General features: G+C 42.3%; 1 protein-coding gene across 2 annotated transcripts; it reads left to right on the plus strand.

Annotated features, from left to right (window-relative positions):
• Window positions 1–5,953: 5,953 nt before the first annotated feature.
• Window positions 5,954–60,302, plus strand: FHDC1 (FH2 domain containing 1). 2 transcript variants are annotated; one of them, XM_069744084.1, is made up of 12 exons: window positions 5,954–6,097; window positions 18,984–19,578; window positions 32,249–32,310; window positions 33,411–33,513; window positions 40,260–40,345; window positions 42,322–42,422; window positions 49,102–49,172; window positions 49,321–49,428; window positions 50,081–50,151; window positions 54,664–54,781; window positions 54,940–55,104; window positions 55,279–60,302. In XM_069744084.1, the coding sequence occupies exons 2-12, from the start codon at window positions 19,093–19,095 to the stop codon at window positions 57,268–57,270; spliced, it is 3,363 nt and encodes a 1,120-aa protein (XP_069600185.1). In that variant the 5' UTR covers window positions 5,954–6,097; window positions 18,984–19,092; the 3' UTR covers window positions 57,271–60,302. The 2 variants fall into 2 exon arrangements, with proteins under 2 accessions (XP_069600185.1, XP_069600184.1); XM_069744083.1 differs by lacking the exon at window positions 5,954–6,097 and adding an exon at window positions 7,753–7,933.
• The last annotated feature ends 11,787 nt before the right edge of the window (window positions 60,303–72,089 follow it).

Consider the following 72,089-nt stretch of genomic DNA (forward strand, 5'->3'; position numbering starts at 1 on the left):
AATTGGTGAATAATGGCAGTCATGTTACATGGGACCATAATACGTGGCCCTGATAATTTTCTCCAGGGTCTCAGCCCCCCTCCGATAGCCAATATGCTGGAGATTTTCCAACGCTGGGGAGTGCTGTACCCTTATTTCTCACCCCGGTTTCACATTGCATAACTTCTGTCTCAGACATCAACCCCTCAACCCAGAGCAGTATATAAGCGTCTCCTCAGCAGATCACACCGAGACTACCAGGACCTCCAAAGTAGGAACTCTTATTTCTCTACTCCACTGTTCAACTGCCTCTAACAACACTTTAACCACTTAAATGCTGCCGTCAATCTCTGGCGCAATCAGGGTGAGCACGTGTTTCAGTGTATGATTGCAGGTGAAGAGGGTCTGATGGGTTGCCCCCATTGCTGCCATCTTTTTCTTTTAGGCCACGTGCACACGTTGCGCATTTGGTGAGTTTTTTACCTCAGTATTTGTTAGGCTACCTTCACACTAGCGTTTTTTGCAATACGTCGCAATGCGTCATTTATGGCAAAAAACGCATCCTGCAAAGTTGTTTGCAGGATGCGTTTTTGCCCCATAGATTAACATTAGCGACGCATTGCCACACGTCGCAACCGTCGTGCGACGGTTGCGCCGTGTTGTGGCGGACCGCCGGGAGCAAAAAACGTTAAATGTAACGTTTTTTGCTGCCAACGGACCGCTTTTTCCAACCGCGCCTGCGCTGCCGGAACTCCGCCCCCACCTCCCTGCACCTCACAATGGGGCAGCAGATGCGCCAGAGAAATGCATCCGCTGCACCCGTTGTGCGGTGCATCAAACGCTAGCGTCGGAATCTCGGCGCGACGGGGAGATTCCGACGCTAGTGTGAAAGTAGCCTAAGACAAAACCAGGAGTGGGTGATAAATACAGAAGTGGTGATGTGTTTCTATACTTTTCCTCTGATTGTTTCACTCTTTGTTTTGTCTTACAAATACTGAGGTAAAATACTGACCAAATACTGAATGTGTGACTGTGGCCTTATGGAACAGAGCTTGTGCACCTCCAGCAATAATTGCAATACATAGTTATCAAATTCTACAGGGATCCCAAAACTCTACCAATAATAATAACAGTTCTTCATGCTAAAAGCACTCCGACACAGCTCGATGAACAGAAATATTACTTATGTTTTTTTCCCCACTTAGTTCTGATTTCTTTTTTATTTTTTATTTATTCCTTATAATCTACTATATAATTGTCTAAGGGTCACTTCCGTCTTTCTGTCTGTCTGTCTTTCTTTCTGTCTGTAATGGAAATCCCAAGTCGCTGATTGGTCGCGGCAAAACGGCCACGACCAATTAGCGATGGGCACAGTATTCGGCGAAATGGCCGCTCCCTACTCCCCTGCCCTCAGTGCCCGCTCCATACTCCCCGCAGTCAGCGCTCACACAGGGTTAATGGCAGCGTTAACGGACCTCGTTATGCCGCGGTGTAACGCACTCCGTTAACGCTGCTGTTAACCCTGTGTGACCAACTTTTTACTATTGATGCTGCCTATGCGACATCAATAGTAAAAAGACCTAATGTTAAAAAAAAAAAATACCGAATACTGTGCCCGTCGCTAATTGGTCGTGGCCGTTTTGCCGCGACCAATCAGCGACTTGGGATTTCCATTACAGACAGAAAGACAGACAGACAGAAAGACGGAAGTGACCCTTAGACAATTATATAGTAGATTATAAGGAATAAATAAAAAATAAGACCTGTTCTCTTCAACATATTCATTAATGATCTGGTAGAAGGTTTACACAGTAAAATATCGATATTTGCAGATGATACAAAACTATGTAAAGCAGTTAATACAAGAGAAGATAGTATTCTGCTACAGATGGATCTGGATAAGTTGGAAACTTGGGCTGAAAGGTGGCAGATGAGGTTTAGCAATGATAAATGTAAGGTTATACACATGGGAAGAAGGAATCAATATCACCATTACACACTGAACGGGAAACCACTGGGTAAATCTGACAGGGAGAAGGACTTGGGGATCCTAGTTAATGATAAACTTACCTGGAGCAGCCAGTGCCAGGCAGCAGCTGCCAAGGCAAACAGGATCATGGGGTGCATTAAAAGAGGTCTGGATACACATGATGAGAGCATTATACTGCCTCTGTACAAATCCCTAGTTAGACCGCACATGGAGTACTGTGTTCAGTTTTGGGCACCGGTGCTCAGGAAGGATATAATGGAACTAGAGAGAGTACAAAGGAGGGCAACAAAATTAATAAAGGGGATGGGAGATCTACAATACCCAGATAGATTAGCGAAAATAGGATTATTTAGTCTAGAAAAAAGACGACTGAGGGGCGATCTAATAACCATGTATAAGTATATAAGGGGACAATACAAATATCTCGCTGAGGATCTGTTTATACCAAGGAAGGTGACGGGCACAAGGGGGCATTCTTTGCGTCTGGAGGAGAGAAGGTTTTTCCACCAACATAGAAGAGGATTCTTTACTGTTAGGGCAGTGAGACTCTGGAATTGCTTGCCTGAGGAGGTGGTGATGGCGAACTCAGTCGAGGGGTTCAAGAGAGGCCTGGATGTCTTCCTGGAGCAGAACAATATTGTATCATACAATTATTAGGTTCTGTAGAAGGACGTAGATCTGGGGATTTATTATGATGGAATATAGGCTGAACTGGATGGACAAATGTCTTTTTTCGGCCTTACTATGTTATTACAGAAATGAGTATGCGGCTCCACCTCCCATAGAGGTGGAGCCGCATATTCATTACTGTATATGAGCGGTAACGCTGCCCGCTCAATACAGGAAGAAGATGCAGCGCCGGGGAAGAAGCAGGGACGCAGCGCCAGCACCAGGTAAGTATATGGGGAGGGGGAGTGCTGCGCTGCGCGATAGTCACCTGCTCCTCGGTCCGGGTGTCGCTCTGTCTTTAGCAGTGACGCTCAGGTGAGAGGGCACGGTGACGTAGTCAGTGCGCGCCCTCTGCTGAGCGTCAGTACTGGAGACGGAGCCGCACGAGAAGCAGGTAAAAGTGCCGGGGTCCTGAGCGAAGAGAGGTGAGTATGTGATTTTTTTTTTTTTATGGCAGCAAAAGCATATGGGGCAAGTGGCTGTGCAGAGCATCTTATGGGGCCATACTTGTGCAGCATTATAAGGGACAAGTGACTGTGCAGAGCATCTGTATGGGGCCATAACACTTGTGCAGCACTATATGGGGCAAGTGGCTGTGCGGAGCATCTGTATGGGGCCATAACACTTGTGCAGCACTATATGGGGCAAGTGACTGTACGGAGCATCTTATGGGGCCATAACGCTTGTGCAGCACTATATAGGGCAAATATCTCTATGGAGCATCTTATGAGGCCCTTATTACCCTTTATGCAGCATTATATGGGGCATATTTTAATATGGAGCATCTAATGGGGCCCATCAAACTGATGTCTCAATTAATTTTACTTTTATTGGTATCTATTTTTACTTTTGACATTTACCGGTAGCCGCTGCATTTCCCACCCTAGGCTTATACTCGAGTCATTAAGTTTTCCCAGTTTTTTGTGGCAAAATTAGCGGGGTCGGCTTATACTCGGGTCGGCTTATACTCAAGTATATACGGTACTATGTGGCTGGGCAATATACTATGTGACTGGGCAATATACTATGTGGCTGGGCAATATACTACGTGGATGGGCAATATACTACGTGTCTATGCTATATACTATGTGTCTGTGTTATATACTACGTGGCTGGGCAATATACTATGTGTCTGTGCTATATGCTACGTGTCTGTGCTATATACTACGTGGCTGGGCAATATACTATGTGTCTGTGCTATATACTACGTGTCTGTGCTATATACTACGTGGCTGGGCAATATACTTTGAGGGCTGGGCAATATACTACATGGCTGGGTAATATACTATGTGGGCTGGGCAATATACTATGTGGGCTGGGCAATATACTATGTGGGCTGGGCAATATACTATGTGGATGGGCAATATACTACGTGTCTATGCTATATACTACGTGTCTGTGTTATATACTATGTGGCTGGGCAATATACTACGTGTCTGTGCTATATACTACGTGGCTGGGCAATATACTATGTGTCTGTGCTATATACTACGTGTCTGTGCTATATACTATGTGGCTGGGCAATATACTACATGGCTGGGCAATATACTATGTGGGCTGGGCAATATACTACGTGGATGGGCAATATACTATGTGTCTATGCTATATACTACGTGTCTGTGTTATATACTACGTGGCTGGGCAATATACTACGTGTCTGTGCTATATACTACGTGTCTGTGTTATATACTATGTGGCTGGGCAATATACTACGTGTCTGTGCTATATACTACGTGGCTGGGCAATATACTATGTGTCTGTGCTATATACTACGTGTCTGTGCTATATACTATGTGGCTGGGCAATATACTATGTGGGCTGGGCAATATACTACATGGCTGGGCAATATACTATGTGGGCTGGGCAATATACTACGTGGATGGGCAATATACTACGTGTGTATGCTATATACTACGTGTCTGTGTTATATACTACGTGGCTGGGCAATATACTACGTGGGCTGTGCTATATAGTACATGGCTGGGCAATATACTACATGGCTGTGCTACATACTATGTGTCTATGCTATATACTACGTGTCTATGCTATATACTAGGTGGCTGGGCAATATACTACGTGGCTGTGTTATATATTATGTGGCTGGGCAATATACTACGTGGGCTGTGCTATATGCTACGTTAGCTGTGCTATATACTACGTGGGCTGTGTTATACACTTCTTGGCTGTGCTATATTTCTCTGCTGTATCTGTGCATCGGGGCCCTCAAAAACCTGGAGCTGGCCCTGACTTCACTGATTGGTCACGCATGGCCGCGAACAATCAGCGACAGGCGCAGTCCGCCAGCGAATTGGCGTGGAATTTGAACCATGCTTCGTTAATTGGTCGCGGTTGGCCGGCTGAATCTTGTGTATAAATTGCATTATTCGGAAAACTCCATAAATAAACTACATACATATTCTAGAATACCCGATGTGTTAGAATCGGGCCACCATCTAGTAAACTTATAACGACAATATAAATAATTAACCCTAATTTTTCCCACCCACCCCCCTTAGAAAAACAGCCTTTTTGTATCAATTTTTTTGGCAACAAAGACGTCCACATTCTGCAACATGTTCTTGAGCTCTCTCCCCACACGATCTGCTCAGGACGGTTCGGATGTGGTTACAATGTTCATCTCATTTCTCCATGGAAGCTGTTGGGCTTTGGATGTCTTCCAGTTTTGCGCCTTTATTGCCTATGACGGGCGATCTGTGTCCTCTGCTGTTTTCCGGGGGCATCTCCATGTATATTTCGCCATTTGTCGAGCCCTCTATATCTGGCGACATGACTTATATTTCACCACAAAAATAATAAAAGAAAACAATAGAAGTTTGGGATCGCTGGAGAATCATTGTTACCACACACTGAGCACAGAAAACAGCAAAACCCAAAACTCAATGGTGCAACTGTGCTTTCTTCACCCCAACTAGATATTTTTCAGATCGTTCTATACATTGATGGTAAAATTAATGGCGTCCTACAAAACTGCAACCAAGAACTGGTATGTGTATGAAAACAGAGAAACAAAAAACAGGAAGAGTGAAACCCGCAATAACTGATATCCCAGCCATAATCATCATTCACACCAGAGAGCACATTATGCAATTAGCGCAATGACTCTCTAATAGGTGAGCATGCTGTGTGGTGAGTGCGGTGATATCATCAGTGCGGCCCCCGGCACCGTCCTGCCAGTACCCGTCACGTGACCGGGATAAGGTAATGGCACCGCCGACCTGCCTGTCCCTGGAGGGGCGGGGCAGTCCGCTGTACCTGCTGCCGCCCTGCCCGTGGATCAGCCTGCTGCGCATGTGCGCACTCCTCAAGCCACTAGCAGCGCTGGAATAGTGCGGAGATCGGCGGATGCCGGCAGAATACAACAGCGGCTGCTGGAGACGGAGGCTGCGCTACATTCCGGGCTGAGGAGTACATGTACCGGACACTGCCGCTGAGCTGCAGGTAGGAAGTCCCGTCCTCCCGGGGGATGAGACAGGTGCACCTGCAGTCACCTCACTGGTGCTGGAGATGCAGCAGAGCCGAACTTGGCACTTGTCACAAGTTATAGAAGTGATGAAACTAAATTCTCCCTTATTAGAGAGGGGTTCTCCTGTGCTAATTAAAAGGGTGGGGAACAGCCCCATTATCAGGACTAATAAACCGGGGAGTGACCACTTCAGCTCTGCTACATCTGTAGATCTGGTTGCAGCTTGCACTTCTGTCTCTAATGTAATATTGATGTCCCATGAGTGCTGGCTGATGTCTTGACTAATATTACATATGTGTTGTGCATCGTGCGTGGTGTCGCCGTGCAGCGTCCAGTATAGTATAATGACTTATTGGTTGAGGCTACACCTCTGCACACAGGAGTTTATCAGGCGTGTACATAATGTGTAGCTGATGAGCACATCCTCTGGTAGGGCGGTCATACATGTTACCACAGCGGGGTCCTCACTGATGTCATACAGAGCTGCTGCTGCATTTCCTTGGTTTTAGTCCTATTCTGGGGTATTGAACAGTTCCATCTACAGCGCCCGGTTACGTGCTGGGACTTTCCTTGATTATTATGGCGAGTCCACACCATTCCGCAGCAGAATACAGTGCAAGGAAAGTGATTGCGGAAAGTTTCTGCCCAGAATTTGACCGGCCGTATGGATTTCACAATCCGCATCACATCCATCCTTTTGACAGTTGATCCCCCTCCCCCTTGTCCATTCGCATAGGGTGTATTTGCTGCAAACTCCGGTGCGGAAAGTTCTGCAACCGTCCCATCCCGTTCATCTGTAATAACCCCGCTCAAGTGACTGGAACCGATTTTTCAGCTGCAGAATTTCCTGCATCAAAATCCGCAGTGTGGGAATTCTCCCTAATTAAAGTAGGAATTGCTGCCGATTTTAAAGCCATTTACTTCTTATTACCATCACGCTTCAAGCTTTAAGGGGAAATCAAATGAAAACAGATTTTTCTGGTAATTTTCTGCAGAAATGGTTTCCACAAAATCCTAAACGTTTGCGGTTTCCCGTAAATTCCGTCTCCTTGTGTCAGATCTGTTGCTGACGTTTCAGCGACTGCGCCTTTCCTCCTTTTCTCTGGACCTGCTGTAGACACAAGCCTATCAGAACCTGCGATCCGTGGTTGTGCCGCACACACTGCTGCGGTCTTGTGGTGTTTTTATGGCAATGATGTTCATATTGCTGAATCCTACCACATCTTGTATTATGGGTCTTGTGGGCAGTTTTCTATAAATATAGACTGTGTCCAGCATGTCATTGTGTGTGTGTTGTGTCATTGTCCCTGGAGTTCACACACTCTGTGGCCAGTGATTGATACCCTTTGCATGCTGGAGCTTTGGAGTCCTGGAGCCATGGTTGCAAGTCTTTATTCCCCATTGATTCCAAGTATGAGCTATAAACTCCCATTATAACTCCCAGCCTTGGTGGGGGAGGGACGCTGGATACTAACCGCCACCCAGGATCATTCAATGGGAGCGCTGGCAAGTGACATCAAATAAGGTTTGCATTGTAAAATCAAGGGAGGGGACAGTGGAGAGTGTCCTGGGTGGGAGGAGGGCTTGGGAGGCTGATCTCATCCCCACACGATCACAAGCATTACTAATTGCTTTTCCCAGGGAAGCTGTCGAGCAACCTGTTGTGTTGCCTGTGTCTGTGCAAAGGTGACTTTTCCATTTCAGTAGTGTGGAGCAAAATAATTGGGGAGCCTGGGGTGCCTGACACGTCCCAGGATGAAATTGCTGTAGAAGTGCGGAGATACTTGTGGTCCGTGAAACCCATCAGTGAGGTACGTACGGCTCTTCTTGCGTTACTAGTACCGTCCATGTTGTGGTAATGTAATTCCTACATCTTCTGTGTCCAGTGTGTAGCCAGATTATGACAAGTTTACCTTTCACTGTTTTTATTGTTCTGCCGTTGTGTAGCGGAATTACAAAGTGGCTACAAATACATTAGTCTGATATGATCATAAACGATAAATATGTAATATGAGCACTGAGCAGATGAAAACGAGCTTTGTCTTGGTACGTTAGCCTTCTGCTGGGTCTCCCCAACCTGTGACTCTGGGGCCACCTGTGGCTTGTAGGCCCGTGATGTGTGGCTCACAGCTCTCTGCCAGCTTGGTCTACTAACTAGTTATGAAGTGAAGGTCTCCAGATGGTGGCTTTTGTGAGTTGCCCGGCACAGAAGAGTAGATCTGGGTGTGTATGTATTGGCAGTCAAGACTGGGAAGAGAGTTGTTGTAGGCTGGAGATAGGATGATACTGATGGTCACACCGGGGGCGCGAAGCTTGACTGGACGGCTATAGTGTGGTGAGTGTGTGAGACATGGGAATACCGAATGGGTGCGAAATGGGAACCCTTGGAGGTAAGTACACTGCCTATATGGGAGGGGAACACAAGGTCTTAATTTGCTTTCTCTGGGGAAGCATCATCACACCGGTCATGGTGGGCTCTGAGAGTCATTACTGTTGAAGGCTGGATGTGTCTCATGACCATCTCTTAGAGTTCAATGTGGCTCCCAAAGTAAGAAAAAAAAAAGGCTTTGGGACCGCCTCTTTATATGGACCCTTATCATATAATCTGGACGTGTACTGAGGAAGCCCCAACGTTAATTTACTATACCAATACGCTGGTCGTGGGGCTTCTCCTAATGATCATTTGTAGACGGATCTTATCTTGAAACTAAAAACGAGAAACCTTGAAAGCCCTATGCCAAGCCCTTAACAGGTGAAAGTTGGCAAGTATCCTCCTGTCCTGCAGGAATGCAGTGTTGATGTATAGAGCAGACACATGGTGGTATCGGCGCAGTCATCAGGAGTGGGCTTTTATATCCAGCATGTGTTATTTTCAGATTGGATGCAATTGATTGCTCTCAGGGAAAGTCTTTCACACGCACAGCCTGCTTCATCCACGACCTGACAGCATTGTTGTCATTAGGCGGTTTTCCATGTTGTGGTCGTGTGTGGGAAGCCTTCCGTCTGCTGTTTCCAGTCTTTATCACACGTCTTTTACATTTTGTGCTGGGGCTCTGGTGCACGCGATGATTGCACCGATGTAGTTACATTAGATTGCTTGCTGTCGGGTTGCATTTATTCCTATGGGGTTGCATGAAATTGTGAGATGAAGCATTACCAGTGATAATCACAAATTGCTTACAATTGTTTCCGTCATAGAGCAATCATATTATATTTATGTTTCTTCACAAAGCTTCACCACTAAATTGCAAGTAAACATTGCATGTATTTTTCACGGGAGATAAGTTGCCTTAGAGACTTTAAAGGGGGTTGTCTCAACTTCTTCTTTTATTAATATTATTAAATTATCCTTTCCATTCTCAAACAGAGGGATTTTTTACTGTTATTGTTTACAAATCACTGTCTAGGTTACGGGTATGTGCACACGTTGCGGATTCTCTGCGGATCCGCAGCGTTTTTTACGGTGCAGAAGCGCTGCAGATCCGCAATTGATTTACAGTACAATGTAAATCAATGAGAAAAAAAATGCTGTGCACACTTTGAGGAAAATCCGCTGCGGAAACGCTGCGGTTTAAAAGAAGTAGCATGTCACTTCTTTTTTGTGAATCTGCAGCGTTTTTGTTCCCATTCCATTATAGAAAACCACAGGGGTAAAAAACGCAGCAAATCCGCAAGAAAACCACAGCAAAAGCGATTCGGAACCGCACAAAAAACGCGACAAATCCGCAGATGCGTTTTCTGCCAGGAGAGGCAGAATCCGCACCAGAAATTCCTAAGCCTAATCCGCAACGTGTGCACATAGCCTACTAGTTACCACTGCAGCCGATCAGTGGTGGCCAGTCTCATTGGTAAGGAGGGGTGGAGCTTGTAAGCACTGCTCTCAAGCTGGATCCAGCCATTACCTTCATGTCTCCGAGTCTGCAGAAGTAAATCTTGCAGCATCGGAGAGAACACAGTTCGGAACCGCGGCACAACCATATTGCTGATCCAAACTGTCAGTAAGCGCCAACCTGGGAGGCTGAGGGTATGTGTCCACGTTCAGGATTGCATCAGGATTTGGTCAGGATTTTATGTCGGTGTTTCTCAGCCAAAACCAGGAGTGGGTGATAAATACAGAAGTGGTGCATATGTTTCTATTATACTTTTCCTCTAATTGTTCCACTCCTGGTTTTGGCTTACAAATACTGATGTAAAATCCTGACCAAATCCTGATGCAATCCTGAACGTGGATACATACCCTGAGGAGGAGTGTGCTCTTGATGGCACATGGGACAAAAAGGTGTTTCCAGTTTGAGAACCCCATTTCACATGATTGGTTCCACTGAGATTGGTTGAGGTCAGGGACAATCTTATGTGACATTGCAAAATGACTGTACCCAATGTTTGTCTTAGAAAATGACGAACAAAATCTAATTATGGAGCCATTTAATTAGCTCCTATGAGAGGCGCTGAGCTGCAGCACAGAATGGTCACTACACTGTCTGAAGCTGCGGTGCCCTGGCACTGTACAGTGTAGGTCCTGCAGAAACTGCACGTAAGCCGATGTGTTTGCCGGTTGTCGAACTGCCAATAATCTAATGCTGATGATCTATCCCAAGGATAGGTCATTAATATCTCAAGGCTCCCATACACTTTAGGTATGTCAACTGAACTTGATTTCTGTAGGAAATCTGTCAACCATCTATGACAAGTCTGACCAGTTCATGAGATATAGCCATCTAGCAAATGATTGCTCAGCTGACAACTCTCTAATGTTCACATGTCCAGTAGTGATAAGTTAGGACGGATCCAGCAGCAATCTGTTGGCAAAAAAAGTTGTGCAGACACCTCTTTTTAGTCCCTTTTTAAATTACTGATCTCTGCTGGATCTGAGTTTTTTTTTTTGTTTTTTTTTTTACATTGAAGTCTTTGGAAAAGTGCTCCTACTGGATACAGTAAGCAAAAAAAAAAGGATCTATTACAAATGGGAAAAAAAGACGGATGGCTAATTAACAGATCCATTTTCCATAGCCTTCAATGTTAACAAAACGTAAAACACCATCTCAGGAAGGAAGATGGCATAAACTCTTGTGTCACGTATTGGAGGTAGCAAACCTAATGGTCCATATCAAGCCAGATGACTTGGGATAAGAAGCTAAACTAGAAAATCTATTTGCATATTTAATTTTCCAAAGGAGCATTGCATGATCAGTTTCTCACTATACCAACTTTGCGTTTTCCACAATGAGAAACTTTACCCTTTGGATCCTCTGTCAGCAGCTTTTCAACCAGCAAAATCATTTCTCATGCTTTGCACTGATGAGGGGCAAATGCCCAGAAACACATGTCTGCAAATTGTTTCTGGTTTGGATTCTTATCCTAAGTCATGTGGTAAAGACTTTTAAGGGTCAGTTTTGACTTTTACGATTGCTACATTCAATAAGTATCAAAAGTTACTATCCTCTTCTCTGAAAAAGGCTTTTTGCATGTTTTAAATCCCCCCCCTGGAACATTATATGGCCCATAAATCTCTCTATGCTAGCTCTTTCCACAAGGAAAAAATGTACCCGAGGTCGAGTTTCTTCATAACATTGGGTGACCAATTTGTAGTCAGATCTTAAAAAAATAATCATGACTGTGTCCAACATGGATTAAATAACCCTGTGCCCTATTAGGCTACATGTCTGTATAACCAATGATGAGCTTTAGTTTACTGTTAATCTTGTTGTACATGGTACACGGAAGACAAGGTAAAGGTGCCCAGAAGGGTTTCCAGCTCTGGCATGTTCCGATTACCATGCTCTTTATGTGATGGTACAGGTACTCTTATGTAACCCACGCTAAATTAACATTGAGGTGTCATTTATTAAAAAGCAGGGAGATTATAAAATGTGCTGAAATATCAGAGCAAAACCTTAGAAGCCCCTCAGGGGAAAACATGTGGCTTTATTTTATGAGCGTCTGTGCTTTTCTGATGGATTTGTTTAATTTCTCTTATTAGCCGGTTGTGGCATTGCTCGTTCCTCACAACTTCCATACCCATGTAATCACAGAAGGCTTTAAAGACTTAGCATTTGTTTTTCAAGTGTCTTCTTGATGGGTTTTTCCATTGTTTGTTCCACTCCCTGAATCAGCACTTCTTTCTTATCTGAAGGCAGGATGTTATAGAATTGATTTGGGGTCCTGGATGAGAGGATTTTCTATACCTATGCTATCACTTTTCTCAGGATGTAGCCATGATTGCAGAAGTGCCACAATGCTTGCTTATAAAACGAGAGGGTTAGTTAAACATTGCCCTATACATCAGTATTGTCTTAATGTTTGACATTCATCGGATAGATTTCAATAAACCCATTATAGCTTTTATGATTCGAGATTAACACAGAAAATCAACAGATTGGCACTTTTAACCCATTACTTGGATGCTAATGTGGTATCTACGGGGCAGATTTTTAACTTTTGGCCAACCCTTACAAATGTTTAGGACTAACTGTATAGAAGAAGCGTGTCTTCTGTAATTGCACTGATATAGTAATAATAATCTTTATTTTTATATAGCGCTAACATTCCGCAGTGCTTTACATTTTGCGCACATTATCATCGCTGTCCCTGATGCGGCTCACAATCTAAATTCCCTATCAGTATGTCTTTGGAATGTGGGAGGAAACCGGAGAGCCCGGAGTAAACCCATGCAAACACGGAGAGAACATACAAACTCCTTGCAGATGTTGTCCTTGGTGGGATTTGAGCCCAGGACCCCAGGGCTGCAATGCTAACCACTCAGCCACCGTACTGTCCTAATGCTTGTGATTCAGAATATGTAATCCACTAAGACAATAAAATCATTAAGGGATAAAAATTGGTCATACAGACGAATTTCTGCTTATACAGAGAGCATATCAGTGGCATTTAAAGACAATCTACATTCTCGAAAAGGAATCAGTGTTCAAACTAAAGGTACCGTCACACTTAGCGACGCTGCAGCGATACCGACAACGATCCGGATCGCTGCAGCGTCGCTGTTTGGTCGCTGGAGAGCTGTCACACAGACCGCTCTCCAGTGACCAACGATGCCGGTAACCAGGGTAAACATCGGGTAACTAAGCGCAGGGCCGCGCTTAGTAACCCGATGTTTACCCTGGTTACCATCCTAAACGTAAAAAAAAACAAACACTACATACTTACCTAACGCTGTCTGTCCTCCAGCGCTGTGCTCTGCACTCCTCCTGTACTGTCTGTGTGAGCACAGCGGCCGGAAAGCAGAGCAGTGACGTCACCGCTCTGCTTTCCGGCTGACCGACGCTCACAGCCAGAGCAGGAGGAGAGCAGAGCACAGCGCTGGAGGACAGACGGCTGTAGGTAAGTATGTAGTGTTTGTTTTTTTTTACTTTTAGGATGGTAACCAGGGTAAACATCGGGTTACTAAGCGCGGCCCTGCGCTTAGTAGCCCGATGTTTACCCTGGTTACCAGTGAAGACATCGCTGAATCGGTGTCACACACGCCGATTCAGCGATGTCTGCGGGGAGTCCAGCGACGAAACAAAGTTCTGGACTTTCTTCCCCGACCAGCGACAGCACAGCAGGGGCCTGATCGCTGCTGCCTGTCACACTGGACGATATCGCTAGCGAGGACGCTGCAACGTCACGGATCGCTAGCGATATCGTCTAGTGTGACGGTACCTTTAGTCACACCACTTGGTGCTTCACAGTGGGGCCAACCCCTTAAATACACCTTCCCTAATGCTCAGTTGCTGTCAGTGTGGGGTTGCGGCTACAGCCACCACTCTCTATATACAATGTCACGTCTGAAACCAGAACGCTGCTTGGAGGAATAAAGTTAATTTTTGCCAGCGCTGGGGAGGTTCAAGAACCTCTATTAACCTACAGGTTAATATGTTTTTTCACGTGACAGGTTCACTTTAAATGTTTGGCCACAACATGATGCACTGAGCACCTGTACTTGGTTTGAGCAGTCATTCTGTGCTTACAGTCCCTTTTAAAAGAGAGTCCACCTGTTTGGGTTTTTTATTTATCTCCACCCTTTTCTGTCCCTATAAAGCCAGAGCTGTCAATCAATGAAGAGGGAGGGGGGTGTAGATTGAGGAACCACAGGGAAAGGTGTATGTAAATGAGTGGCCCCACCATGAAGCACCAAGCTGCAGGACTTAGTTTGAGCAATCATTCTGTACTGACAGCGTCCTTTTAAAGGGAACTCGTCAGTTGATTCATGCTGCCTGAACAACCGGTAGAATTAATTAGACATTGTCCGTATTGTTGCATTTGTGTATGTTTTACTCCAAAACTCAACTCGGCAGTGAGGAAAAAAAACGGTCCGTAATCTGGACCGAAAAAAAGGGATGAAATGTATGCGTTTGTCATGCGAGTTCAATGCGATTTTTTTTTTTTTTTTTTTAATCGCTATATCCGTATGACATCCGTATGCAATCTGTTTTTTTCCTCTGCAACTATTTTTATACAGTCATTTACAGGACTATTTACAGTGTTCTATGCCACAGAATGGTAAGGTATCTATAAAAAACGGATGGAATACGGATGGTCCGTATTCCATGCGTTTTTTTTTCTCGCACCCATTGACTTGCATTGGCGAGTCTCGTCCGAGACTCGCAGCAAATCGCAGCATGCTGCGTTTTTTTTCTCAGTCCGATTTCAGCTGAGAAAAAAATCGCAAATGGAATGTCACCTATTAAATAACATTGGTCCGAGTGCAATCCGATTTTTTTTTTTTTTTTTCTTTTTTTTTTAATTGGATTGCACTTGTCCCTTTTTTCTCGCAAGTGGAAAAGAGGCCTAAGGCCCTTATACATGGGCTGATGCAAACTGTATAGGGACTGAAAGATCATTAACACTATGACTTGGTTCCCATACAGCTTGCATATTGTGGGCAGCATGTCCCCTATTTATATGTGGGGATGTGCTATTGACGACAATGATTTTTAGGCCACATACACAATTAGTTCAGCCAGTGATGAAGTATTATTCGTTCATTGGCTAATAGGCACTGACTGTGTTAGTGCCGGCCGTAAAGCAGATCACAGCAGTGACGTCATGATCTGCTTTACGGCCGGCCGGCGCTGGCAGTGTCAGTGCGGGAAGGTGACGGCGGGGGACGTGACAGACACCGGAATGCGAGTATGTTGTGTGTGTTTTTTTTTTTTTTTTGTTTTGTTTTTTTACATTTACAATGGTAACCAGGGTAAACATGGGGTTACTAAGCGCGGCCCTGCACTTAGTAACCTGATGTTTACCCTGGTTACCCGGGGACCGGCATCGTTGGTCGCAGGAGAGCTGTCTGTGTGACAGCTCTCCAGCGACCACACAACGACTTACCAACGATCACGGCCAGGTCGTATCGCTGGTCGTGATCGTTGGTAAATTCTAGTGTAAAGGTACCTTAACAATTTCGTTAATGATATCGTTGCTACGTCACAAAAAGCAACGATATCGTTAACGAAATCGTTATGTGTGAAGGTACCTTAAGAATTTGTCTACACTCCATCCACTTCCCAAATACTGTAATCCTCTGCAGATTTTCTGTCAGAAAATCCACCACATTTCTGACCCATGGTGATGTAGCCAAATAGCCTATTCACTGGCGGCCTGAGATGGGGCCGTCTGTTGCCTAATCACATTAATAATATTGTTCTCACCAAAGCTGATCATACTCAAGATAACTGGACATTCCCCACTCTCCCAACTCCCCCCATAAACTGAGTTCTGATCATGTATTTTCCATGGGGGAGGGGGCGTGAGAGAAAATCGCAGCTTATCTCCCCTGAAAAGGAAATGATCAGCCATTGAATTTCCATCTGCCCCTGCCTGATCATTCCCTTTCCCGACTTCTATCGGGGAAGAGTCAGAAGGCCACTATACACATCAGGTGGTTGGCCTGTCCTGTCCAAATTGTCCAGTCTATTATATGTGGGTTTTTAGCCTATCTTTTGAACCTCGTGTTGATCATAAAGGCTAACCTCATCAGTGCTAGATTTGTGGTAATAACTGCTTGTCATTCCTAAGTATAGGCTACTTTTTAATCTTGGTTAATGTTGAAAGTTTGCCCTATATCCACTCCTCCTATAGGTGCTGGTGAAGAAGGGAGGTTGTCATTGTTTTACCTAGTTATTATGATGAAACCTATGATTACAGTGCTGGCTTCATATATCCTGACTTGATTGCAAGGATGTACTATATATTGTTCTTAAAGTAGCTCTAAAGTTGTATATCAGGTGACCTGATTGCCAGTCACCTTAATATTCGTGTAAGTATTTACATGTACCTGAAATAACAGACCTCAGTTATCAAGCCATTGTATGCTGATTGACTTCACAAAATATGGGAGAACTGTTTCTACGTGATAACTCCTGTAGATTGTAGGCTGCTGTTCCCACTAGAAGCCTGTAGTCAGGGGGTTAAATGGTTGTATCTGTAGGGAAGTCAAGTGACCTTCATCTGGATAATGATTTACTCTTCAGAATGGCTCCAAGATGGAGCTTTACTGTTTCTGACTTGCTATGGAGATTTTACACCTTTTGACATACCCTATCGACCCCCCGATAATCAGTTGGCCAGCACCTCCATACAAATTGGTGTTAGCCGAATCTTTTCATATCTGCGCTTATAGCCAACATTTATCGAAGGTGTATGGCGGGGCTTTAGGGAGCTGGGAGTAGGACTTTTCCATCTGGGTGGTTAGTCTTCTGGTTTTTGTCACTTAAAGGTGAATTGTGTTTGTCTTTGTGTCTGTACCATAATTACTCCATCATTAGACAAATAGATACCACTCACTAATTGAGATGTCTAAAAGGGACAAAGGGAGTCTATTTGTTTTAACAGGATACAAGTACTCTGGATTGCGGCTGCCATGCTATAAGACCCCTTCTACTAAAGTTCTAGGTAGATTATTGAAGGTTTGTAGTGTAGGAAGGCATTTATTTTTTTTTCTATCCCAGTGGTATTTGAAAGCTCAGTTTTCTGTAGGCAGCTGATTTGTAACTGATACTACTGGAAACTGTACTTCTACTATTGGCTTGCTATGCGAATGAGATGGGTCAGGTATGACCACACATGGAGTTGTAGGGGAGAAGATTTCACAAAGCATGACAAAGACAAGACTGTAAATGCAAGGCCTCCGCTAGATGAAAGTGCCAGTAACCAGATGTTTCTAGGTTCCTGGGTATTTACTTAGTGTTTTAGAATAGAAACCTCCCACCTATAATACTAAGTTGTCGTCAAGCCATCATAGATCAAGAAATGGCTGACACGTCGTCACATATATCATCATATGTGCGTGTCGGAACAGCTGTAGCCTGAGTAACCATGTTCAAAGTGCCGAACTGATGATTGCATTGGCGATAGACCCTATTATTCCTAAGGCTCTGATCACACTTGCATTTGTGGGTTGTTTCGGTTTTTGCATTTTTGTTCACAAGGAATGTGTAGCCCGCAGCTCTAATCTCGGCAGAAACCCTAACTCAATCTATGGATGAAATTGGGAGCCATGAGCATTTGCCAATATTTGTTGGCAAGCATGCTAGCATAGTTATTGCAATCTGCAGACATGACTTGGGCCTCATTCAGACGGATGTTTTTCACATACAAGTGCTATCTGCGACTCTCACTTATGGCGCTCGTACCTGTGATAGTCTATGGGGCCATTCACGTGTCTGGAAAATGACGAAGACGTCTGATTTTGATCTGTAAAGCGTAAAGTCAAAATCAGCAATGCAAGTCTGAGTCCGTGAAGAAACAGGCTTGCACTTGGATAACATCCAACTGCAGTCCGATGTTCATTGACTGTCACATAGGAGAAGATGGAGAAACTTAGTTAATTTTTCTCTCCACGTTCAAGAAAAACTGACACTCTGACCAAATAAGTCTTCTGTTTTTCTCACAATTGAGAAAATCTGACATCTGAATAAGGCCTAAAGTGTGAACAGAGACTTAGCTGCTCTTCAACAGGTGGAGCTTTCCGAGAAACTCAATCCCTATTATCAGAGTGTGCAATCATAATGGCGATCACATGATTAAATTATCAAAAAGCTCCTTCGTCAGATCATCTGACTGTCTGTGCCAGAAAAATAATCGTTGTTGTCGGCAGCACATCACCCTGTGTAAACTGGGGATTTACTGCCAATAACATATGTAGTGGGACAGAACAATCGTATTAGTGATCTCTCTGTACACATTGTCACCCTGTGAAAACGGGCCAAAAACAGAGTTCACCAATAATGGGACTTTTTTTTTTTTTTCTTGATCATTCTTATATTTTTGTGTGTGTGTTTCTTCTTAGATTACTGAAGGTGTGAACGTAGCCTAAAGAAAATGGCTAACTCAATGTAAACCAAAACCTCAGGATAGAGTAGAAATGTCTGCACAACTGACGGCTACCTTGGAGCTATACTATTTGCTTTTTTCATAGCTCCGCTCTGAGAAACATGGCAGCAGGTACATTTCCAGGATGTATATGTGTTTGTCTAAAAATAATCCAAGTAAAGAGATTCTCTATCATGGAAAATATCATAGCGGGAGGAGTAATTTTACGTCACTGTAGCCTGTGTGTCCAATATCCTTTATCCTGCTGGAAAGTCAACATGTAGGTGCGTGAGGAAACATGAGGCAGCTAAAGAGTAATGAAGGTAGCTGTTGTCATTGATGTCCTTTCGTACCTTCTCTGTGATAGTGGAAACTCTCTAGTAAAAGGTTTTGCTCTTACCAAGAAGGGAAGATATGAAAGCAAAAATATCATGAGTGGCTCTACAGCAGTGGTCTCCAATGTATCATTATCCAGTTCTTTCAAAACTACAACTCTCTGCTTTTACTACTGTTTTAGAACATGAATATAACTGTATTGTTGGTCCATTTCAGGTCTGAACACGTAACATACATGGGTTTGGCGGTGATGTTTTGGACTAAGATGCTTTTCTACGGCCCTGAGGTCCAGCATTAGTGATGCCCCTTTTGGCGACAAGTCTGCATGAAGATGCATGTTATGAACTGCGTATCCCTAGTCAACGATAAAGAGAATGGAGACTGCAATGTGGTCATTAGTGACTTAATGTTTGATAACAGATTAGCCGATACATCAGAACCACCACCACCTCCTCCCCCGCCTCCACCTCCTCCACCACTTCTCTTTCAGAATCATGGTTCCCACCCAGGGCCACCACCACCACCTCCCCCGCCTGGGGCTCCCCCACCACCTCCTTTTTTACAAAACGGTATTTATGGACATGGCAGTAACAGCAAGAAAAAGAAAATTAGGAATTTTTTCTGGAAAACCATCCCTGAGGAGCAGGTGAAGGGTAAAACCAATATCTGGACTATAGCTGCTAGACAACATCCGTACCAGATCGACACAAAGACCATTGAGGAATTGTTTGGGCAACAAGAGGATCTAAAGTCAGGAGCACTCAAGAGAGCGGGGAGCTCGAGGTCGTCTTTCCGTGAGCTGAAGGATGAGGTAATTTATTAATTAAACTGTACAAAGGATTACATTAATTGTTTGAGGAGCTTATTGATTTAGCTTACAAAGACCATAATTAGTGTGAATTAAAGCTGCAATAGTCATGTAACATACCACAGTAGATATTCTTTCTCTCATATTCCTTGCATGCAATTTTCCTATTTGATACTATTGGTTCTTTGTCCAGCAAAAAAAAAAAAGATGGCTGCACGTTTTTGGGCAGTACAGAAGTTGCTAAAAACCATGCCCCCTTTTGCATTGTTCGCGTAGCTGTTTTCTGATGCTGCTACAACTTGAGATATTGCTACAGATTTTATAAACCTCATCTGAACCCAATGATTTTGGTGGGATCGACCACCCATCTAATGTGTAATGGGGGGCACCAGACTCTTTCTGATGTCCAATTGAAGATGAACTAGCTTGTTGAACTACATGTTAATATTATTGCTGATCTTCTGTCATAAGCTCAATTTAAAGGGATTCAGTCACCAGGTTTTTACTTCCTTATCTGAGAGCAGTATAATGTAGGAAGATAGACCCTGATTCCAACGATGTATCACTTACCGTAGTTTACTTAGTGCAGCAGTTTGACTCAATTTATAGGTGTAGCTGAACTGAGTGCTAACCGTGCCCACAGCACAGCTTTCTGTGTACATTTTCTATTGACAGTGAGCTGCTTATCAGAAGAGGGGGCGGAGTTAGACCATGGCTCACTGTGATCAAGGCAGTGATAATCTCCTGGTGATAAAAGATTGTATGGAAACAGCGCACATTATAAGGGTCGCATCGCTGAAATCAGGAGGTGGACACTCAGACATATAGTAGACTGTGTCTGAGTGTCTGCCCCTAGTAGGAGTACACACTCGAAAATGATGCACAGCGGAGCGTATGTTTGCTCTGCCGGCACAATTATAGTATATGGCCCCATCGGCACATACGTCCGAATTACGGTTTGTGGAGGGGGGGAGTTGGGCATAAGCCCCAACAGGGCTTCTGAACCAATGTCTGAACGCAATGTGAAAGCACCGAAACTTGGGACAAAAGGTAACTTGTTGAAATCTGACACCCCTTTAATGGATGGAAAAAAAATATTGTTGATAAAGGTATATGATGCGATGAGATACTAATTCCTAACTTGGCAGCCAGCTGGTAGCAAGAAATACTATTAACTCATCCCATGTCCTGAACAGAAGTAGAACAAGTATATGCTTGTGATGATGATTAATACAGGTAATAAATGTTGATATTAAATATTACAAACATAGTGAGGTGGCAATCTGTTCATTCACTGGAGTGTGTAGAAATCTGGGGGTGTATTGTTAATTGTGCTGCATTTACTGAAAAGGGGGAAACTCCCCATAAAGTTATTTATTTTAGTAAATCCATTTTCCCCAAGGCTGTGTAGCTGATAACCAAAACTGTTTCCAGATTCCAGTCTTTATGAATGTTTCACGTATAATATTTAGACTTTAGTATAATTTTTAGCATCAGGTTTCCACGTATATTTCTACTGACTCACCTGCGTCCAACACTGCCCCAGCTCTAATTCTCAATGAGGATGCTAAATAGCCTGTCTCTGCAATGCCATAAAGTCACTATGTGGAGCCATCCATATTCAATAGTTATAGGATCCCCAATCCATCTTACGCAGATTTAGCCCATGTTCACACAAAATGTAAATGCTGCATTTTATTCTTCGGTGCACAAAATGCAACAGTTCATGCAAATTGGACGTGATTTCATGGAAACTCCTGCCCACTGTTGAATGGTGTATTATTTGATGCATATTTTTTCCCTATAGGCTTCTATGGGGAACCTCAAAAAAAAAAAAAACTAGATTGTGTTTAAGTGCAGAATTCCACCGTTTCTGTACTAACAAAGCTTGCAATACAAAATTGCATCAGATTTGCACCAAAACATGAAAAGGAACAAATCATTAAAAAACCTATTAATCACAGCAGATTGTGATTACCCATTTTGATGTGGCACATGCAAAAAAAAATGCTTTTTCTCATGTCAGAACATGGCCTATATGGCTAGTGGCTTTGCCTTTTGATATGTTTTTTTTTTTTTCCATGTAAAAAGTGCTCTTTTGTGTATATATATATATATATATATATATATATATATATATATATATATATATATATATATATATATATATATATATATATATATAATTACATATACAGTCATGGCCAAAAGTATTGACACCCCTGCAATTCTGTCAAATAATACTCATTTTCTTCCTGAAAATGATTGCAAACACAAATTATTTGGTATTATTAACTTCATTTAATTTGTCTTAAATGAAAAAACACAAAAGAGAGTGAAGCAAAAAGCAAAACATTGATCATTTCACACGAAACTCCAAAAATGGGCCAGACAAAAGTATTGGCACCCTCAGCCTAATACTTGGTTGCACAACCTTTAGCCAAAATAACTGCGACCAACCGCTTCCAGTAACCATCAATGAGCTTCTTGCAATGCTCTGCTGGAATTTTAGACCATTCTTTTTGGCAAACTGCTCCAGGTCCCTGATATTTGAAGGGTGCCTTCTCCAAACTGCCATTTTTAGATCTCTCCACAGGTGTTCTATGGGATTCAGGTCTGGACTCATTGCTGGCCACCTTAGAAGTCTCCAGTCCTTTCTCTCAAACCATCTTCTAGTGCTTTTTGAAGTGTGTTTTGGGTCATTGTCCTGCTGGAAGACCCATGACCTCTGAGGGAAACCCAGCTTTTTCACACTGGGCCCTACATTATGCTGAAAAATTTGTTGGTAGTCTTCAGACTTCATAATGCCATGCACATGGTCAAGCAGTCTAGTGCCAGAGGCAGCAAAGCAACCCCAAAACATCAGGGAACCTCTGCCATGTTTGACTGTAGGGACCGTGTTCTTTTCTTTGAATGCCTCTTTTTTTCTCCTGTAAACTCTGTTGATGCCTTTGCCCAAAAAGCTCTACTTCTGTCTCATCTGACCAGAGAACATTCTTCCAAAACGTAAGGCTTTTTCAGGTAAGTTCTGTCAAACTCCAGCCTGGCATTTTTATGTCTCGGGGTAAGAAGTGGGGTCTTCCTGGGTCTCCTACCATACAGTCCCTTTTCATTCAGATGCCAACGGATAGTACGGGTTGACACTGTTGTACCCTTGGACTGCAGGGCAGCTTGAACTTGTTTGGATGTTAGTCGAGGTTCTTTATCCAACATCCGCACATTCTTGCGTTGAAATCTCTTGTCAATTTTTCTTTTCTGTCCACATCTAGGGAGGTTAGCCACAGTGACATGGGCTATAAACTTCTTGATGACACTGCGCACGGTAGACACAGGAACATTCAGGTCCTTGGAGATGGACTTGTAGCCTTGAGATTGCTCATGCTTCCTCACAATTTGGTTTCTCAAGTCCTCAGACAGTTCTTTGGTCTTCTTTCTTTTCTCCATGCTCAATGTGGTACACACAAGGACACAGGACAGAGGTTGAGTCAACTTTAATCCATGTCAACTGGCTGCAAGTGTGATTTAGTTATTGCCAACACCTGTTAGGTGCCACAGGTAAGTTACAGGTGCTGTTAATTACAAAAATTAGAGAAGCATCACATGATTTTACGAAGGGTGCCAATACTTTTGTCCACCCCTTTTTTATGTTTGGTGTGAAATTATATCCAATTTGGCTTTAGGCCCATTCTTTTTGTGTTTTTTTTTTTTTTTCATTTAAGACAAATTAAATGAAGATAATAATACCAAATAATTTGTGTTTGCAATCATTTTCAGGAAGAAACTGAGTATTATCTGACAGAATTGCAGGGGTGTCAATACTTTTGGCCATGACAGTGTGTGTGTGTGTGTGTGTATATGTATGTGTGTGTATATATTGCTTTACATATGTGTATATATGTTGCTTTACTGTAATAGCAACTTTATCCCTGCAGCGACAAGATATTCTACATACTTTACAAGCTGAAAATTAGATTATTGCAAAATGAAATTGAAGGATAGAGAATTATCATTATATATATATATATATATATATATATATATATATATATATATATATATATATATATATTATATTCTCTATCCTTCGATTTTCATTTTGCAATAATCTAACTTTCAGCTTGTAAAGTATGTAGAATATCTTGTCGCTGCAGGAATAAAGTTGCTATTACAGTAAAGCCAGTGATTGGGAATATTAGTCATTTTTGTCAGTGTATTGTCTCTTTTCACGGTCTGATCAATAGAAAATCTCACTTTAAAGGCCATGTCCCAACGATGAGCTTTTTGCTGAGTTTTTGTTGTTGCAGATTTTATGCAGCATTTCTGCAAATATTAAGTGTAAGGTATAAAACTTGCATTTAAAAAAAAATACAGCATTAAGAACTCTCCAAAAACTCTTTGTGGGAACGTAGCCTACAAGGCTGTGAATCCAGAGCTCATCTCTGTAGCCCTCAGGACAATTGGAAGGATGGGTCAATTTTCGGACAGCCTCGGGCAGGTAAATAATCAAATCCCACCATTAGAGCCGGCCATTGTAAAGAATGTTGTCATGAACAACAATGCTGAAAGGTAAAAAGACAAATTGCAAACCAGTCTGTGGTGATCTTTGGCCTGGTCTGGACTAGCAATAATGGGATGGAGACTTAGCTTACGCCATGAATGAATTTACAACTACGGTAAATGAAAATAACCCCAAAAAATGTAACCGCAGATCAACTATGCAATAGATATTTGCCATTGGCTGGCATATGTCCAGCTCATCACGGAAGTACCCTAGTGGTCTTTAGAAAGTTGACTGTCTGTTCACACTAAGGTTTGTGGGGGATTTTTCAGGAGTTTCTGGAACAAAATTTCCAAAAGCCATAAGGATTTAAAAACCCACAAGTTTGGTTTCTACTTTAAGAACTCTTGAGTGAGGGGGAGTGAACATTTCATTTTTGCCCCACTTGGAATTTTTTTTGCTCGTTTTTATGCTTTGTATGGAAAAATAAATACATCTCCGTGAAACAAAAAAGCTTCATATTTGATATCTAGACAGATACTCTTGGAAGAAAAGGCGGAACAAAATGAAAGTGCAAAAACAGTGTGAAAATACCCTAAATCATCCCTTTCAGTCTTACACAATGTGTACTATTTAGCCAGCATCACTGTAATGTTCCAGGAGCTGGTGTGCCGGACGGGACACACGCGGATGCTTGGGACTATTTGTACAATTTGAAGAGCCCCGGGCTTCCCAAGACACATGAGCGGTGTTTTTCGTCTGGGTGTTTTGGTGCAGACTGTGGTCTTAGGTGTGATCATGTTTGAAGGTGGAGATAATGACAGGCGTTGCACATGTCGGCAAGCGTACAGGGTGTAAGAACAATTTATTCTGGCTTGTGCTGCTAGGTGATTCATGCTTTTCTTTGCATTTCCCAGATCTGCCGGTTTTACACTACCAAATGGTTTTATTGCCAAAAAAAGATGTAATATTGAAGCTACGATGATGCATCTCCTCACAGACGTGGCTATTTTACAGACGTGGCGTAACACGGCTCCCCTATTACTTGGGTAGGCTGCACTGATGGCCCTATAGTCATTGCCCTGTTACCATGGACACGAGCCAGTTTTGTGCTCCAGACTACCAGTAACTCGTCCTTGTTCATTGTCGTGCCATAAATGTGCAATAAAGCTTTTTCTTTTTGTGGAGATATGGTAAAATAACAGTGGGTGCGGACCTCCATGGGTGGTTTAGCAGTCCATGGAACATCCCTTTGTTTTGTTCATGCAGCAGACCCTTGTTTTAGTAAGAGACGGCTATAAATCAGAGGAATGTCACCAGACTCCCATTAAAGGTCTCCTGCTGACGTAGTGTCCGAAATGTCTTCCTCTGCCCCTTTCCACTGATGGTAGTTTGTGTATACGCACATTTCAGTTCGAAAAAAGAACATTTCGGCATTGGTTTTTCAGGCTCTTTCCTGTATTATTTTTGGTAGTTACCCAATGGCTCCATCATCAATCATCTTATGATAATGGGCAGTGTGTATATTACATAATGTACCTGCCGCCATAACGGCGTATGCAAAGAGTTATCCTCTGGTTACTCAGCGGCTCATTGGTCTATCGATACCAACAGAAAGCAACAAGATGGTGCACTAAAGTATCATCAAAACTAGATCCTTTATTGAAAAAAAATAAATCTAAAACCACAGTTAGATAAAACGCAGAGTGGAGCGCCACGTATGCAAATGTACAGTAAAGGCTTATTAGTGGCTTAGTTTGCTTCCCAGTGCCTGTAGGATGTATCACAGTGGAAAATACAAAAACAAAGTCAATAATTAAAAGCACATCATGTGAAGACCTAATTGCCGTGTGGCCCTGGCACCCTACACATGTCTCACCCTAGCTTTGTGAGCAGGCATCATGTAGTATGGGATCCTGAAGGCACTGGGAAGCATTCTAAACAACTTGTAAGCCTTTACTATACATTTGCATATGTTCTCCTCCATTGTGGCACTCTGCTTTTTATGTACAGCAATTTTGTTATTTATTGAGTTACTTTTAATAAAGCATCTAGTTTTTATGAAACTTTAGTACACCACCTTGGTGCATTTTGTTGAATAAAATAAGTATTTGGGTGCGTCTCCACCATGGTATTCTATTACATATGTGCTCAGTTTTGTTTCATTGGTCCATCTGTCTGATTCCATGTCCTAAGAGACGGGACTCCAAAGTTTAGAAATTGCCAGGTTCTCTCCTGATACAGAAAGGGGAAGCAGTCTTATCAATCTGGGTTAATGAAAGCGAGTTGTTTAACCCTTAGCCATTGTAGTCAATTTTTTGGTTTTTGCACTTTCATTTTATTTACCCTCTTTATTTTCTCCAAGAGTCATAACTTATGTTCTTTTACACCCTTTTTTTTTTTTTTTTTTATTGAGTTTAAGGTGCAGTAAAAAAGGCCTGCCAACATGATTGTTCTGGTCAGTACAATTACAGTAACACCAAATTTGTTTTTTTGTTCATTTTTTTTTCTTTTGAACCACTAAAACATTTAGGTTTATGTTTGTTTTCTAAGACACCATATTTTTTTTTTTCTTCTCCACCAAAATAAGCTTTTTGAGAGCTGTAAACTTTTTTTTTTTTTTTTTCCCTGACTAAATCCATGTAGGGTATATCACAAAAGTGAGTACACCCGTCACTTAGGGATGTACTCAACTCTAATCGCTGGCAACAAAAGTGAGTACATCCCTGACTTAGGGATGTGCTCACTTTTTTTTTTGCCAGCGATTTTAGCTATATAGAGGCCACACCAAATTTACACTGGGATGCAAGCTGTACACTGACTATTGTGCATTGTATCAAGGTGTCATATCTTCATTGTTTTCCCATGAAAAATATAATAAAATATTTATAAAAATGTGAGTGGTGTACTCACACTAGAGAGATTCTGTATTTCTAAGTAAGTCCCCCCCCCCCCCCCCCCCCTCGAGCTACAGAAGCAGTCCTGACCTGTAATGACATGGACTGTACCAAACGTATAAAATTAAAATATCCCTACACCAAGACGTGAGTCAGATCCTGTACGTTGTGAGGTGGGGCCTCCATGGATCAGACTTATTCTTCTCGCACATGTTGCACTAACCACTCATTAGACACTGTCACCATTTTTCATTTATTCATGGTCCAGTTTTGATTATTACGTGCCTATTATAAGCCTTTTTCACAGTGGAGTGGGGTCAGCAAGGGTCCTCTGACCAGCCTGGAGCTACATGGCCCTACAGGAAGCAAGATGTGATGCACCGTTTAATGTGACAGCTGTCTGTCAAAGCCGATACTATGGCCACGTGCACACGTTGAGTGTTCGGTGAGTTTATTTGTAGGCCAAAACCAGGAGTGGAACAATAGAAACACGTCACCGCTTCTTACAAATATTGAGGTAAAAAAACTCACCAAATATTCAAAGATTAAATGCGGCCTTACTGTTTCAGCAATTTGTCCTACAGTAGTTTTTCTGTAAGATTGGACCAGTTGAGTTGACCACCACATCCCACTTGCATTAATGGTCCTTGCCTTTGGTTCCCAAGTTGTCCTTCCTTGGAGCACCTTTGCATGGTGTTAGCCACTGTGTACTTGGAACTCCCTTCATGACTTGGCATTCGGAGGTGCTCTGATGCAGTTGTCACCATCGGACCCTTGTCAGAGTTTATGCTTGCCCATTTTTCCATTTCCAACATCTTGATACTGGTAACTGACCACACATGCTGCCTAATATTGTCTCCCCCTCGACATGTGTATTTGCAATAACTGAACATTATGCTATGGCTGACGTGTGTAAAGATGTATATACACTTGCCCTCGCAGTAAGTTAACATTACACTATGGCTGACTGAGGAACACCTGTAGCCAGATTGAGGTTTCCCTGCTGGTTTACCTGTACGATAATGTTGGTGCATTCTGTTTAATAAGTGACCGATCAATCATTCCCATTGTGTTGTGCTGCTTATATTTACAGATCCATATAAATGGCCATAGAGGACTTGATGTGGAAATATATTTTCTTGATGGCGTACTGTTCGTGGGTACACTGTGGGACTTTCTCTGGGAACATTACTCACTCCAGGCACATCAGTTAGTGATACAAGTACAAATAATAGATAATTGCTGTCTCTTGCCTTTGTTGGTAGAAAAGGTCAGCTTTATATTTTGGCATAGACTCTGGACTGGGATTTACTCCCCATCTGTAGTGGGTTAATGAACGGTACAGTGTGTACCCACTGTGACGTAGCAGCTTCTGAACCTGGGTGCAATCCGCGGATGTTCTCCGAGTATTTATTTACTGTTTATTGTGTGATCCTTGGCATCGGCTGACGACACGTGACTCCACCGAGAAGCTTTGCTACTGTATGCCTGGAGCCAGCCCCGTGATGTACCAGTGAAGGCATTGCTCAGGTTACAAGGAGAGCCCCGATTACTTCATATGTTTTTAGTAGTAAGTGAAGATGACCTCTAATCCGGTCATCAGCACGTGAAATTAGAAGGACAGATTGAGCGGTGTGAGGCTACATGGGCTCTACTCGTGAGTTCTACTCCAAATTGCAGGGTGCAAAGGAACTAGAATATGTTTTCCAAACACTTAACATTTTCATTTCTCACCGGGGACTTGTGGATCTTGGTTGATTGGCACGTTGTTGGACTGTGGCCATGGATTCAAAGCAAACCTAAGGTCAAATTTGGATTATGTTCTTGCAGTGCGTTCATGGATTATTTTTTGTGTGTTTGTTTCTGGCTACTTCAGTTTCCTCACATTTTTTATTAAGGTCTGGATAGTCCAGTATCATAAAAAGCATTGGGTTGTCTCATTCTCAAGTGTTCCTGGATATATCTCCCGTTATTCTGGATAAAATAAGATTGCTTTTCATCAGGAATAGTTTTCTATAGAGAACGTACATCCTGTGCTTTGTCCTGCTGCCCCAGATAAAGACCTGTTTTCAGAGACTATACATAGACGGAGTTAGAGAGTGCTGATGGCGCGGCAGGAAGATGATAATGCAGGAGGGGCACAGACTCTTTTAATGTACGTGGTACAAGGCTCCGCCATTATGTGATGGCTCCTGTAACTGATAGCTGCTGGGTGATGTTATGGTTAGTACAAGTCCCGCAATAATTATATGTATCGTCACTTTTCCAAAGTTGTTTGCTGACTCCTGTCCTGTAGGACATATATTGGGTGAGGTAACATAGAAGGCACAAATGGTGCCAGAGAGAATGTGCAACGTGTTTATAAGAATGTGTCATTTGTTACTTCCCTGTAGATTTATTTCATTTTATTTTTGAGTCTTAGATGCAGTGTAAAGCATGGAGGAGGGGCAGTGCAGTAGGCAAAGCCTCTGACTTTACTAGGGGTTATGATTTTTAATTAGGACTATTTAGGAGCACTGGATACATTGTAGTGGAGTAGAAGCAAGAAGCAGGGAATATTTTAAGAAACTAAATAGCAGTTAATTGAGTTTTCCCATTACCTAAAATGGCTGCAACAAGGTCCCTTTAAAAAAAAAAAAAAAAAATTAGAAAAGGAGTTTTAATTCAATTTAAAAATATTAAAGGGAATCTTTCAGCAGGTTTTTGCTGTGTAATCCGAGGACAGCATGAGATCGGGGCTGAAACAATGAGTTTGGGGATGTATTTGTTATTATGCTGTGTGCTGTTGTTTACTAACAGTGTAGGTTTTATCACTAAGACTTTATCAATGCCAGGTCTGGTGCTCAGGTGAATGCTAATCTGACTCCGCCCCTCCCTCTGGTGAGCTGGGGGGGGGGGGGGGGCAGGGGGCATTTTTTTTTTTTTTTTGCTTCACCTTACATCTAAGATCTCGGATTGTGTTGCAAATGCTGCACCCAGTAAACAACGTGATTCATCTCTGGAATCTGGGTCTCTCTTTCTACTTTTAGTGCACATATACACACGTTCAGGATTTCTTTCAGAAATTTCCTGACCAAAACCGGACATTTCTGCCAGAAATTCGCATGCGTTTTTTACGCGTTTTTTTTTTTTTTTTTTTTTTCACCGGAGCTTTCCCTATGCATTAAATAGCGGGGAAAACGCAAAAAAATCCTCAAAATTAATGAACATGCTGCTTTTTTACCGCGATGCGTTATTTTCGTGGAAAAAAAACGCATCGTGTGCACAAATTGCAGAATGCATTCTAAATGATAGGATGCATATGTATGCGGTCTTTTTACGCAAAAAATCCTGAACGTGTGCACATAGCCTTATGCTGCTCTCTGATCAGGTAGAAAATACCTGGTGACGGATTCCCTTTAAGTCCTTGGGAAAAATTCAGTAAATGCGTCCACAGCCAGTATGCTGTCCTACTCCTTGAAGTGTTCCTTACCTTTCCTCAACTTAATTCTATTTCTTCCATTGAGGTTGGTGGAGCACATGGAAGTCTAAGACTTCTACTGGGAATGTGCTGTAACTGCTTGTTCCTGAAAATTGTCAGCTCCTCATAGAATTTTGTGTTCCATTTACGGTACTTTAATGGGAACCATAGTCTGTGATGCTGAGCGTCTGTGAATCCCAGCAGAGTGCTGCTCTGGAAGGAAAAAGGGAAACTTATACTGCAAAGACGGAAGTAGGTGCAGGTCCAAATCTTCGTAAATGCAGAAGATATCACTTTAATTGACAAATGGAACAATCTTTTTAATTGAAGCAAATTCCAAACTAGTTATATTTTTCCAAATTGACTATTATTTTAGGTACCTGGAGAGGACCTGACAGGAGATTCATGCTGCCCGAACCACGTGATGCAGACACTGGTGGCTGCATTAGAACAGTTGTGGATTTTACCCTGAAATACTGCTGAAGTTCAGAAAAGCCGGCAGGCGACACTGCGTCCAAGGCCGATCCTGTTGGTTTCTCCTCTCCCGGTTCCACTTGATTGACAGTTCTCTCACTATGTATGTGTAAAGGGAGACCTGTCAGAGTAAAACATAGACCACTGCAGTGAGGCAACCAGTGTCTGTCACGTTCCCTTTAATTGGGGAGAAGCATTTATCGCCTCTCCCAGAGAATGGTGACACATGCTAGCTTGTTTCTCACCCTGCCATAGGGAGCAGCGGGTTGCATGCCTTAAGGTACCGTCACACTTAGCGACGCTGCAGCGATACCGACAACGATCCGGATCGCTGCAGCGTCGCTGTTTGGTCGCTGGAGAGCTGTCACACAGACCGCTCTCCAGCGACCAACAATGCCGGTAACCAGGGTAAACATCGGGTAACTAAGCGCAGGGCCGCGCTTAGTAACCCGATGTTTACCCTGGTTACCATCCTAAAAGTAAAAAAAAACAAACAGTACATACTTACCTACAGCCGTCTGTCCTCCAGCGCTGTGCTCTGCACTCCTCCTGTACTGGCTGTGAGCACAGCGGCCGGAAAGCAGAGCGGTGACGTCACCGCTCTGCTTTCCGGCTGACCGACGCTCACAGCCAGAGCAGGAGGAGTGCAGAGCACAGCGCTGGAGGACAGACGGCTGTAGGTAAGTATGTAGTGTTTGTTTTTTTTACTTTTAGGATGGTAACCAGGGTAAACATCGGATTACTAAGCGCGGCCCTGCGCTTAGTTACCCGATGTTTACCCTGGTTACCAGTGAAGACATCGCTGAATCGGTGTCACACACGCCGATTCAGCGATGTCTACGGGGAGTCCAGCGACCAAATAAAGTTCTGGACTTTCTTCCCCGACCAGCGACAGCACAGCAGGATCCTGATCGCTGCTGCCTGTCACACTGGACGATATCGCTAGCGAGGACGCTGCAACGTCACGGATCGCTAGCGATATCGTCTAGTGTGACGGTACCTTTAGTGAGACCTTGTAAGCCAAGTCCCCCATTGTTCCTGTGATTGGATCGGAGATTAATGCTTTGTTTTAAGCATTTCTTGTAAGAAACTGGTGTGTTAAGGTGTCCGGTGGCTAAAACTCCTCAATAGAAGAAAGGTCTCTGTTCATTAGGTTTATCATGGAAGGGAAATCTGCCGTTACCTGTATCTATTACAGGACCGTCTGCTGCTAGATCATCAATAATGAATGCGTCTGTCGCACACCGCGCTGCAATGTGCACATCGGATTAAGCTTTCCACCCAGTACAAGTTGTATATTGTGGATGTTCATTTCTAGAGACACTTTGCTTTCTGTTTTTCTAGGTTTCTCTGCTGGATTCCAAGCGAAGCATGAATATTGGGATATTCCTGAAACAGTTTAAAAAGTGAGTTCTGCCATAGTTTGTGCACATGGAAACTATTTTTATATTTTATTCATGACGGCTTCTAATTGTTTTTTTTTTTTTTTTTTTTTTTATATCCGCTAAAAGGAAACGCAATAAAAAGAGATTTTGAAAGTAAAAAAATAAAAGCTATTGTAAAAACGTGTGACAAGTGGTCGTAAAGGTGCCTTGTATATAACATTCCTCAGTGTGTATTAACACCCCAGGCTAAAATACCAAAGGGTATCAAGTATACCAAGGATGTGTCATTATACAGCTAGCACTAAATCTGAGGCTTCCAAAACGTCACCTCTAATTCACATATAATGGAGGTAGAGGCAGCACTCCGAAGGTTCCAGTGGACGAAAGTGAATTTATTCACCAATATGCAACGTTTCAATGCAGCCTGTATCAAACAATACAAGATAAAGAACCCAATGAGACAGCTACAATATTGTATATTTAGTGAATAAATTCACTTTCTTTCATTGGAACCGTCACAATGCTGCCTGTATCTCCGTTTTTAATTTTATCAGCATTAGTCTATGTTCACACGTTGTAATAGATCTTGAGGTTGGATTATACATTATTTGGACCTATGTCAAAAATGATGTTCACACGTTACGTTTTTTTTATTGCTAATTTTTAATCTGCGTTTTACAGTATCAGCCAAAGCTGAGATTTGAGAAGTGTCATGCACACGTTTTTTTTTTTTTGTTTTTTTTCATGGCACTTTCAGCGTTTTGTTTTTTTTTCACCCATAGAAAGCAGTAAGTGCAAAAACGCAGTTATCAGGGTTTGCTGCCTTCATGGGGAGAAAACCTAAAGGAAGTTGCATCATATTTTTGGGGAGCACTAAACTTTATCAGCATGCACAAGAGTCAATAAAAAATGCTTCAAAACCTGCTTTTTGTAAGCAGCTTCTTTACTGCTGAGAAGAGGGCAAGTTTTGACTGCAGCAAAAAGCAACGTGTGAACATTGATGCACCCACCTCTGAAGGCCGCTAAACGCCATGGTGGATGGGTAGATAAATCCGTGTGTGTGTGTGTGTGCAGATATATTATATGCTTTATGTAAATATTTTTTTTTTACTTGCCATTAGGTCTGCTGAACATATTGTTGAAGATATTCGAAAGGGAAAGTGTGATTTGTATGACTCTGAAACCCTTCAGGAACTTGTAAAGATGTCTCCAGAGGCTGAAGAGGTACGACTTCTCCAAGTACAGTACATTGTAAATCTAGTCATGTTAGAGGACCTGTCGCCATGAAAATGCCGTCCAATGTGCAGTAACCATGTTATAGAGCAGGAGGAGCTGATGTATAGTAAACCGTCAGGTAAACAGAACCCTTCACACAATACTATAATAATAATAATAATGCAAACATTTTTATAGAATAAAAATGACAGTGTCCGCCAACTGATAATGGAATCGGTTACAGCTCACAAGCAAAAATAGTCAAAAGTACAGCTCATAAAATGGTTATGATGCAATATAGATCAGGCTGCATGGGAGGGCATAAGATCAATACATATTATGTAAACCATTATATCTCAATAAATAAAACCATTTTAAATCATAGAAAATTGTTTAAAAAAAAATAAAAAAAACTGTAACACAACAATAGAGTATTGATATAAAATGTTTCCGCATTTTTGTTCGTGAGCTGGTACCGGTTCCCTTATCAGTTGCCAACAGACTGTCTCTTTTGCTCTTCATGACTTCTCTTCCTTGTATCGTTTTTTTTTTTATTCTATGTAGTCTTTAATCAAGTTTTTGCATTATTATTATAGTATTGTGTGAATGGTTCTGTTTTCTATATCGGTTATTAGATTGATATATGGTTTTGTGGGAAGATTCAGTATAACGCGCGTTTTTTTATTTAATCCTCTGCGGTTTCTTGGATTTTGGGTCCAGTGAGCGGTGCGATCAGTGACTGACGATATCTCTGTATTCACACTTCTACTAAGAAAGCTGTGCAGGTTATACTGCATTTTGTTCTCACCAAACCATATATCTACGCACTTCGCAGTATAATAGGTGGCATGTAAAGGGTTACTGCTTCTCCTGCACAGAAGGTAATGGTGATAAAGACTTTGTGACCGCATTAGTGACGTGACTTTTCCATTGATAGACACGTCCAGCACACTTGGCTATTATTCCGTGAACTTGGGAACTGTATATATGGTTACACAGGGCGACAGGATCACATGTATTATTCAGGCTTTTGTCTACTTGGTTAACTTTCAATAATGACAATTTTTTTTTATTTTTTAAGTAGTTTCTTATTCAGAATGATGCACAAATTGGAGGAATAACCTTAAGCTAGGTTCACATTGCATTAGTGGGTGTCCGCTAACGGACTCCGTTACATGGTGCAAATGTCGCAATTAACGCTATGTAACGGATCCGTTGGCGCACCCATTGACTGCAATGTGCTAACGGATCGCTAACGCATCGCAAACGTATGCCATTTTTGCGATGTGCGTTCAGGGTCCGTTCCTCGCTAGCATAGATCGGGCATCTGCGCGGGATTGCCGAACGCAATCCCTTTTTGGACATTGCACTAGCGCAATCCGTTAGCGTATCCGCTGAACGGATTGCACTAACGCAATGTGAACCTAGCCTAACCCATTAGAGCCTTTTATAGGGATGTTTTTTCGTGATTGAGTCCTCTCAACAATAATTTAGTGTTTTCCTCCTGATGTACAGGACCCCCCCCAGTGCTTTGTTTAAAACGTGAACGAACATAAAATGAATATTTAAGTTGGAAAAATCATATCCTGCGATGTCACAACATTCCACTGCCAGGGTTTCCATTAGCTGCTGACACCCTTCCTGCTGGGACTAGATAATTTCTGTCAGCGACACCAAAGCTAGTCATTAAAATAAAGGGCTAACCTTTGCTGCTATTACATAGTGTGTTTACAGGCCGTGTATCACAGTGTGACATGAGGACTAAAATACTGCAAGGTACGATGTCAATGCTTGGATATGTGTTTGCTCTCATTGGAGATGTTGGTTAACTGAGGACTTCGTACACATTGGACAAATGTGAGCCTAACCTGCCGATTATCATCGGGCTCAGTTGCATAAGGGTCTCCCAACTCTCCTCCAATAGATGTGTAAGGATCTGGCAAGTCTGATTTCAGATTGACAACAAAGAGGAGAAAGATATATATATACAGGTCCTTCTCAAAAAATTAGCATATAGTGTTAAATTTCATTATTTACCATAATGTAATGATTACAATTAAACTTTCATATATTATAGATTCATTATCCACCAACTGAAATTTGTCAGGTCTTTTATTGTTTTAATACTGATGATTTTGGCATACAACTCCTGATAACCCAAAAAACCTGTCTCAATAAATTAGCATATCAAGAAAAGGTTCTCTAAACGACCTATTACCCTAATCTTCTGAATCAACTAATTAACTCTAAACACATGCAAAAGATACCTGAGGCTTTTATAAACTCCCTGCCTGGTTCATTACTCAAAACCCCCATCATGGGTAAGACTAGCAACCTGACAGATGTCAAGAAGGCCATCATTGACACCCTCAAGCAAGAGGGTAAGACCCAGAAAGAAATTTCTCAACAAATAGGCTGTTCCCAGACTGCTGTATCAAGGCACCTCAATGGTAAGTCTGTTGGAAGGAAACAATGTGGCAGAAAACGCTGTACAACGAGAAGAGGAGACCGGACCCTGAGGAAGATTGTGGAGAAGGACCGATTCCAGACCTTGGGGAACCTGAGGAAGCAGTGGACTGAGGCTGGTGTGGAAACATCCAGAGCCACCGTGCACAGGCGTGTGCAGGAAATGGGCTACAGGTGCCGCATTCCCCAGGTAAAGCCACTTTTGAGCTACAGAGAAGCAGCACTGGACTGTTGCTAAGTGGTCCCAAGTACTTTTTTCTGATGAAAGCAAATTTTGCATGTCATTCGAAAATCAAGGTGCCAGAGTCTGGAGGAAGACTGGGGAGAAGGAAATGCCAAAATGCCTGAAGTCCAGTGTCAAGTACCCACAGTCAGTGATGGTGTGGGGTGCCATGTCAGCTGCTGGTGTTGGTCCACTGTGTTTCATCAAGGGCAGGGTCAATGCAGCTAGCTATCAGGAGATTTTGGAGCACTTCATGCTTCCATCGGCTGAAATGCTTTATGGAGATGAAGATTTCATTTTTCAGCACGACCTGGCACCTGCTCACAGTGCCAAAACCACTGGTAAATGGTTTACTGACCATGGTATTACTGTGCTCAATTGGCCTGCCAACTCTCCTGACCTGAACCCCATAGAGAATCTGTGGGATATTGTGAAGAGAAAGTTGAGAGACGCAAGACCCAACACTCTGGATGAGCTTAAGGCCGCTATTGAAGCATCCTGGGCCTCCATAACATCTCAGCAGTGTCACAGGCTGATTGCCTCCATGCCACGCCACATTGAAGCAGTCATTTCTGCCAAAGGATTCCCGACCAAGTATTGAGTGCATAACTGAACATTATTATTTGATGGTTTTTTTGTTTGTTATTAAAAAACACTTTTATTTGATTGGATGGGTGAAATATGCTAATTTATTGAGACAGGTTTTTTGGGTTATCAGGAGTTGTATGCCAAAATCATCAGTATTAAAACAATAAAAGACCTGACAAATTTCAGTTGGTGGATAATGAATCTATAATATATGAAAGTTTAATTGTAATCATTACATTATGGTAAATAATGAAATTTAACACTATATGCTAATTTTTTGAGAAGGACCTGTATATATATATATATATATATATATATATATATATATATATATATATATATATATATATATATATATATATATATATATACACACACACACACACACACACACACACACACACACACACACACACACACACACACACACACACACACACACACACACACACACACACACACATATACATCGCAGGATAAGATTTTTCCAACTTAAATATTCAATACATATAGATATATTATAGTAATTTGTTTCAATGCCAAGAGAAATGCACATCCTAAAAGCCAGGCTACAATACCCGGCAGCAGCCACTGCACATTGAATGGCCTTGCGCGTTACACCACTGTTCAATGTGCTTGCTCCAGTGGTGGTCAGATGGAAAGGATAACTGATCAGTACCTGTGACGGGTGTCTGACCACACCGATCTGATATTAATGATTTATCCTTAGGATTGGTCATCAATATCTTTGTGACAGTAAGAGCCCTTTAACTTCACACTCGTATGCACACAGTGGTCTGTGTTCTAAGGGGAAATACCGTAAATAGAAAATGAATATATTCCCTTTAGAGAAGTGTGAAACTGTAGTAAGGGTTGACTTTGGCCATGATCTAGGCCTGGTGTAATGCGGTTACACCTTGGTATTACTGCTAATGAGGGAGTGAGATGAGGAGTATTTCTGTGGGATCTTCTATCTGCAGTGGTAATCCCTTCCTACAAAGCTTTGTTATACGTGCAGGCAGCAGCCTTGCCCCGCAGCTTCATCTGTTATCGCTGTCCTGACAAGCGTGTTCCATAGCTGCACACAGCGCTGCCTGCATCCGCCTGCCTCCCTGATGCCAAATGCTTCAGCAAGCTTATTATGTGAGCGCGAGTTATGACCACATCCCACTATTCATTTTCATAGCTTTTCTTTGAAAAACCTATAAATATTTGAAGACATTTATAGTTTGTCTATCTTAAAAGAATTGTTAAAGCGGCGCTACATATTTTATTAAATGGGCATTAAATTACAATGTGGTGTAATTTGCGGCTGTATACTATGCACATTTATGGGTTTACTTTAGGGGTAACCTTTATGCAGCCTTACTGGCTGCTCCCTGTGTAGGACACAGAGCTGTACGAACATATCCCATCCAACATGCAACTAGTTATCAAGCATATTATGCTGGAGACCATATAAAAAATATATACTAGATAGAGAGTTAAAACAAAATACTATTTCACATCTATACAACGGAAAAAGCTGCTTGTCCCAAATAATAAGGCAATAAAAATATATACAATTATTTTTTTTTTTTTTGCATTGGTTTGCTATTGTATGAATGCCACTATGTTTTTCTATGCAAATTGCCTCTTCTGAGAAAAAGAGGACTCTATAGCGCCACCTGTTGGAAGTAGCGATCTTACAAGTCACAATCAACCCTTTAACGAGTCGTGCAATATGACTTAGGATAAAAGCCAAATCAGTATCTCAATTCGCAGACAGTGTTTCGGGCTGTTGGCCCTCGTCATTGCGAAGCATGAGAACTAATTTGGCTAGGTGAGAGGCTCTGGACTGGGGTCTATGGGGTATTGTTTCTCCTTATGGAGAGTGACATACCATCTCTGGCTTGTCAAGGTAAGGAGGCTCATTCGCCATGCAATGCTCCTCTGGGAAATATAATATGCAAATTGCCTCTTCTGAGAAAAAGAGGACTTAAACTCTATAGCGCCACCTGTTGGAAGTAGCGATCCTACAAGTCACAATCAACTCTTTAACGAGTTGTGCAATATGACTTAGGATAAAAGCCAAATCAGTATCTCAATTTGCAGACACGGTGTTTCGGGCTGTTGGCCCTCGTCAGTGCAAAGCATGGGAACTAATTTGGCTAGGTGAGAGGCTCTGGACAGGGACTATGTTTTTCTATAATGCAAGTGACTCAGAAGTACTTGAGTGCTGGGTATTCTCCTGTTAAATAGAGAATCTTTTTGTACAAAGAGGAAAGGATTTGGCACTTCAACCCGTATAGTAAAATCGCAAAACCTTTATTCCGGCAAGTCAAGCCATATTAAAAACCTAGGAAACATCTGATGGGTTTCTGGTGTGTTAGAAGTGCCCTTACTCATGGCAAGCAAGTGTTCATAGGAAAGGGAAGTTCCCAATTTTCCACCTGTGAGGGGCTGCAGTGCTTTGTTTTTGGTGCAATCGTGTTCGAACTGCAACATTTTTGCCGTGCCATGAATTTGGTAGATAGTGGCAAAACCAAGCATTTTTGTTGCAATTTTGGAAAATTAAACAATGCAACGCTGCTGCAAACTTTAAGCATTGCCGAAGCATGCCAGCTATTGCCTCACAAATGAGCAAAATACTCACTTGTTGAGTGTTCAAGCCTGTTCTCCCGTGGGCCAGTCCAAACCTGGTGGTGGCTAAGCGAGGGGGGAGGTAGGTGGCATCCATTGTTAATAGATAATACTTTGTGATCACCTTTGTTACTGCAAAAAGGATTAGCTGCAGTATATGAAAGTGCCGTACTCAAAAAATATTGGTAATGCTAATAAAAAATACCATAGCAGTTAATTTTTCTTTGTCCAGAATCCCTCAATATTATACTATTGCCAGGAAACATCCATTTACTTTTCCTTCAGAAATGTCCCGTTCTGCTTTTTTACTTTTTGTTCTCTAATTTAGCACATTGCGTGCAGTATATCTGAATTTGTTCATAGATTTGTAAAAGATTTGCATGTCAAATATGACATATACCTGTATAGATAATTCTTTAATAATACGCTGTGCACAAATCCTATTATTGCAGCCCATTGTGTTTTTGTATACTATGTGAGGGATTAGGTACAATTATATGTATATATTGTTTCTACTGTTATACCCTATCTTGTCTTAACATGCTGTGTTGGCTACATATGGGATTACAAATAACCTTACAGGGTTGTCTTTATATAGAAATTAAACAATTTCAGAGTTATGTGGGGGGGAAAAAGTCATTTTGTAGGACTATTATCGGCTTAACGTTCTGTACGATCTGGGAGTGTCTTTTCATATTGGGAACAATTGAGCTATCCTGTTTCGATAGAATAAAATAAACCACCTGGAATTGATAGCTTTTAGTCTGGATACCTCCTATGTTTGTGCTTATTCTGTCTGATTTTCCTGTATTGATGTGCATGCAATAATATCTGTCTAAATTTTGTTTCTTCGTAGGTGAAGAAGTTGAAAGCCTTCAATGGTGAAATCACAAAATTGTCGCTGGCAGATTCCTTCATGTACATGCTGATTCAAGTGCCAAAGTAAGTTAAAACCAAAATATGGCGTAAATTTGTTGTATTCTGGGTCATTTATCCCTTGTATTTCATTTTGTTTTGTCATTGGAAATTAGATTTTCAAAAACCCTTGAAAACATTGAGTTTATTGAAGGGTCCACTTGTTTAGGACAATGATCTACAAGCCAGACAAAAAAAAATGTGTAGGACTGGTCACAACCATTACATGGACAGGCTATTAATCTCAATAATAAGGTGTAATAGTATATTTTGCCTGTGGTGGCGCTGCAGTCAAAATGAAAATGTATTCTAAGGTTCCCTAAAGCGTACAGCTGGTCACTGGGGGCCCTAGCAGTGGGACAACTTGTTACGATTTCTTGTAAAAAAGCAGATTACATAAATCATCCTGCAGTTTAAGCTAAATAAGGCTACTTTCACACTAGCGTTGGAATCTCCCCGTCGCAATGCATCGGGGAGAGATTCCGACGCTAGCGTTTAACGCATTGCACAACAGACAGCGGATGCATTTCTCCGGCGCATCCGCTGCCCCATTGTAAGGTGCGGGGAGGTGGGGGCGGAGTTCCGGCCGCGCATGCTTTATCATTATTATTACCTTTCACTGGAATTTTTTTAATTTAAACTGAGTACCGCCTCCAATTTTCACAATTCCACTAATTTTGGAACAGTGTTTCTTTGTTCCAAACTTAACCAATCCCACACCACCCCCCAGAAATAAAGTAATTCAACTAAGTGGGCGTATTCTCAAGATCTTCTCTATAGGCATCTGCTTTTTCTCCTCTGATGCTGGCCAATGAAAAGACTGCCACACCCACAGAAGTTCTGTGGTTTACGCCCAGGCGGTTCCTGAGAACTTTTATTCCTTGATGCCATAACTTTGGATTGGAGGGCCACAGAAAAAAAATATTGTTCCGGAATCAATGGAGCATCACCAGTTGGAGGAGGTACCCAGCTTAAATTTACAAATGAAGCGAGAGAGGTTCTCTTTTAAAAATAGCTTTCAAATCCTAAGTAGATTGTCTTAATTGTATTCCTTGTAAAATAACAATTTTTGAGTAGCTTTTCTTAGAACTGAACATTGTACAATTTCCCTGTATTAATCCTGATTTTAAAAAATTTACAACTGGCTATTGCCATTTGCTTTTAATTGGGTGTGTCCCTGCAGAGACTCCACTGATTGGACAATGTCACATGATGCAGGGACACGCCCCCTTCCTGGTAGCTCCCAGCTGTCCCTTTATTCCTAAATTTCCAGGAGGTGACGGTAGAGGAGCCTCACAATTCGGGGTAACTAGAAAAGCTGCTCTAGAACTGGTATTTCACGGGGAATGCAATTTTCTGAAACTGACATGTCGGGGGTGGTGACCAGCTTTCTTTAAATTGGGCAAGATCTTGCAGTTCAGGCTAGATCAGATAGTTGGATTGTTTCTGACTTAAATATATTTTTGTTTAGACCTGAGACAGAAATGACACACGTTGACAGTCCAGGTCTGTCTACATCAGGTGATGGTAGTGTAGAAGACTTGCCAAGTCTTCCATAATGATTTTTCTGTAATCCAAAGAACAATGCAGTCCTATGCTTATTTGTATGATTGACATCTTGTGTTATCAACACGTCTTGCATCAGATTCCATATTACTTTGTGTTCAGGGTTCTACAAGGCGTTGGTCTGTGACTCAGCCAGGGTTGGCTTGGCTTGTTGATGGATACTCTGGCATTTCCAGAGGCCCTGAGATGCTTGTACTTGTGTTAATCAGCTAAACTCTTTGTTAAAGTACAAAGAAAGTGTTGGAGTTCCTATTAACATTTCACCAGACAGATATGAGGCTCCTGTCCAAGTGGCTAAGAAGGATTGTTATGTAAAATACCTGTGTGGTAATGTCTCATTGTGCTGCCATATTTGCTAGTAATGCAAATCTGTCCTATGCAAAACCAAAGCTTCAACACAAATAAGCCTTAAACAAAGATGTTTGTTTTTTCTCCAGTTATTCCTTGAGAATAGAAGCCATGGTGCTGAAGAGAGAATTTTCACCCTCTTACTCTTCTCTGAATCAGGATATGATGATAATCCGATTAGCTACAAAAGGTGAGTGATCAGAAGCCCCTCATTGTTCCTTTCATTCTATATCATCCGTTGTGTATTAAAAGCCACAATCCGCACCGGTATGCTGGTATCGGGGGACGTGACTTTATTGCCCTGGTATTCACGCTGAGCTATAGCATGTGTAGGTTTTTAATTTTCTCTAATATTTGGATTCTACCTCCCAGGAGTTCTTGTTCTCCCCGTGTTTGTTTGGGGTTTTCTCCAGGTTCTCCGGTTTCCTCCCACTCTCCAAAGACATGCTGATAGGGAATGTAGATTGTGAGCCCAATGGGGCCACCCATGATGTCTGTAAAGCGCCGCGGAATACGATGGTGCTATATACCGTACATTTAATTATTTTACATGGATAGTTCTGTCAGGAAACAATGTCCGTAAACTAGCTTGTCATGAGAGAGAAACCATTCCAACACTTCCGAAGATTCTGTATGTGGTTTCTTGTCTGCGGCTTACTATAATAATCAATCTGGTTCACAGCTACACGCCAGATACATAATTAACTAATTTGCTTCAAACTGATGCAAGAAAGAGAATCCCCTCCATTATTACAGACAAGACGGAGATCTGATGGACACTTGTCTGTTGTTTGTCAACCTGGATGTACAATGTCGGGGCTCCACTTATCCTTTACACAGATTTCATTCCAAAATGGCAAGTTATCCTATACCTGTAACCAAGCTATCGATATTCCCCCAGTGGTCTTCCTCTGACCTGTGCACCTAAATGCTCAGCTGAGCACGCGTGGTTATTTTAGTGGGAGACTATGCGGCCCCCCCATTATATGATGGGTATGGCAACTTTAGTCCCATCCCAGCCTGAATTAGTTACATGCTTGGAAAACTATCTTCCTTTTAAAGCATAAATGTAATCCGAGTTCACTATGCAAACTGCAGGCATCATTACGCAGATCTCTCAGGACTGATGAGGCTGATGTACTTGCTTTGAAATTTAATGACTAAACTGCTGTATATCTCATTCTGAAAGTTTTCCTGTCTGAGATTAAAATGAGAATATTGATTTTCAAAGTATGTGCTATTTCAAGAAATATTTAAAAATGTGTAAAGGAAACCAGTCAACAAATTCCAGATTGTGCGGTTTGCTTTGTATACAGATCGTTATACCTTGTATACAAAACAAAAGCCACAGGTTCCTGTGGAAGCCTGCTTTCCCTAGACAATAACCTTGCATTGGGCTTATTCTTGTCTCCCTAGAATACAGCTGCTTCAGTAGAAACGGCTGCCAAGTGTAAAGGTACCGTCACACTAGACGATATCGCTAGCGATCCGTGACGTTGCAGCGTCCTTGCTAGCGATATCGTCCAGTGTGACAGGCAGCAGCGATCAGGCCCCTGCTGTGCTGTCGCTGGTCGGGGAAGAAAGTCCAGAACTTTATTTTGTCGCTGGACTCCCCGTAGACATCGCTGAATCGGCGTGTGTGACACCGATTCAGCGATGTCTTCACTGGTAACCAGGGTAAACATCGGGTAACTAAGCGCAGGGCCACGCTTAGTAACCCGATGTTTACCCTGGTTACCATCCTAAAAGTAAAAAAAACCAAACACTACATACTTACCTACAGCCGTCTGTCCTCCAGCGCTGTGCTCTGCTCTCCTCCTGCTCTGGCTGTGAGCGTCGGTCAGCCGGAAAGCAGAGCGGTGACGTCACCGCTCTGCTTTCCGGCCGCTGTGCTCACACAGACAGTACAGGAGGAGTGCAGAGCACAGCGCTGGAGGACAGACGGCTGTAGGCAAGTATGTAGTGTTTGTTTTTTTTTACTTTTAGGATGGTAACCAGGGTAAACATCGGGTTACTAAGCGCGGCCCTGCGCTTAGTTACCCGATGTTTACCCTGGTTACCGGCATCGTTGGTCGCTGGAGAGCGGTCTGTGTGACAGCTCTCCAGCGACCAAACAGCGACGCTGCAGCGATCCGGATCGTTGTCGGTAACGCTGCAGCGTCGCTATGTGTGACGGTACCTTAAGGGCTTGTAAAGGAGATGTCTTGTCAGAAAACGACTTATTGTTTCAATCAGGTTTTTATGTTGCATGTGTAAAAAAAAAAAAAAAAAAAAAAAATATGAATAACATGTTCTGGAGCTAATGGAGAATATTTAACATTAACCTACCGGATCCCAAATTTCCATGACGTTATTTAATGGAGGATCGGGTGGCAAATATGCGCATAAGATGATCAGCTTATCCTCATGGGTTTTGTTTTTTGTTTTTTTGGGGATGTTTTCACCATGTTCCTGGATAGTTGCCTACTTCCATGTCTGTGCAGGCCATACATACACATTTATTTACTGGGGGAACTTTTAGCATACAAGTGCTTATTTTAACACGAAGGCAGATTTACAGATGGTAAAGCACACCCATATGTGGACATAAATGCTACTAACCATAGTAATTAGCTATTGCAAGAGATAATTGTGGACCGTATTATGGTTCTGACTGACATTTGTTAGGGTGTGTGTATTGTAATGTGGGAGGGTAGAAAATACTGAATCACACTAAATTAAGCATGCAAACAACTTGCATGTATACAGTAAATGTATATAACTTGTGTAACATTAGATATTGAGGTCATGAGCAATATCGGGGCTTTTCAGAGTATTTCACCAAACAATCCAAGATGAGGACTCTGCCTCTCCATCTGTGATGAAAAGCCTTAAAAATCATTCTTGCTCAGTTTACCTTATGTAGGGTACAAGAGACAAATCAAACACTAAGCACAAAACTAGGCGATTATGTGGCTAATCCAGAGGTTGATGCACCCATAGACTGTACAATTTATAATCATTTCTGTAAAAATGGCCTCCTCATCTGGGCCTCGCCAGCATCTGGTGGCCATCGGTCTGGTGAGGCCGCCACACAGTTTACGAAGCACTGAGCTAAAGGATAAAGAATCTACCTTCAATGACACGAAATTTACACCAAATTATCTGCCGTATTAATGAATAGTAAAGCTTATTTTTATAAGGTCAGGTTCACACAGCCGTACTAAAACTCGGGCTTGTCACCATGGCGGACAGCTGTAGAAGCTGCCTGCTATTAATACTCATGGAATCATAGAATGTTAGAGTTGGAAGGGACCTCCTGGGTCATCTGGTCCAACCCCCTACTCAAAGCAGGATTCACTGTATGTAGTTCACTGTATGAACTAGTCATGTGAAAAGCTGAAAATTGAGCTTTACATTATACTCACTGTCACATCAATAGATTTTTAGTTTTGTTTTAATAAATCTTTAGAGTGACCAAAAGCTAATCATATATATTTTTTTTTTTTGGCATTTTTTTTTAACTATTTACTTATTAGCCAGTTAGGGACCAGGCCATTTTGTCCTGTTCCTTGTTCCTGACGGGCACATTTTGGGGTTTTATCATGCATGCGCTTTCAATGGTTTAAACAATTTTTTTATTTTTTTTTTTTCATTTGGATTTTCAAAGAATTTTTCCTACCATTTTTCATATGTGGGGCTTTAATCTTTTTTTTTTTTTTTTTTTTTTTTTTTTTTAAATACTCATCACTGTTTTTATTTCCTACTTTCTACTGTCTTTCTGCCTTCATCCCCCCTTTTTTGTATGTTTTTTTTTTTCCTTTCTTTCCCTTTTTCTCCTCCTTTCTCCCCCCTCTCTATTTTACCATTTATTTTAACAACCACAAAGAATCACTAAAAAATCTATTCCCATTTACGTAGATTATTTTTAGATATTGGCCACATCTATTTTTTTTTCCATGGGTGTGCAGCTAGAAATTATAATTCATACTCACATTTTTTTTTATTTAAGCCTTTTTTTTTCTCCTATTTTATTTTTGCATTAATTTAACATGCCTCCCCCCCCTTCCCCACTCCCCGTCTGCTAGGGATGTAGGGTGGGAAAGGGGAGCATTTTGGTACATCAATACATTCTTTTGACTGCCAATTGCCCCTGTAATTGAGGCTGTTACATTAACCTCCTGACTGTGTCTCCTGGGACCCAGGTGCTCTTGTTCTCTCCCTAAACCTAGGAAATCACATGATCACTGCGTCTGCAAGAGGAAGGACTGACAGTCATTCATATATATACAAGCACTAGTTCAACTTACGGTATGTATACCGTGACTGAGAAGACAGATGTGGTAATAAACCATATTGCCTTCTCTGTGGGGAGAGCCTATGCAGCTGTAGGGGTTGTGTGCCGACTGTAGGACACAGCCAATCTCATGCATTCTGATTTCTCCGCATCGACATTCTAAAATGTCAATGCAATTCCACAACCTAGTCAATCAACTTTGCATGGCTGCAAAACTACACATTACGTCGAGGTGGAAGACACCCTCTCTTTCAATGTCACTGGTTGTGGACAAGATGAACACCATTCTTCTCTGAGCGAATACAAGCCACAGGGAGTGACACATGGGACATTTTCTACCAGACCTGGAGACCTTGGATGGAATTGGACTCTAATATAAATCTAGGACAGACTTTAACATTATCCCTGTGACTATTTCATTTTTTCTCACTTTCACTCCTGCAACACAGTGCAAAATCTCCTAATTGCCCCCTCCCCTTGTATTCTCACCCTTTTGTCTATGTCTTACCGTTTTATATGTTTACTAGCTATTGAACCCGTTCTACGCGTGGCGAGCATTTATATTGGTATATGGTCTCCATCCTGGTATGTGCTGCTCCATCCTGTGCCCCCATCCTGTCATGTGCTGCCCTATTCTGTCATGTGCTGCTCCCATCCTGCGCCCCCGTTCTGTCATGTGCTGCCCTATTCTGTCATGTGCTGCTCCCATCCTGCGCCACCGTTCTTTAATTTGCTGCTCCCATCCATATGCCCCATACGCTGCTCCATAAAGGTTTATGGCCCCCATAAAATGCTCCATGGTATATGCCCTGTACACTGCTCCATAAAGGTTGATGGCCCCCATAAGATGCTCCATAGTATATGCCCCCGTACACTGCTCCATAAAGGTTTATGGCCCCCATAAGATGCTCCATAGTATATGCCCCCGTACACTGCTCCATAAAGGTTTATGGCCCCCATAAGATGCTCCATAGTATATGACCCGTACACTGCTCCATAAAGGTTTATGGCCCCCATAAGATGCTCCATAGTATATGCCCCCGTACGCTGTTCCATAAAGGTTTATGGCCCCCATAAGATGCTCCATACTATATGCCCCCGTACACTGCTCCATTATGGTTTATGGCCCCATAAGATGCTCCATTATGGTTGATGGCCCCATAAGATGCTCCATTGTATATGCCCCGTAGGCTGCTGCAATATATAAAAAAAAAAAACCATACTCACCTATGGTCGCTGGGCGCCGAGTGCTGGGGGGCCTGAGCAGGCGGGGACACGGCGCGCTGTGGGGGTCAGGTGCCGGTATCGCCGCCAGCTCAGGCCCCCCAGCACTTACTATATTCACCTGGCCCCGTTCCACCGCTGCGCCGGTCCTCTGGCGCGTCATCACGCCCTCTGAACTGAGGACCGGGAAGATGGCGGCGTGCAGCGGTGGAACGGGGCCAGGTGAATATAGCTCATACTTACCCTCCTGGCGGTCCCTGCTTCTCTGTTGGAGAGAGAAAAGTTTAATGCTCCTTTGCATGGGAGACTTAAGAGACTTAAAAAAAAATTTTGTATTCTGAAAAATAAAAACTTATTGAAACTAAAATGTCAATGCAGAGTAAAGTGAGGACTTTTCAGACATTTGTAGTTTATAGGCAGTCTAGGAGTATTTAATTATTATTATTATTATTATTATTATTATTATTATTATTATTATTATTATTATTATTATTATTATTATTATTATTCTAGATTTGTGTTTTCTTTAAGAATATGCCTAATGCTGAGTGCTCATTTAAAAAAAAAACAAAAAAAAAAAACCAATATTACGCATGTGGCTTCAATAAGCTGCAATTATAGGCTTTGTTTGGTGAGTAATATTTTGCACTCTTAAGGACATAATCAAACCACATCAGTGAATTGAGACAAAATGTGTGGGGAAATTATCAGATTACACCTACAACAATTCTAAAATTCTAGTGGTGGACATAAGGACAAGTCTTCCTGACTTCAGCTCCCAATTACCGGATAATTAGATGACCTTGCACAATAGGTGATGCACTGATACATAATTAGTCATACTGACTGTATAGAGACAAGAGCAATGATATGTTTCTTTTGGATTTGTAGCTCCATTTTCTTATCTTACTATGGAAGCTGCTTCTCTCAGCTCTGCACAATTGTTTTTCCCCTATTTGAACCAGAAATTTGAGAGGAGATGATGCCATTGTAAGTAACGCCGACCACAGTAGTGTTTACTACGGCATTAGATCATCCTGTATCGAAAAGCATTGTGCTGTCATGAAACTCATGAATAATGAGCTGGGGATAAATTACAGTCGCCTCAGCAGAGCAGAGAGTTGTATTACATAGGCTTGTATAGAAGTGGGACAAGGATCTAACAAAAGTGTGAATTGCCCCTAGCGATATTTTTTTTGTTTGTTTATTTTTTACACTATTCCTCTAGGATAGGCTTTAGTTGCAGTCAAGTTGCCACAAAATCCACTCATTTTTCTTTTTTACTATGGTTTCAATTCCCAAAGACCATAACATCTCAGTGAGGTCCTATTTAAGCACTCCTTAATTACTTATTCTTTTCCTCTTTTAGAACTAATGTCATGCGAGCAGCTACACTCCATCTTGTACTTGGTTCTGCAAGCCGGGAACATAATGAATGCAGTAAGTGTGAAGCCTCCTGATTATTACCATTGCCGTTACCCATCTCTTACATAATATGGCTTGTGCCTCCTCAGTTCTCTGTAGAATTCCCATTTGACATGTTTTCTGAGATCTTCCAGTGCTTACGTTGCCTATGTTTTCTCTCCAGGGTGGATATGCTGGCAATGCTGTGGGTTTTAAATTGTCATCACTGCTCAGGCTGGCGGACACAAAGGCCAATAAACCGGGAATGAATCTGTTACATTTTGTGGCTCTGGTATGTGTAGTCCAGTCTTGGTCATTTTCTAGACAGATGTTTGATACTCATTGTATGGATCCAATGAATGCACCATGTTGGATCATCGTAAGAAGATATCCGGGAGTTTTATAAATGCAATAAAATGTGCCTAAACACTAGCAGGTAGTTGCTACCTACCTTCCCGTTGTCCCCACCTCCGTTCTTCTCTGGTACAGACTTCTGCTGACATCACATCAACAGAGCGACCGTTTGTCTTCCTGTTGACGGGACAGGACTATTAGTGTCATGCTGATTAGGCAGCAGAAAGCCAGCTGTCAATTGGTGGAAGCCATGTGCTAATCGGCAGGATGCCAGTAATTCTGCCCTGTCAACAGGCAGAGAAGCTGCTGCTCAGACAGGGAGCAGCTGAATCTCTGGCAGGAGCGGTCAATGACCGGTTCTGGGTACAACAGACAGGTAGTTGCCTCTGTAGCAATTACATTTTATTTATTTTTTTAAGTCCCGGGTATCCTCTTTTAATCTTCACGTAGTCACTCAATGGAACAAATATAATTGTGAATGGGTCAGTATGTCAGCTTTTAAAGCTGTAGTGGGCCCATAATTCTCATTAGTGGTCTGCATGGTATGTCGTCTTTGCTGTTTTACCAGATGTATTTTTTTTTTTTTTTAGGAAGCCCAAAAGAAAGATGCTGCATTACTTACATTTTCTGAGACCCTGCATCATGTAAATGAAGCTGCCAGGTAAATGGAATCATCTTTGTGGATGTCTGCACACATTGCCTTTACTGTTCTCATAGGGATAAATTAAATATATTGATAAAATCTAACTAAATATATCGTATAGTATTAGTTGTTAATACATTCCACAGATCAGTGCATGAGGCAGTGACAGGTTCTACCTCTATCTGTGATACTGTATAGAGCAAGTAGTTGAGTAGACCTTAGAATACCCCCAGGTTTTATGTAGTAATCATCCCCTGCGTAGGGCATCCCAATAATCATAAGCATTTGGTTAAAAAAAATGTCACAGCACGTATATATTTAGTATGTTAATACAAACCCACCTTGTTGGCTTGAATTGACCTCATTAGTAGAGATGAGCAGACCCCTGAATGTTCGGGTTTGGTCAAACAGTTAAAAAAAAAAAAAAAAAAAAAAAGTTCAGGTACCAGAAAAGTACTCGGACCCCATTCACTTGAATGGGGGGGCCCGAACATCCAGTGTATGCCACACTGTTAGGTGCATGACAGCATGGCAAACACTGCCTCTGATCAGGTCAGGCAGCTGTGGTTCCCATGCTATCAAATGACAGCGTGAGCCCGCAGCTGTGATTGGAGGTAAAATGTTTATCTCCGGTCACTGGCATCAGCTGATGGGACTACTGCTCCCATCAGCCTACACATGCTACCGCTGATAAAAAGCAACAGCAGGCGGCGGCCCATGGGAGTATACATCAGCCGGAGTCTGAATAAATAATTAAAAAATTAATTTAAAATATTTTTTTAAATAACTGGGGAGGTATTACTGATAACTGCCAGGCAAAACAGATAGTTGCGGCTGCAACCCTCAGCTGTCATCTTTAGCAAGGTTGGTTATCAAGAATGTAAGGTCCCTCCTTCATTTTTGAGAAACGACAAAGTTAATGCAGACAACTGGGAGGTTGGTATTCACAGGCTGGTAACCCCCAGCCTAAGATTAGCAGCCTGCAGCCGCCCTGAAAATGCGCATGTGGCGGTGGGATTCATATTTGTGGGGTTGATGTCACGTTTGTATTGTCCGGGGACATCAAGCCCACAACTTAGTAATGGAGAGGCGTCTGTAAGAAATGACCCCACAGGAGAAGGTTGGTAGTCCGGGTCTCTTGGCATAATAGGAAGTCAATATGAAGGTGATCATGCTTTTCTCTGCACATAATCATGGTTTCATGCTTTTGGAGAAACCCCTTTTGAGATAAAATGCTCTAGTTCTAAAGGAGTGTGCAATATGTTGTTAATAATAAAATTTCTTATTTTCACAGGATAGGTCATTATAGGTTTGAAACTATATTGTTATATTTTTATTCAAAGTTACTTTAACATATATATATGTATGTGTGTGTATATATGTATATATATATCTGCTTTTATTATAAATGCAAAATGAATGACGTACGGTGCTAGTAAGCAATCCAGTGCACTCTCTAGGAACAAAATAACAAAGGGCAGAATTTTCTGTTTTATTAACTAAAATGCAGCTTTAAATTCTGTGTTACAGTCATGGCTTGCCAGTGGGATTATGTTTTAGTTTCTATGCCCAAAGCAGAATTGCAGAACATGAAAAAGAGCAAGAATTTAACCTTTTTGTGTCAGTTGCTTGGCTTTCCCACATTATTACTGGGGTTCCCTTTCACTTGTTACTATGACAGAGAAAGCCGGGTCAAAAGGCTGATTCATGCACAAAAGCTTAACTTGTACTTCAGTCCTGAGCAAACTAAAGTCTTCAGAAAAGCAGCACCATGTAAACTGGCATGATGAAAGAATCGGTCGCCTTTCTTCCATACATCTGCTGTTTAGCTGCACTTATCCTGTACTGAGAACTTTTATCAGTGGTGAGATTGAAAAACAAGCACTCATACAGACTAAAGGTACCTTCACACTCAGCGACGCTGCAGCGATACCGACAACGATGTCGATCGCTGCAGCGTCGCTGTTTGGTCGCTGGAGAGCTGTCACACAGACAGCTCTCCAGCTACCAACGATGCCGGTAACCAGGGTAAACATCGGGTTACTAAGCGCAGGGCCGCACTTAGTAACCCGATGTTTACCCTGGTTACCAGCGTAAAAGTTAAAAAAAATAAACACTACATACTTACCTTCCTCTGTCTGTCCTCCGGCGCTGTGCTTTCCTCTGCACTGTGTAAGCACAGCGGCCGGAAAGCAGAGCGGTGACGTCACCGCTGTGCTTTCCGGCTGGCCGGCGCTCACAGCCAGTGCAGAGAAGCACAGCGCCAGGGACAGACAGCGGAAGGTAAGTATGTAGTGTTTGTTTTTTTTTACTTTTACGCTGGTCACCAGGGTAAACATCGGGTTACTAAGCGCGGCCCTGCGCTTAGTAACCCGATGTTTACCCTGGTTACCAGTGAAGACATCGCTGAATCGGTGTCACACACGCCGATTCAGCGATGTCTGCAGGGAGTCCAGCGACGAAATAAAGTGCTGGACTTTCTGCAGCGACCAACAACATCACAGCAGGATCCTGATCGCTGCTGCGTGTCAAACTGAACGATATCGCTAGCCAGGACGCTGCAACGTCATGGATCGCTAGCGATATCGTTCAGTGTGAAGGTACCTTAAGGCTATGTTCACACATAGCGTCCTGTCCCTGCGGGTTCTCCCGCAGCGGATTTGATAAATCTGCAGGGCAAACCCGCTGCGGTTATCTCTGCAGATTTATCGCGGTTTGTCCTGCGGTTTCCGCTGCGGGATTTACTCCTACTATTGATGCTGCATATGCAGCAATATGCAGCATCAATAGTAATGTTAAAAATAATAAAATAATGATATACTCACCCTCTGACGTCCCGATCTCCTCGGCGCTGCAGGCGGCGGTCCGGTTCCAAAGATGCTGTGCGAGAAGGACTTTCGTGACATCACGATCATGTGACCGCGACGTCACTGCAGGTCCTGGTCGCATAGCAAACCTGAGACCGGACGGCCGCGTGCAGCGCTGAGACTTCAGAGGTGAGTATATCATGATTTTTTATTTAAATTTTTTTTTTTTTTTACTCAAATATGGTTCCCGGGACCTGGAGGAGAGTCTCCTCTCCTCCACCCCGGGTACCACCCGCACATTATCCGCTTACTTCCCGCATGGTGTGCACAGCCCCATGCGGGAAGTAAGCGGATCAATGCATTTCTATTGGTGCAGAATCGCTGTGATTCTGCACAAAGAAGTGACATGCTGCGGGTTGTAAACCGCTGCGTTCCCGCACGGTTTTTCCCGCAGCATGTGCACAGCGGTTTGCGGTTTCCATAGGGTTTACATGTTACTGTAAACACTATGGAAACTGCTGCGGACCCGCAGCTGCAAAATCGCCGCGGTTCCGCGGTAAAAACCACAATGTGTGAACATAGCCTAAGGGTTCACTATAAGTGTCGATCCACTCCTGTTTATAAATCTACTAGATTGTGGCCCGATTCTAACGCATCGGGTATTCTAGAATATGCATGTCCCCGTAGTATATGGACAATGATGATTCCAGAATTCGCGGCAGACTGTGCCCGTCGCTGATTGGTCGAGGCAACCTTTATGACATCATCGTCGCCATGGCAACCATTATGACATCTACGTCGATACTGTGCCCGTCGCTGAATCAGAAACGTGAGATGTCTACGTCCTTTATGACATCATCGTCGCTGTGCCCGTTGCTGATTGGTCGAGGCCTGGCGGCCTCGACCAATCAGAGACGCGGGATTTCCAGGACAGACAGACAGACAGACAGACCCTTAGACAATTATATAAATAGATAGACAGTATCAAAATGGTCACCACTTCTATCAGTACTCGCCTCTTCATTTCAATTTGTGCATCTTTTAAGAAACTGTTGATAATTTCAATCCCAGACTGGATGCCTGACCAGGGTAGAACAGATCGAAATGTTTGTCTCTAACCAGTGTTCTGAATAGAATAAGTTCAGTATTAAAAATATTATTTTTATAACATATTAAAGTGTTATTTGTAGCTTTAATATTGGACATTGCCTTCAGCTCACAATAGCCATTTGTTAACTTGTCAGTCAGCACTTGATTGCCTTTATAATGTAGACTTTGTTCACATCACCTTTTGTGAAGCTGTTGGGCTCCTGTGTTGTCCTAAAATACTTCTACTGTATTGAAAAGCGTAGTATCTAGTAAACATGCCAACACAATTTGCACAAAGCATTATAAATCTTTAATAAATGCAACTACTTGTAGCATAGATTTAACCAATCACTCACGTCGGCTTGACTTTCTAACCATTCCACAAGAGTAAGTGACCTCAGAACAGTATAGCGTGGTGTATTCTGTGAGACATTAGTCACTGATAATCCTGTAACAAGCCTTCTTTTCCTGTGAGATAACTCGCTTCCACCCAATTTATCCGCTTTATGAATTTGACAACCAGGCATGGCCGTGTTTGACATTAAGGTGTTTGGTGAACTGTTCAAACATTACAGAATGATGCCTCAACACAGGCTTTGAACATGTTGTGTAATTGTGTGTCTTGACCTTACAGGTTGTCTACAGAAAATATGGAGGCAGAGTTCCGTGCACTATTAACAAAAACGAAAACTCTTAAAGACCAGATCAAGAAGGACATGGAGTTGTTTCAGCAAATGGAACACTTTCTTCAGGTACGTAATTTATCACCATGCATGTAGGGCAGAGAACCTCATCATGAGTGGCTCGTAAGGAAGGTTTGATTGATAAACAGAAATGGTGGTACATATTGCTATGTAGTGAATGGTAATTGCTTGTATTTAATATGCGACGTTAATTTGTTGTATTTCAGAATGCTGTGAAAGACTTAAAAGAGTTGGAAAAACACAAAGTAGAATTACAAAAGGAGGGCAACGCTCTAATTGACTTCTTCTGTGAAGACAAAGAAACCATGAAACTTGATGAATGTTTCCAAATATTTCGAGACTTTTGTGAAAAGTTTAACAAAGCTGTAAAGGTAAGACCCTCATATGTAACTGTAATCGTAAAGTGCTCAATTGGTTTAGATTTTTTTTTTCCTTAAATTTTGGGTACAATATCTCTCTGGATTGTTAAATCGTATTTAGAAAACTCATTTTAGGCAAGGCAGGCATATGGATATGTTTCTAATTTTGTTCCCTTATTTGGATAGGAAAATAAAGAGCGGGAAATTCAAGATCTTCGGCTGCAGAAGAGACAAAAGGAAATGGAACTTAAAAGACGCTCCTGGATCTTTGGAGAGAACGGAGGCTTTGGAAGGAGCAGCAGTGAAGGCGATGTAGAGTTATTAACAAAAAAAGGACTTGAAGATGTTTTGCCTTTTTTGCAACAAAGACCACAAAGTCCATTAAGCAGAAACTCTAGCTCAAGGAGATCCCGACTTTCACTAGGAGTTACAGCAGATAGAGAACTGCAGATGTACTTAGAAGCACCACATGATGATAAAACCAACAAATTTAACAGTCTGCCCAGATCTCACTCTCACCAGCCAAGACCCACGGTGGCATGGATAGAAACAAGGGAGGTAAAGGACCAGAACATTAATATTATGGACTTGAATAAGGTTGACACCACTCAAAGTTCACATCCATTGCCTACTGTTGTTATTAGTTTGGAAGATGAGGTACCTGACCACACTGCCATTTCCAACTTGAATTACAAACAAGATAAAACAGACAGAAATAACAACAAGCCACAACTAAGCTGCCTGAATATGGTGGACAGCAAGCACAATAAGACAGCATTAAATCCTCTAACTGTCACTGTAGAAGAACGAGAGCTGGTTAAAAAGTTGCAAAAATTTGACCTCCAAGGATCTGGAAACAAAAACACTAATTATTCATGTATCACAGACATAGAAACATCTGATGAGTTAAACTTGGGTTCCTTTAGCTGTATAGATGATAGTATGCCATTAAGTGAAACTACCAAAGACAATTCATTTATTTCATTAAGCACTTCAGATGAAAAAGCTGGAGGTCCTCTATACAGCTTTGGCAGTCGGATGTCCGAACACACAGGTAACAAGCAAGAGCATAGGCCATTGTTTTTTGTTGAAGATGGTACAGATAATTCTTTAACACTGGATGGTTCAGAAAGCAAAGATATGTATGAGAAAGAAAGTGTCCAGATCGATGAATCTGATGGCGGAATAGGATCAAATACCTCTGTTTCTGATCAGTCTGAAACCTCAGAACATGGCTGTAGAAAGAACAGTATTTCCAAGGAGAGTACCTTGAAAAATAAAGTTCCTACAGACTCCAAGAGGCATAACTCCTTGAAAGAAAGAATCCCAAGCGTCAGTAAGACAACTGCTACTCGGCCAAGTAACCTTGGCACTACAAAACCTGTTCGTATGTTGAATGACTCTGAGCATATCACAATGAGAAAAGTTGTGCCCATTTCTAAATCCAACAGACCTGGAAGTATAAAACGCACAGAACTCAGGAATTCAGTTAAGGATGAGGCAAAATCAGATGAGCTCAGACAGACACAACGTCATTCTCTACGAGCAAAATCTGATAATACGCAGAAGTCTTCACCAAGATCCAGTATTGCTACTGAGGAACCCAAGTTTCAAAGAGGAGCCAGTTTTACTTCCAGCAGTGGTCGTTTTCAAAGAGATCAGATTCAGAGAAAAAGTTCTGTCAAAAAACCAGCTGCAAAGCCAGTTAGAAATATTAGTAAGCCGAAACTTGATGAAACTAAGATCTGTAGGACAACTCAAAAACAAAATCCACCACCTGCAGAAGTAAGCAAAACTCCACCAACCAATACTCTGAGAACTTCATCATCTACTCCCAGTTTTGCCAGAAACACTGTGGCCTCCTCCTCCCGCCGTGCAAAGCCAGAACCTCCTGCCCCTTCCCCAGTAAAATCTTCAACAATAACTAGATCAACATCCCTGCGCCAAGGAAAGTCTGAACCAGTAATAAGAGAGTCTACTTTAAAAGAAAATGGAAGTGTTGGTACCTTCAAAAGGACCAATAGCATAAGGTCAAATGGGAAAGTGACAGAGGCTACTAATAATGGAAAATCTGAAACTGCCCAAAAAGATAAAAGTATAGTAGAAAGATCTTCTTTGAAACTCAAGGATACGGGCAAAGCAACATTAGGTAAAATACTGAAGCCTTTGTTGAAGTAGGTGTTTATTTAAAGAGTGTTTAATTCGACAAACCCCGTTTGGGTGAAATTTAAATCTTCTGACAAGCTGTGCTCATTCAGTGCAGGTTTTTTTTCTATAGACTATGACTATTGGGACCATTAACTACTTTTTATATCAAGTGCATTATGCGGCCTCATGAAGGAATTTACAGTATGTTGATAGTCTTTGAGCTGGCCTAAAAGAGTGCTTAACTGAAAATCTGTATCTGCATTAACCACTTCCTGAAAACATTTTTCGAAGAACTTTTGAGGACTCTGGTTAGAATTTTTTTCATTTTCCAAAGGTACAAGATAATCATTGGTTAATATGGCTGGCTAAAGGAGTAGTGGATCATGCTGCCTTTGTCTCGATGGTTTGGACTCTGCTGGGTGGAGTCTCCTAAATGTCTGGATTTTATGGCATTGACTGGCACAGGTGTTTCTCTACACTACAAGGAAAACCAAGAGGAAGACTCTGAGATACTGTTACTTAGAGAACTATCTACTTTGAACACAGAAGTGCCATGTATTTATGAAGTATATGAATGGGGTCACCTTTCTGTACTTAGATTGAACTTTTGTTGACAGCACTTCGTCCATTCATTGTGTACTCGCTGTGACTCTTGCCTTTACTGTTCACACAGGAATTCTGCTGCTAGGCTTCAATCATGTAAGCTTCTAAAAGAGTCTGTTCATATTCCAATACCTGATGGGCAAATATAGTGGACATATCATGAGTACTGATTATATTCTGATAACATATCTTCTAAGTTTTTGTCCATGTCGTGTTAGAAATATTATGAGGAGAATTTGATCCATAGCTCTGGAAATGGATAGACACTATATAATATGGTTTGACAGATTTTACAGTTTATGCTTTGTATCTATTTGACCATTTTTCTATCTAAGGAAGTCCTAAAATCCCAAAGAAACAGATCTCACACCCAGTGCCAAAAGTATGCAAGTGACTTAAAGGGGTTTTCTCAAGTTTGGAAGTTATTCTCCTGTCCAGGTGATGGGGGATAACTTGGTGATCACTGGAGAGTCTGTCCTCTGGAACCCCCAATGATGCCAAGAACTGGGACTATGTAAATGGAGTGATGGTCGTTCATAAGCACTACTGCTCTATTCAGTCTTATAGCAGTGCCAAAGACTAGCCAAGTGCTTTGCTTGGCTATCTCCAGCAGTGTCTTCAAGACTTAATGGCGTGGTAGGGCACATTATAAAACACTGTTCCATTCTCAGGAGGCTCTTCAGCGTCCCGGCTCTTGGGATCAGTGAAGGTTCCAGCTGTCGGATTCCCATAGATCGGGAAGTTATATCCTATCCAATACGTAGGGGATATTTTACGAAGCTTAAGGTCATCTTTGAGTCTCCTTGCCGTTTTGTCTTTACAAATGCTTTTACAACCTAAATTCATTTTAATATATTCAAATTGTGGGTGGAGCTTTATTTTCTTATACAAAGCTCCAAATCCTCTGCATAGAGATGTTCACAAAATAAGATGCTGGTTACCTGTTGTCTCCACTACGGAGGGCATAGGAATTTAATGCTTACCATTTGAAGGGTTGTCTGGTGAGTAAAAATGTACAAAATGCTGAAAATAAATGAAAAGCAATACTCTCCTCACTAATTTTATTGCTCCAATTTCAACGCCTGCTACAGGGAAGTGATCGCTGAGTGTAATGGACCAGTGATTAGCTGCAGTAGTTTCATGTCCCTGTGTCAGGTTAGTCAATACAGCTGGGACAGATTGGTGAAGTGAGTCTTGCTCCTATTTTTTCTTTAACCCATTGTGAGCATTTTGTAAAAGAAAAACAGTTCTATTGTAAAATTAATAATGCGTCAAGTATGAAGGCAATGAGATGGGACGCCCAAGTGCCACTTTTATGCAGACACACCTAGTGCTTCTGTAATTCATTGGGTTTCCTCCAGGGTGAAGCCATAAGAATTTAAACATCTATGCTTTGATGTCTTAATACAGTTGAATATTTTGGGGTTTCATCCTTTTTATGCCCCAAAGAAAGAAAGAGCTTTAATATTGATTAGGAAAACCTCATTGCTGGAGTATTTAAAGAGAACCTGTAACATTAAACACTGCCTCTGATCTGCCAGAAGAATGTTCTAGAGCAGAAAAAAAAACCGGACAGACTAATGTGTAGGTGTGTGGGAACAGATTATATAGAACTTGTACTTTAAACATTGAAATGCTTGCTGAATCTGGGCTTAGCAGTCAAGGGAATGGAGGAATGGTACCTAATGAGGAAGGGCTGTCACTGATTTGGACCACCTCCTTGACTGGTAAGCCTAGAGTGTGCAGGTATGTCAATGATGAAAATACAAGATCTGTTGAATATTAACGAAGTATGAATCTGAACATCCTCTCCTGCTCTGTAAGATGTCATCCATAAACTGCGCAATATTTCCTGGCGGACCAATTCCCTTTAATTATAAATTAGTAGCACAGACGTTCAGCCACAGCATATAATGGACAACCCTGGGATCTTGATAGGTTAATGTGGAGGACCATATATTATGCATTTCAATAAGCAATAGATATACATACATTTTCATCTGCTAATACAATATTTTACGGTAATTCAAATATTCATTTTGCCAAAGTGGATGACATGAACACCTTTATAACGTGTACTTTGCATTTGCACATAAGGTCATGATATGTAAATGGTATCATTTGTGCAAAACAATAGTAGCGAGTATGATATAAGAATTGGCTTTTTTTTTATTAAAGTTGACCACCTGTATTGTCAGAGTATACAGGTCCTTTTTTCCCTTGTGGAGGTATCACACATACAGTGTATATAAAAGCAGATATTCAGGATTCAGTGGTAGGCTGTACGTGTTTTCTTATTTGTCTGTATATTTACTACCATTTTCTGATGGAGAAGATTTATTTAAATATGTTTAATAATGTAAATTTGTATACTAGAAGGTACAATGTACATAGCCAATATGTATTTAAAGGATCTTTACATATTTCAGAATAGTTTGCTAATAAATTTCTCAACTGAAGTTTTTGTTTTGTCCTTTTCTTCCCATTTTAATGGTGGGGAAAGGTTGAACTTGATTGACATATTTATTTAATTTTTTTTTTCAAAGTATGCAGGCTATGTAAAAAAAAAAAAAAAAATCTTAAAAAAAATGGGGCCAAGGCTATGTTTGTAGCATCCCATCTTCTTTTACAACAATCTGGGAAGTTTGGAGACCAATTGTTGGAGGTTTAGGAGAAGAATATTGTCCCATCCTTGTTTGATATAGAATTCTAGAGGAAACAATGTATTACAGTAGATTAGAAAAGTGATTAGATTAGTACACTAAATAGACTTTTGAAACCATGAGGGAAACAAAGGGAATATAATTAGAAAAATTTTATTGATAATCCTAACACATCATATAATATGGAATAGTAAAAAGGTGCTGTGCACGGACAGGGAAAGCATCCAGGAAGGCTGCATCAAATGCTTGTAATAATCTAAAGCTTGTCTCATAATAGATATCCTAATTGTGCTTAAGGAGAATGTCCCCTAAACTAGTTATTTAGATACATGTGGACAAAGAAAAAAAAAAAGTTAGGTCCCCTACACTTCTCAACACTCAGCACCTACACTCAACAATTTGAACTCCTCTCGGAAGGGAAGATTTAGAAGCTATGTCTCACAATCTCTGTTCTTGTTCATACCAAGGATGTTCACTGGTGTTGAGTTCAGGGCTCTGGTGGACCAGTCAAGTTCTTTTACACCAGACTTGCCCAACCATTCCTTTTATGGACCTCTCTTTGCAGTAGGGCACAGTCCTGCTGGAATAGAGAAACGCCTTCCATAAATTATTCCCACAATTCTCCAGATACTAATGGTACGCTGAGGCATTAAGATTTCCATTCACTGGAACTAAGGGGCTTAAGCCAATCACTGAAAAATTGCTGAATAACCACCCATAACATTATCCTTGATTCAGCAAATTTTACAGTTAGCACGGTACAGTGTAGCCAGGTAATGGTCTCTTGACATCTGCCAAACCAAGACTCAATGATCAGTCTGCTAGATAGTGAATGCGATTCGTCACTGCACAGAAATCATTTCCAATGCTCCAAAGTCCAGTGACTGTGCTTTACTTCACTCCATATGCCATAAGTTTGCATACAGCTGATGAGCTATGTAAAATTGTCGTTAAGCTCCTGGCACACAGTTTTGGGGCTGATGTTTAAAGGGGTTGTCTAGCCTAAGAATCGGTCTGTGATCACTTTATGCCACTACAGAATTTCTGATAGGGTGTTATGTGCACTCCGTCACGATTTGCCTGCACATGCCGTGGTCACGTAATCGCTTCTATGCAAATTGCATACTTGGGATTATGTGCCGACTAGTCTCACCCGACTTCTCTCAATTCACTTCTAGTAATAGCATTGGCGACTTATGTTTTTTGCGTCTCAAAACTTGGCAGTGCCTTCTGTAACTTGTCTGCCACATTGAGTTCCAGTGGTTCCTAAAATGTTTTCTATAATGCCACTCAAAGTTGACCATGGAATATTTAGGAGGAAGGCAATATCATGATCTGACTTGTTACAATGGTGACATCCTATTACAATACCACCTCGCTGGAGTTTACGAATGTGTCATACTTTCCCAAATGTTGGTAAAGACACACTGTGTGGAGATGTGCCGGATTTTATATGCTTGTGGCAATCGGACTTGGCTCATATAATGTAGTGTAAATGTAGACCTAAGGCCCTGAGTCGTCTTTAGTAAGAATTCTATTATAAAAAAAAGAAAAGTGAAAAATTGTCACCATGGAAAGGAGATTGATATACTTTTCCTGATACTCATGATGAAGAGATTTTTCCAAGTCTAGCAGAGCAGTGACATGGAAGAATGAGATGTGGTTGTCTTAGTAATTTATAAGAGTATGACAAGGGAACTAATTAATCCTAACCTCCTTAAACTGTTACATCATCTGCAGCTCTCATCGAGTGCGTTCCCAGGCCTAAGTAAACCATGTCTCTTCTCTATTCACTAATTTGTGATTGCTATAGCACCCAGGGAAATATTCGCTGTTCACACAGTGGAAATGAGGTTGTGTGTATGCTTTCAATTGATCAGTGTCCTGACTCAAGTTTCTACTTGCTCTTAACCAAATTATTCGTGAAGCTGGACACCCTGAACTATTGCTTACCGACCAATCCTGGCACGTATATAATGCCAGACCTTTCTTGTTTATGGAATGGGTAGATTTGCCCTCGCTAAATTTTTTATTATGAGACCACGAGTTTTGGTGAAGGTGCAGCTGTGAAGAATGACTGTCGACAAATACAACCTCTACCCCATCTATAACTTTTTTTTTTTTATAGAGGATATGGAATGTCTTTCTACATAGCCATGTTCTGAGCCAAGAATTGATCAAGATGGGTCTATTAATCATACAAAGTACCTGGGCCAAACCAGGGTAAACATGAATCATGGAGTTTTACTTGTTTAATCACGCCACTGTATTTTACAAATCCAAATTTAAAGGGCTTGTACGCAATAAAAAAAACAGCTGGTTCTTGATAATTGCACAGCCACACCTGTCCATGTTTTAGGCTATTCACTACAATAGATTCTGAGCAACAATACATGATAAAACCCATGGATGCTTGTAGCATTGTTTTTGGAAGAAACCAACCATTTATTTCTAATTCTGTACAACCATTTTAAAGTCTAATATCAAATATTCAGTTTATAATCTGTAGAACCACATTAAATACATATGGTATAAATTGTACTACTGAAGCAGAGATACAGTATTTGGCAATCAGTGCATTATTTGATGACAATTATGTCTTGCACCTTGTACATATTCCTTTTTTAAGGGGTTTGACAGCTGGGATCCTTACAGGGCACTTTTATCACCATCAGTATACAGTAGCAGTGCACATCCTCCAACCACTGCTCCATTAATTTACTATGGGGCTGCAAGCGCTGCACTTGGTTTTTCTGGCAGCCCCAAAGAAAATTAATGGAGTGGTGTCCAGTGTCCCACCTGCTGCTCAATTTTCTAACGAGGAGAAAGGTGCCTTTCGAGGATGAATATTTAACATTCTGCAGATTCTATGAATGAGTGATAACTTTTTTCACTGAACAGCCCCTTTAAAGGGAACCTGTCACCCCCAAAATCGAAGGTGAGCTAACCCCACCGGCATCAAGGGCTTATCTACAGCATTCTGTAATGCTGTAGATAAGCCCCCGATGTATCCTGAAAGATGAGAAAAAGAGGTTAGATTATACACACCCTGGGGCGGTCCTGGTCCGATGGGCATCGCGGTCCGGTCCGGAGCCTCCCATCTTCTTACGATGACGTCCTCTTCTCATCTTCACGCTGTCGCTCTGGCGCAGGCATACTTTGCCTGCCCTGTTGAGGGCAGGGCAAAGTACTACAGTGCGCAGGCGCCGGGCCTCTCTGACCATTCCCTGCGCACTGCAGTACTTTGCTCTGCCCTCAACAAGGCAGGCAAAGTATGCCTGCGCCAGAGCCGCAGTGTGAAGACAAGAAAAGGACGTTATCGTAATAAGATAGGAGGCCCCGGACCGCGTCGCCCATCGGACCAGAACCGCAGCGGGACAGCCCCTGGGTGAGTATAATCTAACCTCTTTTTCTCCTCTTTCTTGATCCATCTGGGGGCTTATCTACAGCTTTACAGAATGCTGTAGATAAGCCCCTAATGCCGGTGGGCTTAGCTCACCTTCGATTTTTGGGGGTGACAGGTTCCCTTCAAACAAAAATCGAGATACACGTAGAGGGTTATGAACAACATAAGTCATTAACTCTCTTGCAAATATGTGAAAAAAGGTCTGCCTAATATGAACTTTCTAAAGTAAAGACCAGGAAGAAAAAAAGCTTATTATTTGGAACCATTTCTAGTAGAGATGAGTAGGTGCCGATAAGCACATGTAATCCAGCGCGTAGGTAAAAAGTTCCTTCTGGCTTTTTGTTATTTTAAAATCCACTTAGAATGCTACAAAAATATGAAAAAGATCATGACACTGCCCCCAAAAATAAAAGGAACATTTAAACAACATAAAGTAACTCCAAGTCAATCATGCGTCTGTGAAATCAAGCTATGAAGCAACACTGATTGTGAATCAATTTCTTCTGCTGTTATGAAAATGGAACATGCAACAGGCAGAAATAGTAGGCAATTAGCAAAATAACCTCCTATAAAGGAGTGGTTCTCCTGGGGGTGACCACAGACCATTTCTCTGTTCTCATCCTTTTTACCTGTAGTTTTGGTCACACTTGCATTTTATCATTGCTCTCACCCCTAGAGGTACAGGAACATAAAGCAGTGTCTACTGTATAACCCAGAGGTCCCCAACCTTTCTGACCTTGAGAGCCACCTTTAGCTTAGAGAGAGGGTCGCGAGCCACATCCAGCTCCCACCTCCTTAAAAGTAGTGTCAACTGTTGTGAATTCTGTGGCAGAGTTCACTCCTGTGGTCACAAGTGGTACTTCGGCTGATTCTCTCTGGGATCTTCCGTTTGTGGAGGAAAGTACTGCAGCTTCTGAGTTTCCTCCCTCAGGTGATCTGGTGAGCTCGTTAGCTTCTTCTCTACTTAACTCCACCTGATGCTTTGATCTATGCTTCCTGTCAATGTTTCAGTGTGGGACTTGTTTTTTCCCTGCATCATTCCTGTGGCCTGCTGCTCTGCAAAGCTAAGTTTTGCTTATGTTATTTTGTTGCTATTTTTCTGTCCAGCTTGCTTTATTGGTTTTTCTCGCCTGCTGGAAGCTCTGAGACGCAGAGGGACCACCTCCGTACCGTTAGTCGGTGCGGAGGGTCTTTTTGTCCCCTCTGCGTGGTTTTTTATAGGTTTTTGTGCTGACCGCAAAGTTATCTTCCCTATCCTCGTTCTGTTCAGCTAGTCTGGCCTCACTTTGCTAAATCTGTTTCATCTCTATGTTTGTGTTTTCATCTTACAGTCATTATATGTGGGGGGCTGCCTTTTCCTTTGGGGAATTTCTCTGAGGCAAGGTAGGCTTATTTTTCTATCTTCAGGATTAGCTAGTTTCTCAGGCTGTGACGAGGCGCCTAGGTTCTGGTCAGGAGCGCTCCACGGCTACCTTTAGTGTGGTTTGATAGGCTTAGGGATTGCGGTCTGCAGAGTTCCCACGTCTCAGAGCTCGTTCTATTATTTTGGGTTATTGTCAGTTCACTGTATATGCTCTGACCTCCATGTCCATTGTGATTCTGAATTGCCTTTCATAACAGTACAGGGAGCCAAAAGTGCTAATGATTCTCAATAGAGGGAAAAAAGAAGTTCTGAGACCATTTTTTTTTCTTTGCACTGTTTTGTCTTTTTTTTCCCCTAGACATTTGGGTGGTTCAGGACACAGGTGTAGCAATGGACATTAAAGGTCTGTCTTCATGTGTGGATCAGCTCACGGCAAGAGTTCAAAATATTCAAGATTTTGTGGTCCAGAATTCTTTGCTTGAACCGAGAATTCCTATTCCAGATTTGTTTTTTGGAGATAGAACTAAATTTCTGAGTTTCAAAAATAATTGTAAACTATTTCTGGCTTTGAAACCTCGCTCTTCTGGTGACCCAATTCAACAGGTTAGGATCGTCATTTCCTTTTTGCGCGGCGACCCTCAAGACTGGGCGTTTTCTCTTGCGTCAGGAGATCCTGCATTGAGTAATATCGATGCGTTTTTCCTGGCGCTTGGGTTGCTGTACGATGAGCCTAATTCAGTGGATCAGGCAGAAAAAAATTTGCTGGCTCTTTGTCAGGCTCAGGATGAGATAGAGGTATATTGTCAGAAATTTAGAAAGTGGTCAGTGCTCACTCAATGGAATGAATCTGCGCTGGCAGCAATATTCAGAAAGGGTCTCTCTGAAGCCCTTAAGGATGTCATGGTGGGATTTCCTATGCCTGCTGGTTTGAATGAGTATGTCTTTGGCCATTCAGATCGGTCGACGCTTGCGTGAGCGTAAACCTGTGCACCATTTGGCGGTATTACCTGAGCTTAAACCTGAGCCTATGCAGTGTGATAGGACCTTGACCAGAGTTGAACGGCAAGAACATAGACGTCTGAATGGTCTGTGTTTCTACTGTGGTGATTCCACTCATGCTATCTCTGTCCTAAGCGCACTAAGCGGTTCGCTAGGTCTGCCACCATTGGTACTGTACAGTCAAAATTTCTTCTGTCCGTTACCTTGATCTGCTCTTTGTCATCATATTCTGTCATGGCATTTGTGGATTCAGGCGCTGCCCTGAATTTGATGGACTTGGAATATGCTAAGCGTTGTGGGTTTTTCTTGGAGCCCTTGCAGTGTCCTATTCCATTGAGAGGAATTGATGCTACGCCTTTGGCCAAGAATAAGCCTCAATACTGGACCCAGCTGACCATGTGCATGGCTCCTGCACATCAGTAGGTTATTCGCTTTCTGGTGTTGCATAATCTGCATGATGTGGTCGTGTTGGGGTTGCCATGGCTACAAGCCCATAATCCAGTATTAGATTGGAAATCCATGTCGGTGTCCAGCTGGGGTTGTCAGGGGGTACATGGTGATGTTCCATTTCTGTCAATTTCGTCATCCACTCCTTCTGAGGTCCCAGAGTTCTTATCTGATTACCGGGATGTATTTGATGAGCCCAAGTCCAATACCCTACCTCCGCATAGGGATTGTGATTGTGCTATCAATTTGATTCCTGGTAGTAAATTCCCAAAAGGTCGATTGTTTAATTTGTCCGTGCCTGAGCACACCGCTATGCGCAGTTATGTGAAGGAATCCCTGGAGAAGGGGCATATTCGCCCGTCATCGTCGCCATTAGGAGCAGGGTTCTTTTTTTGTAGCCAAGAAGGATGGTTCGCTGAGACCTTGTATAGATTACCGCCTTCTTAATAAGATCACGGTTAAATTTCAGTACCCCTTGCCATTGTTATCTGATCTGTTTGCTCGGATTAAGGGGGCTAGTTGGTTCACAAAGATAGATCTTCGTGGTGCGTATAATCTGGTGCGAATTAAGCAAGGTGATGAATGGAAAAATGCATTTAATACGCCCGAGGGTCATTTTGAGTATCTCGTGATGCCGTTCGGACTTGCCAATGCTCCATCAGTGTTTCAGTCCTTTATGCATGACATCTTCCGAGAGTACCTGGATAAATTCCTGATTGTGTACTTGGATGACATTTTGATCTTCTCGGATGATTGGGAGTCTCATGTGAAGCAGGTCAGAACGGTTGTCCAGGTCCTGCGTGCTAATTCTTTGTTTGTGAAGGGATCAAAGTGTCTCTTTGGTGTGCAGAAGGTTTCATTTTTGGGGTTCATCTTTTCCCCTTCTACTATCGAGATGGATCCTGTTAAGGTCCAAGCCATCCATGATTGGACTCAGCCGACATCTCTGAAAAGTCTGCAAAAGTTCCTGGGCTTTGCTAATTTTTATCGTCGCTTCATCTGCAATTTTTCTAGTATTGCTAAACCATTGACCGATTTGACCAAGAAGGGTGCTGATGTGGTCAATTGGTCTTCTGCTGCTGTGGAAGCTTTTCAAGAGTTGAAGCGTCGTTTTTCTTCTGCCCCTGTGTTGTGTCAGCCAGATGTTTCTCTTCCGTTCCAGGTCGAGGTTGATGCTTCTGAGATTGGAGCAGGGGCTGTTTTGTCGCAGAGAGGTTCTGGTTGCTCAGTGATGAAACCATGCGCTTTCTTTTCCAGGAAGTTTTCGCCTGCTGAGCGTAATTATGATGTGGGCAACCGAGAGTTGCTGGCCATGAAGTGGGCATTCGAGGAGTGGCGTCATTGGCTTGAAGGAGCTAAGCATCGCGTGGTGGTATTGACTGATCATAAGAACTTGACTTATCTCGAGTCTGCCAAGCGCTTGAATCCTAGACAAGCTCGTTGGTCGTTGTTTTTTGCCCGTTTTGACTTTGTGATTTCGTACCTTCCGGGCTCTAAAAATGTGGAGGCGGATGCTCTGTCTAGGAGTTTTGTACCCGACTCTCCGGGTTTATCTGAGCCGGCGGGTATCCTCAAGGAAGGAGTAATTGTGTCTGCCATCTCCCCTGATTTGCGGCGGGTGCTGCAAAAATTTCAGGCTAATAAACCTGATCGTTGCCCAGCGGAGAAACTGTTTGTCCCTGATAGGTGGACGAATAGAGTTATCTCTGAACTTCATTGTTCGGTGTTGGCTGGTCATCCTGGAATCTGTGGTACCAGAGAGTTAGTGGCTAGATCCTTTTGGTGGCCCTCTCTGTCGCGGGATGTGCGTGCTTTTGTGCAGTCCTGTGGGATTTGTGCTCGGCTAAGCCCTGCTGTTCTCGTGCCAGTGGGTTGCTTTTGCCCTTGCCGGTCCCGAAGAGGCCTTGGACACATATCTCTATGGATTTTATTTCTGACCTTCCCGTTTCTCAAAAGATGTCAGTCATTTGGGTGGTCTGTGATCGCTTTTCTAAGATGGTCCATCTGGTACCCTTGTCTAAATTGCCTTCCTCCTCTGATTTGGTGCCTTTGTTCTTCCAGCATGTGGTTCGTTTGCATGGCATTCCAGAGAATATTGTTTCTGACAGAGGTTCCCAGTTTGTTTCGAGGTTTTGGCGAGCCTTTTGTGGTAGGATGGGCATTGACTTGTCTTTTTCCTCGGCTTTCCATCCTCCGACTAATGGCCAGACCGAGCGAACCAATCAGACCTTGGAAACATATCTGAGGTGCTTTGTTTCTGCTGATCAGGATGACTGGGTGTCCTTTTTGCCTTTGGCTGAGTTCACCCTTAATAATCGGGCCAGCTCGGCTACCTTGGTTTCACCGTTTTTCTGCAATTCTGGGTTCCATCCTCGTTTCTCTTCTGGACAGGTTGAGTCTTCGGACTGTCCTGGTGTGGATACTGTGGTGGACAGGTTGCAGCAGATTTGGACTCAGGTAGTGGACAATTTGACCTTGTCCCAGGAGAAGGCTCAACTTTTCGCTAATCGCAGACGCCGTGTGGGTCCCCGACTTCGTGTTGGGGATCTGGTTTGGTTATCTTCTCGTCATATTCCTATGAAGGTTTCCTCTCCTAAATTTAAACCTCGTTTTATTGGTCCGTATAGGATTTCTGAGGTTCTTAATCCTGTCTTTTCGTCTGACCCTTCCAGATTCTTTTTCCATACATAACGTATTCCATAGATCATTGTTGCGGAGATACGTGGCACCTATGGTTCCATCTGTTGAGCCTCCTGCCCCGGTTTTGGTGGAGGGGGAATTGGAGTATATTGTGGAGAAGATTTTGGATTCTCGTGTTTCAAGACGGAAACTCCAGTATCTGGTTAAATGGAAGGGTTATGCTCAGGAGGATAATTCCTGGGTTTTTGCCTCTGATGTCCATGCTCCCGATCTTGTTCGTGCCTTTCATGTGGCTCATCCTGGTCGGCCTGGGGGCTCTGGTGAGGGTTCGGTGACCCCTCCTCAAGGGGGGGGGGTACTGTTGTGAATTCTGTGGCAGAGTTCACTCCTGTGGTCACAAGTGGTACTTCGGCTGATTCTCTCTGGGATCTTCCGTTTGTGGAGGAAAGTGGTACTGCAGCTTCTGAGTTTCCTCCCTCAGGTGATCTGGTGAGCTCGTTAGCTTCTTCTCTACTTAACTCCACCTGATGCTTTGATCTATGCTTCCTGTCAATGTTTCAGTGTGGGACTTGTTTTTTCCCTGCATCATTCCTGTGGCCTGCTGCTCTGCAAAGCTAAGTTTTGCTTATGTTATTTTGTTGCTATTTTTCTGTCCAGCTTGCTTTATTGGTTTTTCTCGCCTGCTGGAAGCTCTGAGACGCAGAGGGACCACCTCCGTACCGTTAGTCGGTGCGGAGGGTCTTTTTGTCCCCTCTGTGTGGTTTTTTATAGGTTTTTGTGCTGACCGCAAAGTTATCTTCCCTATCCTCGTTCTGTTCAGCTAGTCGGGCCTCACTTTGCTAAATCTGTTTCATCTCTATGTTTGTGTTTTCATCTTACTCACAGTCATTATATGTGGGGGGCTGCCTTTTCCTTTGGGGAATTTCTCTGAGGCAAGGTAGGCTTATTTTTCTATCTTCAGGATTAGCTAGTTTCTCAGGCTGTGACGAGGCGCCTAGGTTCTGGTCAGGAGCGCTCCACGGCTACCTTTAGTGTGGTTTGATAGGCTTAGGGATTGCGGTCTGCAGAGTTCCCACGTCTCAGAGCTCGTTCTATTATTTTGGGTTATTGTCAGTTCACTGTATGTGCTCTGACCTCCATGTCCATTGTGATTCTGAATTGCCTTTCATAACAGTCAACCAAAGCCCCTATTACAGGTATAATGATAAGCAAAGCTTTTCCACAGAAACCACTTCAGAGCAGTACACTGAGATCCAGGGGTATTCTCCCAACACACTGTCACATCCAGCTTTGAGCACCTCTTCTAACAGGTAGTACAAACCTCCAGAGTACCATACCTAAAACCTCTCTAAACCCCTAAGACCAGTAAATGTGCATCCAGATCTGCAATTCTGTGCAGGGCTACTCACAAAATTCACCATTTTGAGATGTGCTCTTTATACCTGTTTGCTAGACCTGGACCTAATGCATCAAGCTGGCAGACAGTCGCGAGCCACAATTCTTGGGGCTGCAAGCCACATGTGGCTCCCGAGCTTCAGGTTGGGGAGCCCTGGTATAACCTATAGAAGTTGCGCAGGTAGTGCAGCTCACCCAGGATGGCGCATAAATGCTTGCTGTGGCAAGAAGGGTATCTGTAGTTGTCAGCACAGTGCCCAGACCATGGAGCAGATGCCAGAAGCCAGGTCAGTACACCATGAGACGTGGAGGGGGATATAGTATGGCAACCCAGTAGCAGGACCGCTACATCTTCCGTTGTGCAAGGAGGAGCAGTGTCACTGCCCTGCGAAATGATCTCCAGCAGACCACTAACATCGATGTGTCTGCTCAAACTGTCAAAAACAAACTCCATGAGGGTAGTATGAGGGCCCGATATCCACAAATGGGTGATGTGCTCACAGCCCGACACGTGCAGGGCGACTGTCATTTGCCAGATTCGACATTGCCACCCTGTGATTTTCACGGATGAGAGCAGGTTCACAGTGAGCACGTGACAGACATGACAGAGTCTGGAGACACCATGGAGAACGTTCTGCTGCCTGCAACACCCTCCAGCATGAACGGTTTGGCAGTGGGTCAGTAATGGTTTGGGATGGCATTTCTTTGGAGGGCACAGCCCTCCATGTACTAGATAGAGGTACCCTGACTGACATAGTATCACATTAACATAGTTATTAAGGTTGAAGGAAGACTTTAAGTCCATCTAGTTCAACCCATAGCCTAACCTAACATGCCCTAACATGTTGATCCAGAGGAAGGCAAAAAAAAAACCATGTGGCAAAGAGTAAGCTCCACACTGGGGAAAAAAAAATTCCTTCCTGACTCCACATACAGCAATCAGACTAGTTCCCTGGATCAACACCCTAACAAGGAATCTAGTATATATACCCTGTAACATTATACTTTTCAAGAAAGGCATCCAGTCTCCTCTTAAATTTAAGTAATGAATCACTCATTACAACATCATATGGCAGAGAGTTCCATAGTCTCACTGCTCTTACAGTAAAGAATCTGCATCTGTTATTATGCTTAACCTTCGTCAGGCTGCATAATTTTACAACGTTAACAGGCTGCAGAGGTACAATTGTACCTTCATATATATTTTATTGAACTTTGGCCAATATATTCTGGACCAAAACTGCAGAGATGTCACGAAATTTCAGCCCTCTACGGCTTTTCGAAAAAAAAAGTTATTGCAATTTTAAAACGGAATAGTTACAATTGTACCTAC

Source organism: Ranitomeya imitator, chromosome 1 (genome assembly GCF_032444005.1).
Source record: "Ranitomeya imitator isolate aRanImi1 chromosome 1, aRanImi1.pri, whole genome shotgun sequence".
NCBI classification, from domain to species: Eukaryota; Metazoa; Chordata; class Amphibia; order Anura; family Dendrobatidae; genus Ranitomeya; species Ranitomeya imitator.

Bases quoted from the DNA above. Each gene is read 5' to 3' on its own strand.
- FHDC1 (XM_069744084.1), top strand. From the start codon at position 19,093: ATGAAGATGCATGTTATGAACTGCGTATCCCTAGTCAACGATAAAGAG. The intron at 49,429-50,080 runs GTATGTGTAGTC...TTTTTTTTTTAG, and splicing joins TGTTACATTTTGTGGCTCTG to GAAGCCCAAAAGAAAGATGC. The intron at 50,152-54,663 runs GTAAATGGAATC...TTGACCTTACAG, and splicing joins CATGTAAATGAAGCTGCCAG to GTTGTCTACAGAAAATATGG.